This window comes from Lepeophtheirus salmonis, chromosome 2 (genome assembly GCF_016086655.4).
Source record: "Lepeophtheirus salmonis chromosome 2, UVic_Lsal_1.4, whole genome shotgun sequence".
Taxonomy (NCBI): domain Eukaryota; kingdom Metazoa; phylum Arthropoda; class Copepoda; order Siphonostomatoida; family Caligidae; genus Lepeophtheirus; species Lepeophtheirus salmonis.
The window spans coordinates 16,705,277-16,777,365 of record NC_052132.2 but is presented as its reverse complement, the minus strand read 5'-3'; the positions used below and the strand labels follow the sequence as shown (position 1 = coordinate 16,777,365).

At 30.7% G+C, this 72,089-nt stretch overlaps 1 protein-coding gene and 1 long non-coding RNA gene across 2 annotated transcripts; one reads left to right on the top strand and one right to left on the bottom strand.

The window, feature by feature from the left end:
• Positions 1-12,744: 12,744 nt before the first annotated feature.
• LOC121132332 (uncharacterized) lies at positions 12,745-47,009 on the top strand. Its single transcript, XM_040727719.2, has 2 exons — positions 12,745-13,077; positions 44,556-47,009. Exon 2 carries the CDS (start codon positions 44,692-44,694, stop codon positions 46,639-46,641), a length of 1,950 nt encoding a protein of 649 aa, XP_040583653.1. The 5' UTR covers positions 12,745-13,077; positions 44,556-44,691; the 3' UTR covers positions 46,642-47,009.
• A 7,176-nt stretch (positions 47,010-54,185) lies between these two features.
• On the bottom strand, positions 54,186-55,357 carry LOC139907656 (uncharacterized). Its single transcript, XR_011784381.1, has 2 exons — positions 54,448-55,357; positions 54,186-54,378 (listed from the first exon to the last, which is right to left on the bottom strand). It is a non-coding gene; the product is annotated as an uncharacterized lncRNA (long non-coding RNA).
• Between the last annotated feature and the right edge of the window lie 16,732 nt (positions 55,358-72,089).

Sequence of the window (72,089 nt, the reverse complement as noted above, 5' to 3'; positions counted from 1 at the left end):
GTGAGTTTTAAATTTGATTTGAACATATGTACATCATATTATTCAGCTACATATATTTATGAATGTAAAAGTTTTATTCATATATTTCGAATCATCTACTTACTTTATGTCAATAAACTTACCTTCCATTTCCTTTCTTATAGGTAGGTAGATCGTTATAACTTTTTATAAGAATATTTGATTTAATAGAAGGAAACGTCCTTCCTGCTTTAAATATTTACATTTATTTCATATCTTTCAAAAGGGAAAGGAGTTTAATAGTAGGTAAAATTGCCATGCAGGGATGAAGAAAATTGCATAAAAATATATTCTTAAATTAGTTTTTGAAAAGTTTTTATTTTTTTACAAAAAAATAAAACTTTATTTTCTCTTGGGCTAAAGATCCTTCTTTTTTTTTGCTTCTTTATCCTAAAAAGGACTTTTTATTAAGTGCCTCTATATAAACGACTGCCTCTTTGTAGAGTAATGATCTAAGGACTACTTAATTGTATTATATATATGTTGCCTATCAACACAAAAACAAGCAAAAATGATTTGTATCAAAATGGAGTGTGGATTACATTTGTATTCTACGGTGAATAAATGTCAATTTATATCAATAGATTATTATTATTAACCCTTTGGTTTTGTCGAAAATTACACTTTAAATAGCCTAAATAAACGAACTTGGAAGATTTTATTTGAAAGGTCATATCAAGTTCCGTAAAAGCGTCTTAAATTGAATTAAGGTTCTGAAATACAGTTAAAATTCTTAGTTATCTTAATTTATCCCAGAAATTTGAATACAAAGTCAATTAGTTACTCAAATACCCCATGCGCCTTATTTAAGTCTATATTTAAAGAAATGATCACAGGTCGGGTTTTGGTAGAATTTTTTAAAACAAAAGTGGTTGTATTATATTCTTATAATCCTATCCAATTGTTTTTATAAATATAGCCTCTATCTTCAAAGACAACAAATTGGAAGCCAAAACAATCCTTGTGCACGCCTGAAGACCCCAATTGAGATTTTCAATCATCTCAGAATTCGCCTAACGGAAGAGTATGGCATTAAAAACGATTTGAAGTTCTAAGAACAGTCTTCAGACTGTCTGGTCAAGTTTGGAAGAGCGAGAACAAAATCCATGATTATACGTGTCAAATACCACACAGCGAAAAATAAAGTGAGGAAGATTCTCAGTATGACCCAGGAGATGAATGTGAGGGATGTCAAGCTCCGAAGGATAATTAAACATGGCTTGGGAGTAAAGTTCAGACCAAGTAGGAAGATACATCTCATTAAGACGACCACAAAGGATAAGTTGTTGTCCATATTTAAGGTTATTTTGATTGTGTCCTAGAACATTTGGCTTCCATACTCCACCCCTCCCCTTATTTCGATTATTCAATCCAGGCAAATGTCAAGGGAATTGCCTGCAACAAGCTCTCACAGTTCTGTAAGATCTTCGGGAAATACCATATCAAGGCTGCATGGGCTTACTTTTGCAGTCTTCTGGTAGAGGGGGGAGACCATCATTCAGGTAGAGGGAGACCATAATGAATAAAGCATGTCAATTTCAGTTTCACTGGATATAAATTAAATATTGTTCTCATAGTCTTCAGAAACTAGTTTATCATACAGTTTGAAACAAATCATAAGTGTGTAAACTGAAATATGATGAAAATATTAGGATATACAGGGTGGTCCAGATAAGTAGAAATTTTTCTAAAAAGCCTAATAACAAACGAACTGGATAGAGTAAAACCATATTTTTTTATTATTTGCATACTTTATTACTACCATGCAATTATTATAATAAAATCCGCCTCTCTTGATAACCTGGACCACACAGGGTGGAAGCATTGCTAGGCCTGGGCTACCTTGTGGAGATCCCAATTACACCTACCAAATGTCAAAATTTGACCATCAAATAGGACGGTTTAAGCCTTACTATCCACAAACTTTTATCTCTTTACTCCCTATTTATATTATATAACTATATCTGACCCTAAAAAGATCTGTTGTGGGTCCAGCTTTGTAATTCTACAGGTTCTGGCTTTGTACATTTAATTTACATTCCTTGAATGGATGAAGGAGCCCAAGGAAGAAATTACACCTTCTAACAACCGACCCACAAGGTCAAAAAAGTGCAGGATATCTTGGCCACGAAATGTGTTCACTTTCGGAGCCTAGATTTTTGCCCTGAAAAGAGCCTGGACCTACCCCATGCTATTTTTATATCTGAGAGAGGGTCGAGCATGAGGCTGGGCTTAGTATCGTTCGTCTGTGGAGGCTATGGATAGGTCCATTATCCCTACGATGGCAAAGCTGGTTCTGTTCGAGGTCGCCTAGGCCTGCAAAAGCTTCCGACATCGAATGACCAAGGTTATCAAAAGAACAAATCTCATTATCAGCACACAAATTTAATTAAATGTTGCTTTCAAAAAAAAAATTATGGTTCTGCCGTATCTAGTTTGTTCGTTACAAGCCTTTAAAGATTTTCCCAATTTATCTACACCAGCCTGAATATTATATTACAAAATAATAAATTGAAATTTTCTCATTGACTTTATTTTTGGTTGAAGATTGTTTTAATGTTGATGCACAATATATTTACATTATGAAAAACGACTCATGTCCAGAGAAATATTCATTTACTCAACAAAGAATGATAGTGAATATATTTTTGCACACATAACATTGAATGCCAAAAACATGAGATGAAAAGTTTTACTTAAATTACTTTCATATATTTTTTTTCATTGTGAAGATATTGTTGCTACACTCATTACAAACTTTTCTGAAATGGATGCAAAAATGTTCATTATATGATTGTATATAGAGTAAATTTCGTAATTCTATTTACTTATTTAAAGACATGCCCTTTCATGACTCATGAAATGAGTATTAAAATGTCATAATGACTAAGAGTGTTATAAATGTTTTGACTATTAATTTGAAACTTCATAAAAGAAAGGAAAAAAAGGACTTAGTTTTCCTCAAATTCATAAATATGTTTATGTTTTCTCTTTCATAAATATTTTCAATAACAAAGTTCATTAAATATTTTTACTCTCTGTATTTGTTGAATTATTACAGAGAATATTTGCAGAAAACTTATAAATATTATAAGTAATGCATGCAACATTAGCAATTAAAATCTGTTCCATTTTGTAGCTCGACCGTTGTTTTTGGAATTGGTAATCTGAAGGTTTTTCTTTTCTTAGTGGTTGTGATTATGTTTTAATCCCTGAGTCTTGAAGATCTTTTTGTAAATAAATTAAATTATATTCAAAACCTTGTTGAGCAATCTTGTGAGCACATAAAAGACAAAACGTGACCTTGTGGATTTATTGCAGAATTATATTTGTGAGTCCTTGTTGGACTCTGAATAGAATTGGGAATCAATATCCAGTTCAAATTTTGGAAGGAGGCAAAAGTACTTTATTTCGTCAATAAAGATTAAAATATATCATTCATCGTTATTTTACTCAAACTAATGATCATAGACATTATTCTAACCTATAAAAAATATTAATAAAGTTTTTTTTTAAAGCTACCTTATGGAGCAAAAAGAGCAATCCCATCAGAAAAAAATTGATCTTTCCTTTCTGAATATGTAAAAAAAAAAAAAAAAAAAGAAAAAATGATGCACACTATACGCAGATCATTCTTTTTTGTATAAAAAAAAAAAATTAAAAATACTTTAAATAGGCTAGAAAAATGTCTATCAAAACTATTTTATGCAAAATGACTTAAACTATGTTCTTGGTATCTATATTTACTAAGTAAAGAGTTTTGTCTTTTTTCATAATTTGATCGAGATGTGCTACCAAAAAATTACCTCGTAGGACAATTCAATTTTATATAGGAAATTTCTATACCTTACGATAAATTTTCTTCATTAACTGTAAGTGAAATTCGAAAAAAGGTGAAATCCATACGGATAATAAGGTTCCTTTTTTTCAACATACCCGAAATACACACCATTTTTATCGCTATGCATCATATCACTAATTCCATTTATGTACTTATTTTTCGATAGGAAAATAAAGTCATGACTTTTTCAAATCTTACAGGATAAGTTGCTTGAATTAATTAATTATGGATATACATATTTATGAAGTGGGCTTAAATAGGGATACTTAAATAACAAGATAAAATTAATATGACGTAATTTAATTCAAAACAATCAAACATAGTTGTAAGATCAAAAAATATTATTTTATCTTTTTTTTAAACTACTTCCAGTATAGATTTGAGAAGTTGTGTATCAAATTACATTTTTTTTCCAATCAATCAATGGGAAATTGATTTTTACATTTGCATAGGATGTGCAAGCTATCTATGACGCCATTTTGGACAAATGCAGGCACTTAGGTATCTGATTATTAATATATTTTTTTGGTACATAGCTTATTCATAGCTGCACCAGTTGGGAAAAAAATGGAATCAATTGACGAATTTGTTATCCCAAAATTTGGAAAAAGTAGTGAATATGCAAAAAAGAGCTAGAACATAACCGTTAGTCGAACTCTGGGACGTACTGAAACGTTTTTTGGCAAGGTTAGGAGGGAATTTGAGGGCTGTAAAGGACTTGGCTCAATGCCACACATCGAAAAAAATATGAAATTGTTCCAAGACTTTTGACGACTTCATCTCACCTAACTTTGGGCCTCCAAATTCACTGTATCTGAATCCAATAATGTTCTCTTGTGTGTGGGACAAGATCGAACAACACACCAACCAAAGACCAACTCATCATTTGGATCAAGAAGGAATTCCCAAGGTTTTTTAGGTTTTTTGATAGGGTGAGGGGAGAAAACAAAAATCTTATTAATTGTATAATTATTCATTATTAAGGGATAGAGTACTTTAGTAAAGGAGTGAGAATTATATTTTACAAGCAATCGAAAATTGAAAAGTTGTTAAATACTTTTTTTTTCAACGATAACTTGTATGATGTAAAAATTAAAAATATAAATTTCAGTCTATCAGGGTCTATATAGTAAATAGTAATAATTATTACCTACTTTTGTACCAATTTGTGTGTTAAATAAAATAAAATTTAATTATTAAAATAAAATAACAATATAACAAAATAAAATAAAAGGCATTCCTTGGTTTTCCAAGGTACCAAGTGGTGAAGGGTTACTTGCGCCTTCGGTCTCGTATAAAGACTTAATTGAGTGTGGAGGTGATTTAATTACATTAAATAAATTAGAATCCATCAAAATTTCAAAATGTTTTTTTTTTTTTTAAATTTGATATCTGGTTAGAGAGAGAATTGCTATTGAAAAATAAAATCCTTTTAGTGGCACAGATACATTCTGCACTCTTTACATATATGTGGTCCATCAACATAAAAACAATATATGATGATTTTTATAAAAATTTATTTTTGTATGACATTTAAGAACAAAATTAAATTCATTTCCATTAAGTTATAACTATATTCAAAAAATTTTATCCTATATGACCTTCCTTAGTCTCAATGGCGACCTCATATCGTCTTAGTGCTTAGTGCAGACAGCTACTTCAACCTCTGACTAGGTGGAATAATCCAAAGAATTAAGATCGAGGGGAGCTGGGATGCCACATGTTCTTATACACATTCACAAGAAGCTGGGCACTAGACAGCCACTTCTCCTTTGTGGCCGCCATTATGAGATGTTTCTTCCTCCTTGGTTCTTGATTTTGCTCCTAAATTATCTTTAATAATCCTTCAGAGCATGAACTCACTCACATTCATCTTCTTGACCATTTGCGAATCGTTATCATTGAATTTCTAGCAAGGCGGTCCTTGACACACATAATGTTAGTGCTCTTTTTGCGACATTGCTCATACTTTCTGGCGACTATTCCTTGGATTTTAAATAACCCTTTTTAATGCCATACACAGCGGCCGGCTTATTCAATGGTCATTGGCAATCTGAGTAGGGGCTTTCTGGCGCATAGGCCGCATTGGATATGCATAGAGAAAAAAAAATCTTGATTATTCTTCAAAATTATTTTTATTATCTTTTCTATGTTCCTTTACTTTGTCAAATGGAGTCGTACTAATTAAACATAATAAAATTACAATTTGACCTACGAATCTTTTTAAGTCAATAACCATAAAGTCTATTTCTTTCTCTATAAATGACCAAGTTTTAAACTAATTGAGTTCAAGATAATCCTTTCTTTGGAGTGTTTTGTCCATTGAGCTACGTAGCTTCATAGATTATTTTTACGATGACGAACCATATATATTAATTGGCACTTCATTCATTCTACATCAAAATTAATTAATACCTACGTTCATACGTAGTCAATTCTTAAATTGCAGGAGACTTGGTTAACGAGTCTTTCTAATGTAATGTCTTTTCTATATGTAAAAACATGACCTTTTATTAATATTCTAGGATGAGGAAAAAAGAAGATAAAATTGTTTATAAAAATTAAATATAGCAGTTTGACATGCGTTCTCAATTCATAGAATACATAGAAACACCTAGAGATTTTTTAAGGTTCTATGAAAAAAGAGAAGAGAGATTGACATTTCACAAAGAAATTCAATTTTTTTTACGTTAAAGTAATTTAAAATAAAGAGTAAAAAAAGAAAATGTTTTGCTTCATAGAAAAAAGCTGAGAAAATAAAGCTTTTTACTTTGCCTTCATGAACATGTTACAATGTTCCTGAATTGAAGCATGAATATTTTATACCTAATTACATTCTATGCTTTCAAAGCTATTATTATAAGAATAAAAAAGTATGTTTAGAAAGCATGATTACAAAGTTATTGGTCTCTTTTGAATTCTAAATAAAAGGGTTTATTTTTAATCAAAGTAGAGAAAAAGATTTGTGCCTTGCTTGGGGTAATTATATATCTACATTAATGCACATTGCAAACAAATAGATTTGAATTTCGTGACAAAAAATAAGTTGAATCAAATGGTTGTATAAATATTAAAAATCCTAGTGGATTTATTCCATGTTTGTAGTTTTAGGGCTCAGTCAGAAAACCCTAAACCGGTTCAAGTTAGTTTTGACTTTATTTAATTTTTGTCACGAATATTTTGATTCTATACCGCCTTTTATGTCTTTATATTAAAGGCTCGAACTTTATATTCAGCCTTTACTGTTGAAAAATTACCTTCTTTCTATCAATTGAGTTTTTTTATATTTGTTCAAGCCTCAACTAAGATTATGACTATGAATAAGGTAGTTTTAGTTAATTTGTCCTTTCTAAATATACTCATTTTCACAGATCCGTTAATTTTTTGTTCTTATAATGACTCTTTTTGGTTATTTATAAATAAATAAGGAAAAAAATTCCAAAGAAAGTTACGAAATTAAATAAAAATAAGTAATCTTTTATAGATATTAATAAAATAAATTAAATTTGAATCATATTTAAATTTCAATTAATCTCCTTGCCCTTAAAATATTAATTACTGATTATAACTAGCATAAATACGCTATCTTAAAGATAGCCATTAAAAAATTGAAAAGATTTTATCTATATTTAGCTGGTTTATGTTCAAATTCTAAACTAAAACGATATACTATAATTATATAACAGGTAAATTTATAATGTAAAGTCTCCTTGTATACAATATTTTTTTTTCTGGTCATTTTGATTTAAATAGAATCAAATTTGCCAACCCTTTTGACAGTCTTGAAAATGCTACATATAATTGACAATGTGAAAATACTGATTTTGGTAAATATGAACCTACTTTTTCAAATTTTTGACCCTGTGCTTTATTTATTATCATTGATTACTTGTATCTTCTGCAAGCATAATTAAGATTGGAGATACATACTAAAATTAACTTGCTCAACCTTTTTATAATTATTTTTTTTAATTCGTAATTAATATACGTTCTCTCTTTTACTGATTGTATAATAATAATTCTTCTTTTTTTTTTTTTTTTTTGGTGCATTTTAGAATCGATAATCCATACCTAAATAAACTTAGAAATAAAAGGAATTGATTCTGTTATATGAAAAAAAAAATCAATTTATTAGCAAAAATCAAACTTGCTCTCTGAAGCCCAGGAATCTGGTCCGATAAGAATTAAAAGTTTAAAAGTTGCCTTTGCTACCTACCTAACTTAAAATTATGAAAAACTTTTATTTTTTTTTTTCTAAAGTCTGTTCTTATCTCTTTTTTTGAAATAATTGCATTTTTATCATTATTTGTCTAAGTGAGGCGTACATCATAAATGATTATAAAATTACATATATGATTAATCAAATAATTGACTTCATTCTATTTCATTTCAGGATTATTATTTCATACGGCCTTACATTGTTTATTTATTATAAATATAAGAAAAATAAAAGTTAAAACGAAAAAAACAATCGAAGTTGATTATTTTTTTTCGACAAACCTTTTGAAGTTGTACTTTAAGGTGTATACTTAAGTTTTTCTTAAGTATATAAAGCAATTACCAAAATTTTTGTAACTAAAATGAACAAATTGAATTGTTATGTATAATTTTGTTGATATTTAAAATCCAAAACAATTTCATTATAATAATTGATATCAATTAAATTAAGGAGAATTATTCTTGAATATGATGTTCGCGGGCAACAATAACTGCTACGAAGAAGCGTTGGAAGGTAGACCTCTGGCATGAAAGCCCACGGCTAATTGCGAGAATCCTTTCAGACCTCAACATTTGGGTGTTACCTCATCCAGGTAGTTCGCCAAAAAAGTAACCTATACCAAGTACTATCTTTCTCACAAGCACTACGAGACTATTTTTCTCATATTATTTCTTCACAATTTTTAAAATAAATTCAGAATTACACAAATATATATATACATAATATTAAAATCCCCCTACACCCTAGTCTCCCCTTACGGCCCCCTCTTTGTTTTTGGAGTCCTTGCTGAAACTTGGGGCACTATGCACTCGGTGTATAAGATAGCTGAGCCTGTTTAAAAAAGACTGATACAATTGAACCAAGCCCAAGAACGAACCCGTTGAAATGAAAGAATCGAGACAGGGATACATAGAACCTGAACTGGGTACAACATTAGTATTACTATTCATTTATATCTGACTTGTATATATATATATATATACTACACAATATTATAATGTATGTTGAAAATTTCTCTAATCCCCTTCATTCATCGTAAGGCATCTGTTTATTTCTATCTACACACTCTGTTTATTATTATTATTTTGAAATATAAGTCGAGGAGTTATTATTTATTTCCTTTATTCATTTTTGTTAAACATGTTCTTCTCATGTTTCATAATCCTTGGTATAAGTTATACATACAAGTACACTCAGTTGAGGGGTCAAACTTTTAATACAAAGAAACAGTTGGAGGTGATGATAGGATCAATCAGTGAGCCATAAATCTTTTGCCTACTATATCAATCCTGCCTATTGAAGTATATATAGTACAAATTGACCAAAATAGTTACCACATGATAGGCCCTTCTTAACTCCATTTAAATGCCAATGACTATTCGGGTATCTCGAAATAGGAAAGAAGGATCTCTACCATTAAAATACATGTGGTTTTGTTATGCCTCTTGTAAGTCACTTTTTGTAATGTGTTTTATCAAGACCAGTGGAGCCAAAACCATACAGACTATATGCCATTTATGATTTTTTGGGGGTTTTTTATCAAAATTATTATTGTTAAAAAAATTGTCAAGTTTTTTTGTTTTTTTTAGTAACGTAACTTGTATAATTTTGCAATTATAGAAAAACAAAAACATTACTCCTGTCAAAATTGGCAAAAAATCCCTCTAAGAAAAAAATTCCAAAATAATTATCGTTATTATTATTTATAAATATTGTTTTGTTGCAAAAAATTATAAATGTTTTTTCACCAAAAAATTTTTAAACAAGTTTTTTGTGTCTTTATGAAAAAAATTCGTGTCAAATTTGGCATTAATAAATAACTAAATATTCTCTCAAAATGGACAAAAAATCACGACCATTAAAAAAAATTACTGCTTTCAAAAAATACATTCATGTGTCACTTAACCAGGGCCGTCAATTTACCGTTGATTTACATTTTGTCGTTTGACATATTTGGAGAAATAGCAGGGGCTGTTGTAAATAAAAATATCTCATGATTATAAATTAATCTTGGTAGCCAAATATGTCAATCATACAAACTGCTATTTATCTCTTAACTATTTCGATACTTTCATTATCAAATTATTCCTCCGCAATTTGTGAAATAAATAATTTGCATATATATATTTCATGATATTTATACTCTACATAGTATTTTATCCAATACTGTACAACAGGTGTGCGCATCTAAAACTCTACACTCCTTTAAATTTTATTCCATGCACATATTTGTGATTTTATTGAGTTGAAACCGATTTATACTTCAAGGCAAGGGTCTTGACTACTTATAAACAAAACTCTAGTAAAATCTAAAAAGCAACAGTGAAACAACGGCCGATAATATGGAGAGACGTCGAGTCGCAATTTTGGAACTTTCCCCACGGGGAAAAACTCCCACTGAAATTGCCAAGGTTCTGAACTGCAGCCACACCACCGTTTACATCGTGGTAGCCAAAGGGACTCCTGAGGCGACCACAAGATCTAAGTCAAGGCCTCAAAGGTTGGACTAAATGGTTGCTGCCATGAAAAAGTATGTCAAGGACAATAGAGGCAAAGTCACCGTCAGCGGCCTCCCCAGGGAGTTCAACGTCAGCAGAAGAACCATGGACCGGCTAGTAAAGAAAGATCTTGGCCTTAAGGTTTACAAGAGACCCCCTCGTCAAGCCCTCAAGCCGTAAAATTTAAAGGAGTGTTCAGTTTTAGACGCGCACACCTGTATAATATTGATAAGTATTATTTTAGTGAAAAGCATAGCTATACATTGATATTTCTATCTGATATCCAAAATGTAATTCTGTCGTTTTTAAGACAGAACATGATATTGTATGACTAAATTTGAAAATCTTGTAAGGAAAGAAAGAGGGCGGGGGAGGGGGGGGGAGCAAGACATATTGTACAACGAAATTAAAATCCTTGTGAATGTTAGCTGTCTTTCATATGATTTTAAGGGGTGAAAAAAAATTATTGCTATAAAAAGTATAACATATATACAATTAAAATAGCTTTAGTTCTGGAAAAATATTATAACTACATTTAAATTCATATATATTTTGTTATTCCTTTTAAAACAATTTATACCAAAAATAGGGAAGATGTCTGCCTTTAGAGGGAGAAGGTTTTACATTATAAACTACTCGACTTTAAGTATAAATTTGTTTATTTATCTAAAATTATGAATTATGAACTAATCATGACGTATCAAGTGAGATTGACAGCTGACACTTAAATACATAAGTTATTTTAGAGTTGGTGACGTAATGGCATGTTAAGGGTCCTAATTTTTTTTTTGATTTTGTCATCGGCCTGCCATTTTTTATGGCGGACAAACAGAAAACACAATGTACGTACACATGTTATTTGATTTTATGTGCTACAGTTCTTTGATATATCTAATGTTCATATCAAAATCTCATTGATTAACATAAATATGTGGTAAGAGGTTGTGAACATTCAAAAAGTTGGAATTTTTATAAAAAAAAATATATATTTAATAATTTATAAAAAAATTATCTAGTACTTTTTTTTAGAAGAGACAAACATAATTTTTATAAATTTTAGGGTCAATTTATTTGTGTTTATAGTGTATGAAGGGTTTCGTGTTTTGTCAAAATCTGTCTTTTTTGACCAGCAGTCGGTACAATACATCAAATTCAAAATTATATCAATAGTGACGTTATAAATTAAGATTGGTATGTCAAAATATGTGTGTCTTGGCTAGGAGTTAGTACAATACATCCATTTAAATATTCTAGCAAGTGGGATTAAATTATGGTCTAATCATATATTAGAACATATAACATTTTTTTGTGTGTCAAAATATAGAGTCAGAAGAGAGCAAATTTGAAAGGATTCTCTTTCTTTAAAAATACAAAATTGTAAATTTAAAGATTTTTTTGTTTTTTCATAAATGATATATTTTATATTATGATAACTACAAACATTTGCATAAAAGTAGGGGGAAGACCCCTATGATGCTGTCGTCACTGCTCCTCAACGTTACTCTTGATCATTCATAAATACACACACACCTAGTTATACTTTATACTTTGATCTTCTGTTCTCAAAAATGACAAAATAATGATAAACGTTCTAGAAAATTTATAATAAACTCACTCACTACAAAAGATTTCGGATTTACAACTTGTCTTTCACTGTTTATCTTAATCTGACTCCAAGAAGTACTTTGACTTATATAACCAGGACTGCAAAGTCTGTAAATAAAATGCCGAATCCCATTTGATTATTTTTATCATTGTCACCGACTCCAACACCCAATTTTTTAATAATATATTTTATAGCCTATAGAAGTACTATTGGGTCATTTGAGTCAAGAGACTTGTTTCTTGTAATCCGAGGTATTACTCTGCTTTTCATGCATAGACTTCAGCTGTCAATCCCCCCCCGTTCCCACCTTCTCACTCTATGAACCGGGCCTTTTCTTCCCCCCTCCCCTTTGAGATACGTCAAAACACAAATAAACTTTTGAATGGAAATGTTTTGTTGTGTTTAATATGATTTGAACTTATATTGGTATCAAAATCTTCCCCTTTGGAGAAAAAAAAAAAGGAAGAAGAATTCCCCACGCCGCTTTTTGATTTCCCCCTCAGTTTATTTTCCCCTCTTCTTCACGCGTTTCTCCCCTTTGCATTCGCGGAAAAACTTTTTTGTTGTTGCGTGCGCTTCTCTTCAGTAAGAACACACAGTGTTCTTTTACTGTTTCATTAGAAACTTAGTAGTTGTGTGACAAGGCTCGAGCTACGTACAGTGTTGTACTTGCTCATTAACTGTCAGTTTCTTCCAATTATTATTATTATTGTTCAAACTTATTATCAGCTGCAGCACTGCCTTACCCCCAATCTTCTACTAAATTATTCATAAACATTTATAGATACATGAAATAGATACATACAATGTGTGGCGGTTTAAGAAGAGACCTACTAATTATACATACACGAACGTAATAACTTATGCCTCCTCTCTCAGCACCACGGATAAACATGTAAGTAGAGTTATAGTCAGTTTTTTGTGCTACAAAAATAACATTACGTACTGAGTATTATGTAAATATTATAATCACTCTCCATAATGAACAAATACAAGATACGTAATCAAAGGATGTAACTGTCAAAAAATAGAATACAAATTGCCAAACACAAATAATGAATCAGTTTTTTTATCCTTTTTAAACTCATAGATTTTCCACTCCTATTAAAAATATACCTTTTCGGATTGACCAGGTTTTTTTCCCCCTAATAAATCATCCAATTTATATATTTTATAACAGAGCTGATGATCATATATTAGTGATTGGATATCTGGTGCGTCAATATAAAAACAATCTGGAACAAGAACCATATAATCCCAATCTTTTTTTTCACATCATATATGGTGGACAATAATTTATAGACTTATTTGAGTCATTCATAGGCGTATTAGTCAAATTTATGGAATAAGTTAAGATACAGAAGTTATTCAGTCTCAATTTTGAAATAAATAGCTTTGGTCTTTTTTTTGTGTAGATAATCAATTTTGGCTACTTTAAGTGCAATTTGCTGTAAAACCAAATAGTTAATACGATTAATTTGTTGATAGAAATTGACAATAATTTGTATATGGAAAACAAATTTAATCCATATATCAATTTTGATAAAAATGTACCTTTTTATTTCTTTTACTTTGACAATCAATTTTGGCACCTGTAAGTGCAATTTGTGGCTTACTCAAAGGGTTAATAATAGAATCATTTGTTGATAGAAATTGACGATAATTTATCAAAAATACAAATTTTGGTTAAAGGCCAAATTTCGGTTAGAAAAAGTTACAAATATTAGTGTTGCCTCTAATTTGGCATCTTAGAAATTTAATATTTACAATTACAGAAATATTAAGATTTATAGGACAAAATTTTAGAAAAACCATAATTTACATTGGAATTTTCAAGCTTAATTTAGCTATTTGTCAATATTTGATTAACAAATATTTAGCCTTCATCCCACAAAATGTAATCCACACACAATTTTGACAAAAATCATTCTTGCTTGCTTTTGTGTTGATACTCAATTTTGCCAACTTTAAGTGCAAATATGTCAATTTCTCATTTTTGTATTGTAAGAATCAACTTTGTCTACTTTAAGCACACCCAAATTCTTAATGAAAATAATTTGTTGATATACCTTACATTGACGACAATTCTTATATTGAATTTGCTAAAAATCCTTCACGCTTGTTTTTCTGTTGACGGACTACATATATGTATATATTTGAAGAGGGCAATAAATCCATAAATCATTTTAATATTTTTTTCAATGAAATAACAACTGAGTAGTAAAAAAGAACTTGCTCTAGTCTAAAAAATAACTAATAACTAATAAAAATAAAATTCATGTGTCTGATTATCAGAAAAAAATATTTTATAAATACTTGTATTTTTTTTTTTTTTTTTGATATATAAATTTTCATAGAATTTATAAAAATTTGCAAGTTTTGTGTGCTCACATCCTTTTAGTACATACACGTGTCCATTTTAATCAACTCTATTTCAATAGGAACACCAGATATGTCAAAGAACTCACATTAAATCTAATAACATATGTTTTCTGTTCGAATAATTACTAATGAATATAATTTACTAAAAACTTTATAGTCCTTAAGAATATACTATTCAATATTAAGGCCTTAAATTTTTCTAAACACATTACAATTATATATAGTACCTCTTAATAAATATAATATCGATAGGACAAAAGAATTGTATTAAAAAAAAAAATTTATATTTATACATTTATTGATAAGGTTTGAGTCAAATGATGTTTGTTCTGACATATAATTTACAACACAAGTGTTTAACAAAATAGTTTTTTATGACTGCTTGTATTTTATTAAGTTTATAAAACAAATTAGGAGCTGACTTTTTTTTTGTTTTGTCATTTGTGATTTGCTTAGGTAATTTTGTAGACTAATTTTACTTCATGTTTATTTTTTATTTTTTGGATTCTTGATGTTTTTCACATCTGCATATCACATATTTTGATGATACTTATATATGTTGCACGTCAACAAAAAAAAAATTAATTTAGAATGATTATTTTAAAAATTGATTTGTATTCTTCCACAAATGATGATCAATTTATATCAATAAATTAGACATAACAAGACTGGTAGTGTTCTGGAAACGGCACTTAAATGAGCCCAAATTGGAATCAGAAAAATATAAGGTTTAAAAAAAAAAGAAAAAGATTTTAAGTTGTTATGTATATATTTACGTATCTTGACTAATACCAGAAATTTGACTACAAAGTTTATAATTGACACAAATATGTCAATGAATTATTGGGATACATATATATATGAATTCATAAAAGTAATTATTTTTTTCCTATTCTTGATTTTCGTTCAAGATTTTTTTATATTGACGCACCACATACGTACATACATACATTAAAAGTAAGTTTAGTTTTACAGGTTTGATGAGTATTTTTAGTAGTATTTGACGCTTCAATTACTAATCTACATACTTTTATGTTTTTTCTTTGTATCAGATCATGTTCTTGAGAGTTCAATTAGTGTGCGTTATTCGGTGTCTTTTTGTATTAACTTGACATATTTTTTAATTAAAGCAAATACTGAAATGTATACTTGAAAAAATATAAATTGGAGAGAAAACTTAATGTTGCTTATATATTTGAAATTAAGTATCATGGAAATAACCTTATTCTCAGGAAAGGCTTTGTGTGGATAAAAATATCATTTTATTTAAAGGGATTTTACAATCCCTGGGTTTTTAAACTAATGAAGAGTAACAAGAACTCATTTAAAACATGAATTATAATAAAATAATATTTTATTTACAAAAAGTCTTCATAAAAGTATATGGTGCATCAATATTAAAACAATTTTCAACAAGAGTAAAAAAAAAGTTGAAAATCCCAATATAATTTTTTACTACATGGCTGTTTTATAAGCATATTTCAGTCAATTATGGGTTTAATATTCTAATTTGTGGGAAGACTTAAGATTAAAATTTTAAAACCTTTATTTAAATTTAGAGACTGATATGATATTACGTTACAAGTAATTCTATCAATTTATTATACTTTAATTGCCTCCAAAAGATTTAGATGAATAAATTATTCACTCTCCGTTCGTGAACATCCTTTTTAAAATGCAGTTAGTGAACTGGATAAAAAAAATATATATTTAATTACTTGATAAACAGTTGAACGATTAGAATAATTAAGTATTTTAAATTTTAATTCATTTTTTTAACTATTCAATTCCTTTGCACCCTTAAATATCAAAGAAATTGTTAAAAATACTTGTAAGAATATAAAACATCGAGAAAAAATTAAATCCATATTAGATAAATAACCTTAAAAATGTAAGATTGGGGTTTCAACAAAATATAATTTGTTATTCTTACAGTAAAAACCTGAAATTATTATTTTAAAATAAATATCTATATGACTCTTTGTTAATGAACTGGGATTTGCTGCATCCCAATTTTCATGTTACAAAAATTTATTTTTTTCCAACTATTTTTAAATTTTGTAACTTTTAATTCTTAACATGTCGACGTAGTCGATAACGTTAACCCTGTACCCTATTTTGAACTATATGCGTGGCATCACCAGTTCATTGGATGCAACCAATCCTAAGCTCATCATTGATGTTGGGTGTTGGTTAGAAATCCGGGTGAGAGACTCCTCTTGATGCCAATACCGTAATTAATGGTCGCCTTGGCGTTGTAAATATCTCCGTTTCTTAATCAAGTTTTCAATCTCTGTAGATGGCATGTGTTTTCGATTCCTTTGTCTCATTGTGATGCCATTTTTTGATTGATTTTGTTTTTTATGTTATTGAGGGGGCGTCAGCTGATGAGAAGAATGATCTATTTCTCTGATGTGTAATTTTTTTTTTATCTCATTTATAACTGTGAAACTTTCAACTACACATTTTTCACGTGCATAGCTGGACCATATCTTAATGATCTCTCTTTACCTTTCGGTTAAATAATTTGCCACATTTTTTTTTTTTTGCACTATGTTACATGTTTTAACAATGTATTTCACACTAATGAAGAAAAATATTCTCAAAGAATTTAGTGAATGTGTTTTGAAATAAGTAGAATACATATGATTATTTTGGGTTTTGCTATTTCACACATTTCCAAATATTATTTTATTTTAATTTTGTGTTTCGTTGTTGTTTTTTTTTCACTTTTAATTGGATGATGTGTTTTAACTGACAAGTGTAGTGGGGCCGGGGGGAGGAGGTGAACAATATTATATATGAATATACATTTATACGTGACCTCGAACTGTCTATCTTTAATAGTATGTAATTTTACATTTATGTATGTGTAGTATATTGGTTACAGCATCGGGGGTTTTTGTATATTGTTTATCTAATAAACTTTAGATCTGATATAAGGACTTTTTTTTTTTAGTAGAGGGGGGAGATTTTCTTGTTACTCAATTGTCATATTGTATACATATAGGTACATATTGGCGTCTGGGGGGTAAGTAGTAAGCCTAGTATTGTATCAGTCCTTATTTAGTCCAGTTAATTCCAGTCCTTTCGGTCTTTGGGACGGTTCCTTAAAACTGTCGGTTAGGTCAGTGAGATTTCAACTTTTTTTTAATTACAATTACGTCTACGAAAAAGTTGGGATGTGGTATGAATATCACCTATGCAAAATTTCTTTATCGTATAATGTTTTCTTTAAGTAGCACATCTAGTTCCGAGTTTGAAAGGAAACAATAGCTCTTAACTTTGTCAAATAAGATTAAAATACAGCATAAATACTTATTTTACATCAACTAATGGTGATAGGTATTATTCTAATCTATATCAAATATTGATAGAGTTTTGTCTGAAGCTACCCGATGAAGAAAAAAGAGAAAAACATAAGAAAATGTCGATTTTCGTTTTCAGAAAATGATGCGCGCGGTACCTGGATCATTTTCCTACCTTTTTCCCCATTTTTTTACTCAATCAAACAATTTTAGCAAGAAAATTTAAAATACTATCAATAGGTCAGAAAAATGTGTATCAAAACTATTTTATGCAAAATAACTACGAATGTACTTTTAGTGTTTATATTTACTATGTAAAGAGTTTTGGATAATTTTATCGAGAAATGCGACCTAAAGAAGACCTCTTTGGAAAACGCAATTTCCCATAGGTAGTTTTTATACTATATTACAAATTTTCCCCTACATCGAAAATTCAAAAAAGTTTGAAAATCAAACCGCACTTCTGTCAGTCCTAAGGGATGTCTGTAGTAAAACTGATTAAACAAAGAAGAAATAAAGTAAAGTATCGTCATCAAGGATTTACTCTGACTCTTTTTAGGAATAATAAGCACGACGGAACTTGACTGGACTAAGACTGAACTGAAAGTCCTTAATAAGGAAGGACACAACATTAGAAAAACCCTTCAAGAAGGATCAGAGTTGTTAAAAATAGGATATCACTCGGAATTTTTGATTATTTAGGAAGTGTCCTTCAAAAATAGAAATGAAAGCCTAATGAAAAAGTGAATAAACGTCATTAAACATCATATCAACACATTCTTGGACCAGGAACCCAAAAAGGTCATTAAAACAAATATTACTGTCTTAAAAATTGTCATTTGATTCAAAATAAACAACATTATTTATCTAAGGGATTTGATTATTTTGAGGGAAAATATAAAAAGGACCAATCTTACTCTTAAGTAAAAGTCACAGAATACCAGAATCGGAGAGAATAGAACGTCTGATGAAAAATTTCAAAGAAGTATTAAAAAAAAATACTAACAAAAGCCCTGTAGATGGTCATAGATTTCATTTTTTGCTGCATATTATAGTACTCTAATTATGAAATAAAAATGAATTCAGCAATTGAATTGTGTAAAAATATACCCAATATATTTTCTTTTTATCATAATGATGCATTCGTAGCTTGCCCTCAAGTATACCTGTAAATCAATTTGGTCTTATTTATCCCATAAAATTGACCAATAGCAGTTATTGACTTACATATTGCTGCATAAGTATTAAAACGAGATAAAAGTCTAGATCCGTCCCAAAAAAAATGAGTTTCAGATATCAATAGATTTGAAAATGTACTTTTTTTGAATGGGTGATTTTTTATTTATTTTAATCCCATGATCCTTTGAAGTAAAAAAAAAAAAAAAAAAAACAGTTGGCAAAATGATATATTTGTGTTTAATCAGCAACTTCTATGGTTAGAATCAATCATTATTCAAATGATCAAAGTTATATTACCCATAAATCTGTTAATATGAGAAAGTATGTTTATCTTTATATTTGTGTTTCAGAAAAGAACAGATTTTTAACATCAGCTTATATGATAAAGAAAAGGAAGTACATTATAGAGACTAAAGTACTCTCTGGATGATCACTAAAGAAGGTTTATGTGTAAAGAAAAAACTAATTTTGGCAATAAGAAAAGGAGAAACAATTGTTGCGTGTGCTTTTTTTTTTTTTTGTTCTTTAATTAATAGGCAATCGTGTGTGAGTTTCTCCCCTTATGCTAGCATTATTTTTGGTGCAAATTGTTTTAAAAATGCATAATTATATTTATATAATTATCATATTATCCCTGCATGAATACTGTATGAAATGTGGAAGATTTGTCTCTGAATATGTGTAATTCATTTCTGCTCCAAAAATCTTAAAATTGGCAGATGATTTTAACATGAGTGTTAATTAAGTATTACTTTAGTATCGCTCATGCCATCTTCTTGCACACCTGCGGAAATCTAATCTCTTCTCATCGCATCATATCACAACAAAAATCTCCCAAAATGATTATTATTCTTTTCTTCTATATTATTGAAGAAAATAACGTCTATTAGTTGACGCATAATATATCTGGGCAATGCTGTGTATTACATAACAAAAGAGTAATTTTAATAGATCGAAAAAAATGAATGGTTTAGTTAATTATTAGTAATTCAGTTGGCTGGTAAAAACTATCAGAACTAGAAATAGTGACTCGTAACTTGATCACAACATATACATTATAGTGGTATCTTACTTTTTGGAAATTTGTTTTCACAAAATTTAACCTTTTGTGAATAGCTTTGGATCTAAAAAAAAGTTATAATCCTGCAGACGTCACTGACGTCAGCTCATGTTTTTGTTATTTTGCGTAATTATTTTTTTATGCTGAATATATCGAAATATGAATGAATTCCTATTTATATGGGTATGTAGATTTTATACGTCAAGATAAAGAAATGGTTTTTTAGAACATCAATAAGACATTATATATTTGAGACAATACGTTCTACCACTATTTTCAGTCAACAATAAAATTAGAAATATGCATCGATCGGTTATTCGCATACTTAGGCCTATATTTTATTTCTCATTGCAAAAAAAAAAAAGTTAAAAACAATAACCAAATTATCCATTAGGGGAAACTGAAACGAAGTAAACTAAGTGTTCTAAGGTTAAGTAATACTAAAGTGGTTAAGAGCATGAATGAGTTCTTTTCAACTTTTTCAATGAAGATAAAGCTCTTTCTTGCCATATTTTTTTCTCAGAAACTAAAGTTTGTTTTTTTGTTTATAAAGATAGATACATTTGTATACCTAAATGTATTATGTATACAATATATACATATAAGTATACCCACATAAGATTCTAAAAGGTCGAGGTTTGAATAAAAATATTTTATACAGGGGAAGGAGAGCCGAGTATACCGAGTGGTCCATTAAAATATGAGCACTTTGAATTTTAAACTTCAATAATATATAATTTAATTATAAACAATAGGCCAAAAGTGTCAATATAGAGTTTAAAAGATTCATTCACAAAGAGTCTTGCAAATAAATAGATTTATGGTCTCAAAAGTAGCCTCTCTACCCTCATAAAGGTATTTCCACTCACTTTTTGAGCAGTCTGGTGGGAAATTCCTATATCTATTGCTTGGGGATTAATGGACACCAGAAGATTAGATTGAGCTGTTTTCTTTAACTTTTCCGGGTCTAGTTTGTTCGTTTTGACTGAACCATTCTTCCTCTCCAACATTTTTGACTAACTGACAGAGGTTCTGTAGACGGCCAACTGTTCGGAGTGCCCGAATGGAAGTCCGTCAATCCCGTTCAAATGTCATTTTCTCGAATTTTATGTAAACTATAGTTTGTTTTGTAACTATTTTTTTATGTTGAATATATCGACATATGAATTAATTTCAATCACTCAACCTTCATTAATTATTGAATGAGTAAGTATTCAGATTTCAATGGAAACACCGGTAAGTTAGTTGCTATTCTTCCATTTCTAGCATGGTTCGCCTAATAGGGTTGTATTAGCTACGGCTCTGATAGGGTGAAGGATGAATAGGGTAGTAAATCCTAAGCTTTTTTTAGAGTATTATTTCCGTTTTCGGAGCAAAAAAAAAATAATAATAATTTTCGTTAAATAATAATTTGTGATATCACTTTAAGTTTGATAAATTTTATTTTCTATTACAGGTAATCCTTGCATAACACGGTTTCAAACAGAGCGTTATGTTCCCCTAATACCGTGTTTCTTTTTAATATTATGATAAAAAATTACAAAAAACTATATATTGAAGTAAGCAAAAACTTTTCTAGTTGTTGATGAGTTCGTTCATACTATGATAATATATTCATATAATACAAGAGACTAGTTTTGCATACAGAGGGGTGTATCATTTAAGTATTTGATTTAATACCTAGACTTAATACTTTTGGTTATTACTTATTATACAAATTTACAACTAAAAGGTTACTCCATAAATATTGGTGAAGTTCCAAATATTAAAATTTTACAGTATGGAAATGACCGGATCAAAAATGAAGTAACCACCCAATAAAGATTAAACTGTAGAAGTATTTCGTTTGGCTTACATTATTTTAATAAATTTATGGTCAATAAAATGTTTTTCTTGTCCTAACTTTATTAAAAATCAAAGAAAAAGTTGTAAAATTGAACTTTGAAAAATAATTTCTCAAATTTTAGGGAATTATTACTAAAAAAAGTCTCCAATTGAATATAATGCAGATTTTTCTTATTCCCAAAACTGTGATAAGTGTAGAACTTCTAAATAAATATATACATAGATCTATTATTAATTGTTGTTTTAGTCCTTAATTATTCGTTCTAGTCTAGTCTTAGGATCGGTCATATCAGTCCTTAGGACCGTCAGTTTTTAGGACTGTCAGTACCAGAATTTATTTAAGCAATTTGAATGACGTCATCTAAGGGTGAACTAGACGGGACCGAGGCTGAACATTTTTAAATAAACACCGACATACAACAAGTTTTAATTTTATTTCAACTATACCGATAAATACTATAATTTATTCATAATCACTACTATGACAGACTCAGTAATATTTTTTGAGCCGATTTGTTCCATGTTGCCTAAAAAAGGGAACCAACTCTGAAATTGATGTGATAACTATAATATCAATTGATTTCAAAAGTAGTTTTTTTTTTTTTGACTTTGCAAAAAAATCAAAAACAATTCAGTTCTCAGTACTGTTTTTACCAGCTGAATAATACGCCAAAAAGTGAAAAATATACCATCGACCCACGCTTTTTCTACATTTGTAATTAAATTTTTGAGTTTGTTTTTACCCTCTATGTGAATTATATGACTTAATTATGTAAGAACTTTATATAACACATTTTGACACAGTTCTAACACACAAAAATATCTGCAATTTGGAAAAATACATATGCAGAAAATAATTAATTCCTTTTCATATGAATGGTTCGAAAAAAAAAATATTTTCCTTTTATTTTGTCGTTATTTGAATACTACATACTATTTATCTCTCTTTACGATACTAAACAAGACTGTTTTATGAATCCCTCCCTCCAGATAAACTTCCTGATAAAGGGCTTTTAAAATGAGTTTTACTACTTATTATATAGATAATTGATTACTCATAAACAATAAACACAGTGTTGGGTTTCAGTCTGAAAATCCTAGACTGTTCGTAGATCGGTATGATTTTTATTAGGCCAAACTAATTAGTTCCTTTACAGAAGTACGGTCTAGACTTTTTTTTAAAATGGCTTACATGTGTTCCAAAGAAAAATCCGATCTAGATCGGTCTAGACCAATTCTATATATGAAATATTAATGACGATCGGTCTAGACCGATTTAGATCGGATTTTACAATCAGTGAATTTTCAAGTCAATGTGGTCTCAGTGACAATTTAAAGATTCTTGAAAAAGGGCCGATTTGATCTTGACACCCTGTATTTTATAAATATTTCATAAAATTTATCAGCTTTATAGGGGAGAGTTGTAATTCAAAAATTAACATTCAGAACATTTATTATGAGGAAAGAAGCAGAAACATCAAAAGGAAACACTGTATATTTATGAATTAGTCAAGTAACGTACGTTCATCAATAGCCCTAAGATGTTGTTAATATTACTTTAATACTTTAATTACATTAACAACAGAAACATGAGTGAATCTGTTTTTCTTCCTTATCCCTCCTACATACATATGTTCATAGTAGTCATCTTAATCAATCCCATCTTAATGTATTAATTTCTTCCCTTATATTAATATAAACACATTTGCAAAATCATCAATCTTCTGATTGATAATGAGTCTCTTTTATTTTAAGTTTACACATAGTGAGTGACCTCCTAGCTATGTTATATATACGAGTATCATATATGTTTGTATGTGTTGAAATAGATTGATGCTCGAAGTAATATAACTTCTTATGACCATCAATCTAATATGTACTTAGTCACAGATAGTTTTGGATTCGAATACTACTCGAACTCGAAATAGACTATTTCTGTAAATAAAAATTATGTTGGTTACTTAAACTATCCAGAAAACTATACTAAACACAAAATATTTGAGTATAGACAGCGGCACCAGAATGTGTTTGCAAGTGAGGAGAGGAAGAGGGGAAGAGGGGGCAAATTATATCATTGTGACGTCATCTGCAAGTTTTTTTTTATGGGGTGGGGGGTGAGGGATACTTTTTTGACCATTTTGACGGAATTTCTTTGTTCTTATTAAAGCCAATTAACGAATAACTGTTTGAAAAAAAAAAAAATTAGGAGACTAAATTTGACCGAACAACTTTGTTTTAGAAAAGGCTAATTGGATATTTTAAAACTTATACGTTTAAATTTGCACTTAGCCTAGTGTCCTTATTTAGGACCAATAACCACAGTCTAGTTAAGTCCCACCTGTCGGTCTTTAAAGAAGGTAAAATCTATTCCTCGTAACGTAATTGAGGTTTTTTTTATTTATTTTTAAAATATTTTGTTAAATAAATGAATAAATCATATTTCTAAGTACAAATATACATAATATGTTCTTATTATATCGTATTTGTATCTATAAAATAAATACAAATGTCTGTGTGTGTGTGTCGGCGAATCACGCCCCAACAAATGAACAAATTTTTATAAAAAATTTAATGTGGCATCTGAAGGCTCCAGGGATGGTTTTGATATAAAATTTTGACTTTAATCCAACCCTAGTTTATATAAATATGTAACAAATGATAAGAAGTTGTATTGCATTCAAATTATTAATGAATGAACTACTTCATTTAACAAAAAACATGAGTATTATTTAACTATATTAAACTGCATAAAGTTGTTTCTACATGAACAAGAAGCAGATAGTACGTCATCAATTGGGATGCGTCAACATAAGAATAATCTTGAAAAAAGATCAACAAAAGGAAAAAAGGTATTTTACTTCATTTATATGAAGGCTTTGTATTCAAATTTGGGGGATGATTTATTATGCCCAAGAATTACAACTATTGTATAGAACTTTTAATTGATTTATATTGCACCTGATATGGCATTTCAGATAAATAATTTATAAAGATCCATTTTAGCTAATTTATGTACAATTTACGACACACCCAAAGGGATAGTGAATAATTGACAATAATTCGAGAAAAATCATTCTAGCTTACTTTTGTGTTGACGCCACATAGATAATATGTATGTAAAACACAATTTCAATCACCTTTTGTCTTTCTTCATTAATAATTTTTCCTTAGTATATACTGGGTGGTCCATTGAAATCTGAACACTTACTAATTTAATAATTAATTAAAGTTGAGTGATTTCGATATGTTAAAGGATACAAAATTATTAACAAAAAAAAAATGAGCTCTCTATCCGAGACAAAAAACACTTAAACATGATCGACGAATTTCCACTTGAACACTCCAAGTAGTCAGGCGTCTCCAGGCATCAGCAAGTCCCAAACGTTCAAGAGTTCTTTTGAACTCTTTTTTGAGACTTTTGGCTCCCTATAGCCCTGATGTCCTCTCCCTTGACTACACCCAAAGGTGTAGTCAAGGGGAAGGCCTGCAGTGTCCATCATCCGAATGCAGAGGCCCTAAAAGCCATTATCAGCCAGCACTGGACGTACTGACAGAGTACTACATCTAGTTGGTTCCAGGTGTTCCACCCCAGCCTGGAAGTCATCATTGCCGTTAAGGCATCTACATTAATGATTAAGAAAACTCAGACACACATCTATGTATGGTGTTAATTTTGATGAAATTCTATTGTTAATTAATCAGTTATAGTTTGTTGTAGTTGCAAGTTCAAAGTATTCAGATTTTAATGAACCACTCGGTACATATATACAATCCAAAAAATTTAAATACATATTTGAGTCAATGCTATGCCTCGTATTCAAATTTCTGGCATGAATTTTTAGAATCTTTGTTTTATTTAAAAAAAATGTATATTGGCCCCAATATGGCCTTTCAAATAAAATATATTAATTTCTCATTTTTTATCATTTGGGGCACCCAAAGGATTCATAAGATTAATTTGTTAATATAAATATGCCATAACTTGTCAAAACTCTCAATTTTGAGAAAAATCATTTTAAATTGTTTTTGTGTTGACAAATATCCATTTTAATTGTTAAATTTTACTTCTGAAATCTATGAATTGCTTAATATAAATTTCAGTATACTACACAATTTATAAATAAATATTAAAACCGATTCAGAAAAGAAAAGAAACTATTTGCAAACATTTTTAAGATGTACTATTTTGTTTGTTTTTCACATCCATAATATTTTTCCAATTGACACATTCAAAAATACATTCTTCATGTATATATGTGTATATTTAGAACATTACGAGTCTTTCATTATAAAGGGCAAATATTATGTGTGTATTAATACCCTTGTTCCGACACTTCAAATAATATATAATATGTACATATATGATTGAGCTGAACAAATCAGACATCAAAATATTTATTTAATTCGTTGAAACAATTTGATATGAAGAAGAAAAAAAAAACAAATTTGCAAATTTGTAGATTCATTATTGACATTTTTTTTCAACGGGACAATATCGGGCCTAATATAAGTCTTTTAAGTCAAATAAAAAATCTAAACTATAGCTTCAATTCATGGATATCTCATCTTACCCCAGAAATTTGATTACAAAGTTTATAACTTTCTCAAATATGTCTATAAAATATTGGTGAATATGAATATTTAATTTACAAAAATATATTTCGATATTTCTTACTTTTATTAATTTTTGTTTATGACTGTTTTTATATTGACCCACCTCATATTTTGTAGTGTTATGTTTTAATCTGAAAAACTACACCAGTTTGAAACGGATATAGTTTTTGCTAGACTGAATCAATTCTGTCTTAAAAGAAGTTTGCCTAGATCGGGCACATATAAATAATCAGTACCGATCTGTCTTTTAAATTTGATCAAAGCTGATTTTGTAGATGCATTCTTGATAATATCATGTGTGTTTCGGAACTTTGAAACATTTGAGAAACACTTAAATTAATTTAAATTAATTATGTTTTATCTATTCGTTATTGTATCTTGCAACCTTTCCTTTAATAAGAAAAAGAAAAAAAGGACCAAAAATCTACTAGGTGTAGTTTCCCCATTCTTTTCAACAGATGAATAACTATTATTCAATAATTGTTCACAGTAGCTTAAGAAGAGCACGTTATAATTCAACAAATCAATATTCAAAACACTGATTGGAGGAACAGAAGAAAAAAAATCGGGAGCTAACAACAAAATACGCTGTATATTTTTAATGATGTATCGCTGTGTCCTATGTGTTTAATTCATTATTTAACTAGGGGAGAAAATCAGTCCATAAAGTGAGACCCGATAGACGTGCATGATTCGAAAAAGATCACATTTCGGTTCACATGTGTCAAAAAAAAAAAAATCAACTCAAACCGAACCGAAAAAAATCGATCAGCATCATGTCTCAGCACTAATATTTACATATGTATATTAAGAACTGAGTCATCATAATTTAATAAATAAGCCCTTCATCATTAAATCCAATTAGTAGCATAATTATACCAAGTCATTTTAATACTTTATAAGTTTAATCTAAATAGCTCTTTTGTTTGCAAATATTATAATAATTGGAATATTATTCAAAGGAGGATTAATTTATAAAATACACTTACTTTATGCAAGGCCAGTATTAAACAATATAGCGTTTTGACGTGAGGTCAGTATTGTTGATGTCGGTCATTTTGTGGACTTAACCAACCCAGTTTTGTAACAATCAAAACCCTTTTTCATTTATGCAGGGTGGTGAGATAAATTGGGACAATATTGAAATAATTATAACGAACGAACGTGAGGGGGTAGACTCATAATTTTATTATTATTTGAAAGCTATATTTAATGACATTCAGTTATGAATGATGAGCTTTCTTGATAACTTCGGCCACATGTCACTGGGAGCTTTGGCAGGGCCAGGTGATCTCCTGCGGATCCAGCTTTATCATTGTAAAGGGAATGGGCTTCTTCAAGGCCTCCACAGACGAACGATACTTGGCTCAGGCATAATTCTCGATCTTCCCCATGATATATAAATCGCATGGGGTCCAATCCAGGGTGTTTGCAGGCCAAAAATCTTGAGTCTAAAAGTGAGGACATTTTGTAGCTAAGATATACTACACTTTTTTGGCCTTTGGGCAAGAACACTGTCTTGTTGGAAGGTGTAATTTCTTCCATGGGCTACTCTATTCGCCCAGGGTATGAAAATTCAAAGTGCAAAACGAGAATCAGTACAATTGCAAAGATGGATCCGTGCGAAGTCTTTTTAGGGGGTCAGATATATAGTTTAACTAAGTATTTGAAATTGATAAGACAATTAGGCTAAAGTCATTTTATTTTTTGGTCCTATTTGGACATCTGTTAGCCAAATATTGTTGTTGAATCGCAATGAACAAATGATTTTTTTATATTTATAAAAAAGGCCCAAAAAAGGAAGAGATATCTTGTGACGTCACATAAAAACGCTCTATAGTTTGTATAACTGGTTTAAATGATTGTGTGCGTTGACTTATGGACAGTTGTGACGATAAAGTTACTAATGTAAATATATAAAATAGAATATTCCTTTTTTTTTAAGCTTCCATTTTATTATTTGTATGCATTTACATATTTTGAAATTCAAGATTCTTAAGAACACAAGTTTTAAGAAATACATATATTTGTATCCTCCATGAATATAATATCAATACACACACGAACAAAAAAAAACTCTATTTTTTTTTTTTCCTAGGTATTAAAAAGCTCTAAGTGAAATTTGATATTTTATAATGTAAATAAATATTGAATATCCAAAGTCGTTTCTTTTTCTCCTCAATATATTACATACCATAAATACATCTTCATCTTTTTTCGTTTTCAATTACATTTCTAGAGTCGTGTTTTTGAACGTACAAGTATATTTTGTTTATACTATGTTTTGATGTGGGCTTTATGTTAGAAAAAAAAAAGAAGAAATAAGGGTTGGGGGAATCAAAATTTAGTTATTTTTTTTAAAGCTACGTGGTTACAAAACATTGTTATACATACATATTTGTATGTTAATTTATTCAAGAAATATTCATACAGATTGTGATGAAAGCTTTGAAAAAAATCATAGGTAGAGCCATAAGATTTACATTCATGAAAATGTATCTCTTGTATCAAATAACAAATTCATATGATGTATACATACGTATATATTTGGTGTGTCAAGATAAAAACAATCTTGAACAAAAGTAAAAAGGATCAAATTTACTTCTTTTTTTTACATACAGCCCCAATAATGTATATACATATTAGAGTCAATTATAGGCTTGTTACTCAAATTTGTGGGCCGAGTTAAAATGCACAAGAGATTTAACTATAGTTGGGAACCTTTATTTGATTTAAGAATCCTATATTGGCCCCAATATGGTCTTTTCCAATTAAATCAATCACGTGAGTATTTCTTTATTTTGTCGATATATTTTGGCTAACTTAATTGCAATTAACTAAAAGGTTAATAATTATAATTTATAACATAAATAGATAATAACTTCTGGATAAATTCAAATGTAAAACACAATAAATTTTGAGAAAATTCATTTTAGCTACTATTATTTGCAATTTGCAACGTATCCAAAGGGTTATTAAGAATAACTTGTTGATATAAATTAGCAATAATTTTTTGAACGATTATAAATTTATTCCACACTCAATTTTGATAAGAAATGTTCTTGCATATATTTGTGTTGACAATCAATTTTGGCTACTTTATTTGAAATTTTTGGCACACCCAGTAAGTTAATAAGAAGATTTTGTTAAAATAAATCGGCGTTAATGTGTATAAGAATAGAAATGTAATCCACACTCGATTTTTGAAAAAAAATCATTCTAGATTGTTCTTGACTTGACAGCCACATATTTACTTCTGTATTTCTTTCAAAAAATGAATGAAAAAAATAAAGAATGCACGTAATCTATATTTGTAATTGTAAAAAAAATGAAGCTCCAAAACACCAGCAGCTATTCCTACGAGACCCCCTCCGAACACTGTACCTCTAAAAAGACAGATAAGTTTTCTTCCGAAATTCTTCAGTATCGCCTTCTACATGCAAATGTCCCACTCCCTAAGTTCGATGAGAGAAATATGGAAACGACCTGGTTCCTCGGAACAGATTTAACTATTGAGGGATACGGTGTTTGGTCCAGCCCTGAAAAACTCAACGTCTATGTAGCCAGACTTTTGACTCACATTATCAGAGGCATCCCTCAGTAGGGCTTCTCCCCTTCGTACAAAACGTTCCTTCATATACTCCTTAATCCCCAAACAGAAGAATAACAAGAAGTGATTCACATTTTACATTATCCTTACTAAAAAGTGGGCCATTGAATTTGAAATTAACAGTGGCTGTTTTTTAATCAGTACGAGGTCTCTGATTTTTTAGCGGCAAATCCATTTGCAAACTTTAATTTATTATAAAAATACCGTCTCATAGATAGTGAGGAGGGCTGGTCGTATAAATCCCTTGCATGACGTAATTTTTGAAAGAATGGAAATACTTTTCATATCTTTGATATTAATTTATATATTTACAGACCTCCTGTTCCTTTTTACTCAGAAAATTATAACTGAGTATAAATCAAATTAGGCCTCAAGAATTATTCCACAAAATTACAATGCGACACTTTAATTGGATATGAAGATTCATTTATAAAGTTAAATTTGATTTATGGTTACAAATAAGATCATAATTTATGTGTAAAGAGTTTTAAGAATACATTGTAATAGTTGGCTTATGTAATTCCACATTTGATAATGCATGTAGTATGTCAACATAAAGACAATTTTAAACAAAAATCAAGAAAATGCCAATATATATTTTACTTTATTTAGATTTACGTACAGATAAATATTATGTGCACATATTTGAGCACATTCAAATTTCTGGGATGACCTAAAAATACATGAATTTATGTATTATTTTGGAGCCTTTATTTGATGTGTTAGACTTATATTGCCCCCGATATGGTCTTTCAAAAAAAAAATCAATTTATATTTATTTTATTGTGAGAATCAATTTTGGCTACTTTAAGTACAATTTGCAGCCCACTTAAAGAATCAATAAGAATAATTTGCTCATATAAATTGACGATAATTAGAAATGTAATCCACATTTAATTTTGTGGCCAATCATTTTAGCTTGCTTTTGTATTGACGGTCTACAAAATTATATGTGTCTGAGAGAAAAATAAGTAAAATGTACGCTCAAACAAAGTGTGGCCATGGCTCTTATTACAAAGCTATCTTTATGGATTGTTAAAGTGGCTATATAATTATGATAATGTATTAAGTTTTTATGGTAATCATAATCATTGCTATAAAGTGTAATAGCCTTTTAAATGCCTTGTTAGAAGGGATGATGATGATTTTGCAAGTTGATCCTTTCAGGAATAGTTTTATCAATGTTTTGACATAAAAAAAACTTTTAGTAGAGCTTAAAGTTATTACAAATATACGAGTATGTTCATATGTGTACAATATACTTGAGTTAGGGGTGCGAACTACTATTTCGACTGGATTTTTATATCTCTTTGTATTCCTTTGAATATAAGCCTCTTATAATAAAAGCTTGTAATTTTGTAAAATGATGTTATATATGTGTATTACGGGGCAATGAATAAGACATGCACTACCTTGCATGATGTATTTCATGTTAATTTGAATAAAGTCAAATGAACTTGGACATGGTGGACATCAAAGGGAGATTTATTCAATACTAGCAATAGTACACGGCATGTTCAAATTTATTAGACGTCGACGAAGGGACAAACATTCCTTTAATAATATAGAAATTAATTCTCCCATAAATCATCAGCGTTACTTTTCGTAATTCATCAGCTCATTTACACGTATTTAATCAATAATTCTCTACATAAAATAAAAGAATTGTAATATCAACTTGAAATTTTTTTTTTAATGAGCCTTGCAGTATTTTTGTCTCTAGACTAAAACAGAAACCAGAAATGTCGATAAGGTCATTTGACTTATACACTTATAGAGGGGTCTATATATTAGCTCAGATTACATTTTTGATTAAATATTATTTTTTGTAACTTTAGAGGGAACAAATTTGTTTTGTGGGGGATAATTATAAGTATATTATCAACAATTAGGTTTTTTAAAATTAGCATTCGATTTGACACAAAATAAACCAATATATAAATAATATTTTCGTTTTTTTTAAACTTAAAAATTGATCCAAGCTTAGAAAAATTGTAGAAATATCCAAAAATTAAAATAAAAAATGGTGCAAGGCCTTGACCTAATAATAAAAACTTAATTGGTAACAAATGATCAGTACATCAATTACTATACGTATTATAATTGCTCGAAAACAGATTTGTAAAAATAAAAACAAATAGAGATTTTCCATCAGCTTATGAAGTTCATCTTTGTAATACACACATACGATTATGTACATATTACATATGTGATCCGTCAATACAAAACTATCTTTAGCCTAAATCAAGAGAAAGAGAAAATCCTCAAATTTATAGGTGGATATAATCAATTGACAATCAATTTTGCGACTGTAAGTTTAATTTTTTTAATTCATACATATATTGTATTAAAATATCTAAGAATTTTAGTTACAGTTTAGAACCATTATTATATTTGATCATTATGTTATTGTGATGATCAATATTTCATATTTAAGTAATTTATAAGATTCGTATTCAAATTTGTATGATAGGTTAAGATACCCAAGAATTTTAGGCAAAGTTGCACCGGCAGTAGAATGTATTTGCAAGTGGGGGTCTAATTATTTTATTTCGACATCATCAGGGAATCCTGAAAGATTTTTATATGATTTTTTGACCATTTTGAATGAAAAGTTGTTTATTGATGCCAAATTCGACAAATATTTTTTTTTAAATAGTGGAAAATGTTTATCTATTTTTAGGTTAAAATTTTCAGACGACTTTATGTAAATGAATCACCTTTAAAAATTACAAATTTAATTTAAACTCAATTTAGAGGAATCCCTTTCTAGATTTGATTTGATTTGAGAAACAATTTAAGCACAATTTGGGGTGCACTTTAAGGGCTTCTAAGAGTAAATGGTGATAGGAAATGTTTATAATTTGTGGAAAAATATAAATGTTGTCCTCATTTCGTTTTAAAAAAAAATCATTCTAACTTGCTTTTGTTTTGAAAATCAATTTTTGCTAACGTTACTGCAATTTTCGGCGTTCTTAAAATGTTAATCAGAATAATTTGATCATAAAAATGTAGGATAATTTGTGGAAGAGTACAAATGTAAGCCACAGTCAATTTCTAGCTTGTTGTTGTGTTGACGTGTCACATATATGAACAGAATATATGAATGCATAATTTGTAAAAAATCTTCATTTACAAAAAAGGGATGTCCTTGTCAAGTCTCAATCTTCATTAAATCCATAGATATAGTCCATTATACTTTACCCTGTTTTGAACATGTAACTCTTGCAAAGACAAGTCTATTTATATATATTGTATATACGTTTATAATGATTGACAGAGTTGCTCATACTAAAAGTCTATATTGTATATGTACACTGTTAATATATATAATCTAGGCTGGGTTGTACTTTTCATTTTTTCAAAAATCTAAAACCGGTAGTGTATTTTAAATGGGTTTTTTTCACGTAGATTTCAAAATGTAATTTTCAAAAAGATAGAATAAACTTAAGCTACATCAATTTCACTTTGAAAATTAGAAAAAATGCGGGGTTTTCTATATTTTCCAGTACTGGTTTTCTTTATGGTATATATACAAGTTCATACTAAGGGGACGGTTACATATTTATTGTCCTTTAAGCGAAGAGTATAAATATAAAGAAATATTAATGATAACTTAACGTTGAGTTAAATAAGTTTATGATTTGATTATATTTGGTGAACATATAAAAGTTATAATTACGCTCAATTGATAGTTTATGTTAACTTTTAAATATTTTATAAATCTGTAACCAAAACCTATTTCAACATAGACTTTATATTAGTTAAAACACATAATAATACAATCATGAATTAATTTATTAATACGTTAACGTATATCATTGGCAAAAATAGGAACGTAGGAGCAGTTGATAAAAAAGACGAGAGACAAGTTTGATGAGATGTGTAGAGAAAATGATCCAATTTCCTGCATCCTCTTTGATGGAATAATCGACTTGACTAATATTGTGATAGAAGCAATGTGCAGTGAACAGTCATGTATGGCTAGGATCGAGCAAGAACACAAGAGATATTAGAGAGCATCGGAGTTATTACATATTCCACTTTATAACAGAGAAAGCAAACAAGATAAAATCACACCCCACTAAAATTCCAATCTTTATATTTAAATGGTTAAAGGAAAAAGGTTTTGATAAAACAATCATGGCCATTGGAGGGTTTTTTCTGATGTCCAAAAGGAAAAAATCGTAGTAGTAAACACCTGCTGTAAACAATGGGGTTTCTTGCATGATTGGCCTGATTAACAGATAAGAAGAAGTGTCAGAGCCACATCTTACCTGCTCCTTAGGAATGCCTGAGTGGAAGAACTTCATCCAAACACCAATCAAAGTGTTGAAATGACCGTGACACACAAAAAAAATTGTGAAAGCATTGTTGTTAAAATGGTTGGAGCCGTTTCTTCGCAGTATTTTTCAAAAAAATAGAGATGGAATAAATAGGAATCAAGAAGCCAGCAGGAGACAGATGTCAAAGAATGACGTCAAACAAGACCTCTATAACCCTCAAAAATTAAATAGATAATAAAAAATTAACTGAAAGAAAAAGTTGAAACTCTTTAATTGATTCAAATGTAATTTAAATATTTTCATCACTTAATCAAATAAATTTTTTGTTAATAAATTATTCTGGACTGTGATATTTATTTTATCCTATTATATGTTTAGAAAAAAACAACAACGAACTGATGAAATATAACATCAACAGATATACATCATTAGATTAATAAATAAAAATATATGTTTTTAAGTATTTCCAAACAAAACAGTATTAAAATTACTGCTTATTTTTCCTTTTTAAAGTGTACAAATAATTAGCATAGAATCATCGAATTATTAAAATTTCTTCATATGTGAATTATTCGCATCAAGGACAACACATATGTATTCCCTTATTAGAAATATCTATAAATTATACATAGAAGGCCAGCACTGGAGAAATAGAGACAAAACGCATTGTATCTATATTTCCAAAGTGAAATTGATGAAGCTCCGAGTTATCTCATCTTTTTGAAAATTTCATTTTTGAAATCTACGTAAAAAAACACACAGTCAAACACTAACGGTTTTTGATTTTTGAAAAAATGAATTATACGATCAAGATTAATATACAATGTACACTTTGTTAATTGATAAAAGGGAGTGAAACGAGGAAAAGAGACACTAACCTATTTTACTCAATGATAATCATTACCAAACTATAATTAGAAACATTACTGACTCAACCTACAAAGTCATTTCGTATTGTTCAAGGCTGACTATAGATATTCAATGTAATAGTTGTATGTTTTTTTGCTATTCATGTTTTTGACACTTCCATGTAAATGAATCAGACTCAATTCTTCAAGGACACCATTTTTTATTATGAAATCATCATCTTAAATACAGTTGTCAATTATTATTATTATTATTTATTTGGAAAAAGTAGATAAAGTAATATATATTATTCAGATTATTTTGTTTTTGACACGTCACAATTGCAAAAAAAAAAGACAATTTTGTAGAAGGTTTTAGATATATTTAAAAATATTTTTCATACACTGTCAAATCCGGATAAAAGACTAATACGCTTATAGTCAAATTTACCTCAAGTATCTACTTTTTCGTACATGAAATACTTCGTAGAGAAGAAATATGAAGTAAAAAGTCTGAATAACTTAGCTGTAGATGATTTTTTTTATTATAGGTACAAATGGTAGGCTGACCCATACATATGTGGTTCTGTATGTTTATTTTTGAGATTCATGACCTTTGCCAACGAAATTGGACAGAGGTTATTTTTTTGTCTACATATATTTGTTTATTTATAAGTCACCAGGATTTTGCCTAAAGTTACAGATTGATTTTTATCAGTAAGAGACCATTAAGTTTTTGAGAGAAGAAGGTAACACAAAATGAGTAATGCATAATTGACCATAACTTTCGAAAAAATTGAAATATATAACTCAATTGATTCCAGGTCGGGGTTTTGCCCTCTACCGAGTGCCCATTCTATTTCTTTTATATTTTACTTGAAAAAGTATACAAAAGTACATAACTACCTATACCTATGTCATTAGTGGACCCGGTGCTAAAATATTTGGTTGGTAACAACGCTAGTTTTAGTTAGGGAGTGCCCATTCTAGTTTGTTTGTCTCTTGATCACCAGGATTAAGACAAAGGTTACAAATCTACTTTGATTTAATTTACAATAAAGATTATGACCTTATCTAGTGGTACACTTAATTTAAATTTGAAAGAAATAGGAAATTCATCCGTTGATTGCCTTCAAACTCGGTGAAAGATAGGTTTTGTGACTCAAGCTTCCTGATGGTAAGTTCCAACTCAGTTAAAAACAAAAAAAAAACGAGAACGAGTAAAATAGAGCAACACAGGATTGAAATTTTGACATTTCTCTTACGTGGCATATCCTCCATCTTCATATCCAAGGAGTTCTGATACAGCTGTAGTACTGTTGATTGTGTCAGGAACTTATTCACCACCACCATTGTCTTGGGCGTTGTGTCGAGCACAGGCAAAGTTTACTCTCCCATTTTTGTGGAGAGGAAGGTGTGGATCGATGCAGATGCTTACATCCCACTTCTGGATAAGAAAGTGCTACCTTGGGCAAGTGAAATGTTCGGGGAGCACTTTGTTTTCACTCAAACGGGGCTCCGTGTCATCGCACCGCTAAGACCCAGGCCTTTCTCCGATACAAGTTGCTGGAATTTTAGACCTAAACATATGGCAAATCTCTTCTCCAGATGCACACTCCCTTGGGCTACTCTATCTAAGTGCTTCTGGAGAAGAGGGTGCGTGCTACTTCTCCTGGGAGTGTACAGTTTCTCTAAGCTTCTATCAAGAAGGAGTTGACTTCAGAGTCAAGCCTTGCACAAGATTTAGGCATCGTATTCTGGCAACAATTAGAGCTGAGGACTCACGTATTGAATAAAATCTGTGTCCAGCGATAAAATAAAATAAATGTCTTCACAGAACATTTTGTTTAAATTTTATTCTTGAAAAAATGAAAATTATAAAATCTTTATCACTGATCAGATCCACACTGTAATTGGTCAGAGTAAAGGACCCTTTAATTTTGAGAAGTCAAGGAGACACAAAACGTTAAAAATACATAAATAATCGACCATGACTTTGGAACATAATGAGGTTCAGAGCTTAAATGTGTGTTCTCATGTATGTTTAACAATTATGCTTCTTATGTATATCAAAAAATCCAATTTCGGGAAAATGACCATAGGCAGAGATTTACAACTTTACCGAGGGCCCAATATATTTACATATCATGAAAAATATTTTCTCTGAAAGATCCTAATAATCCTGGTTAATCTGTCTAAACAGGCTCTAATCAAACACTAATTGCCTATAATTAGGGATTTTTAAAATTACTTATTTACATAAACATCCGAAAGATGTCGCTTTGTTATATACTGCAGATAAACGAAAATTTGGATATAGTACACATTTCATTTGAAAAATAGCAGTTTCATGTATCTGGGTATGACTGGGTTTCTTCCCCTAATAGTCTTCGTTATATTTTCAACTTTCTACCTAATTTGTAGAATAATTTATATGTAATAATTAATAGTTAATTTACATACATATTATGTTTATGAGGAAAATATATGGAAATAATTTTTGTATGTTTAATATGATTAATATCTAACTTTAATAAGTTTTCAGTGATTGATTAAGGAATTTCATAACTTTTTGTTTCTCCAATTGTTTACAAGAATAATCATTAATTTAACTATCAAAAGCATAATCCTTTTTCTTCTTTTGAGATACAAGAACTAATTTGTTGTTAAAACTTTATAATAATACATCATATAAATATATATACCTATATTCTTGGCTGGAGGGGGGGGTCGACATTCATTTCATTATTTTTTCCAACTCTGATATGTGTTGACTTAAAGAAAAAAATTGATGCCTTTTCAGCTTTTTTCGAAAATAATAAATGAAAAATTTGGCGGTTGTTTAATCATATAACGTTTTATGTATTTTTTAACCTTTTGTGTTCCTTTTTTTAGGCTAAAGTTTATTGACTTTTTATTGGAAAGTTTTTTTTTCTGAAGTGTTGGGAGCAATAAAAAGTAAACCTTTAGATAAGAATTCATTACGCCACCAAATGACAGCTACAATAAAAATAAACCAGTTTCCCCCCTTCATGTTTCTAATTGTAAAAAATGTCGAAATAAGAAAAAAAAATGCATGTACGATCTCCTCCCGCATCGGTGTCCATCCCGAGAAGGGTGCAGAGTCTGATGGGATCTCCATCCAGACTGATTACAATATCAAGAAGTTCGATAAAGTTGGGAATGCATCCAAGAACAACCAAAATTTAGGTAACAACAATATTACTTACTTTTGCCCTGCCTACATGTAACCCTACTCCAGCTCTAAGCTAAACCCCCTGGAATTAGCAGTTTGAGATGTCTTGGAGAATAATGTATGCCATACATATAATCCAAATTTGTATTTGCTCGGAGCTGCCGTCATGTCTGCGTGGTACACCATGGACCCGGTATTCATATTCAAAAATCGTCAATTGATCATTGTCCAATCTGTTCGCCAGGGTGTAGATAATGTTTTTTCTCATGAAAAATGCCTTTTGGAATACAAAATATAGCTACAATAACATTTTAAAAATATCCAAATTTTCTTTTCTTGATTTCATAAAAATAACGTTTTTCGTAATTTAATTCTTTTACTGAAAGTTTTGGGTTCCCACACTGTCAAAAGGGATACTTATTTTTTCAAAATGTCTTCATTCCTTTCGTATTTTAAAGTTACTATTTCAATCATTCAAAATTCCGTGTCACATCCTATTTTTCTCCACTCTAATACTCCATAGGGGGAAAGTTTCTCCCCCTCTAATAACATCCCTTTAAATTCAAGAGTAAACACAGTCAAACTAAGGCAAATAAATGTCCAATTTCTTATAAGATTAAATACAAAAAAATAACATTATCATGATACATTAATAGATAAATATTGTGTCAACATTTTATAAGAATTTAATTTCTATTTCCATGTTAAATGAAAAAGAATGTCCTAGGTAGAAAAAAGTTGAAGAAAGTCTTGAAAGAATGAAAAAATAAATAACTTTTTTTGTTGTTCGTAGATTTAAGATTACCATAGATTTTTTTAAAGCTTTCTAGACCATTTATTTGGAATTAGTGTGTAGAGAAATCTAATTATAAAACTTTCTTCAGGTATAAGAAACTAACAAAGGTCGGTGAGACATTCCAACTTTTAATAGGGTTGTGTAAAATTGTCTTATAAAATAATATGTCAGATTGTGATACATTTGGATAGCAAGTGGTATTTTGGAGTCTGTTTTCAATTCGATTAGCGAGACATGAATTGTACAGGGTACAACACGGAGATTTTCCGATTCATTCATTTTTTTTTTTTTTTTTTGGTTAATTATGGTTTCAGGTGAGATCTCAAGTAAAGTTCCATTGTTTTAATTTGATCACAATTGGACGAAAGGGAGTGAACAGGAATCAATTAAGCAAAGAGTTTCGGATCTTTTTGACCCGGATGTTGATCCAAAACGAATTTTAGATATTGCCAGATTTACCGTGAGGATAGTCTGGAACCTTATCCTGGTCAAGAAGAATGAAAAAGGAGTCAAAAGGAAAGCTGGAAGTGGAAAAAATATTTTTAGGCGAGATGAAACATTTCTCATGTTCCTGGAGGCGAAGATGAAGGAAGGTCCAACAACATCAACGCACCGCTGGGTTGAAGAGTTCAACAAGGACGAGATCTCCATTATGAGGGCAGTTCATGATGACTTTGATCTTAATAGCTTTTTCAGGACTCCAAGACATCTCCTACCCGACAGGATGAAGGCCTTAAGACTTGAGAGATGCAAAAAAAAATCCTTAATTACTTTAAGAGTCATCTGTCGACCAGGTTCTGAACGTAAAAACGAAACATTTATAGCAGCATCACCTGAAGTAGTCTATTACACTTTGGAGAAAACATCCGACCCAAACAATGTGCTTGGAAGTCGTGGCCTCTGATGAGAAGAAAATTGATCCATTCTTCATCAAGCCGAATGAGAAAATCGAGGCTGAGGCCTACTATCAGGTCCTTAGGAGGAAAATCTTACCCTGGCTAAAGGCTAAATGTCCTTAGAACAACTATATGCGGACTTATATATATGCCATACGCCCTTGCAGACACAGAACTTCTGTGAGGTGCACTTAACTTACTTCTGGGGCAATAACTGCCGGCCCTCTCTTCTAGTCCTGATCTCAATCCCTTCGACTTCGGGGTGTTGAGCGTCTTAAAAAGCAAGGTTGGGAAGATATCACTCAGAAATGTGCAGGAGCTCAAGGCCAGCATCAAGAAGCAATGGGCCAACATTTTTGCCAAGTTCGACCTCATATGGAGGCGGCCATATCGAATGATTCTTGCCAAGATTGATAGCTAAAAAAAATTTCAATAAAATTTTTCATTATACTTTTCTAATAAAATGTTACTAGGGTTTTGCTTCTTGATTGTAGAAAATGTTTCTGCTGCACTTTGTAAATTTTGGAAGATTATTATTATTTCAGTAATAATTTCATAAAGGACTAAAACCAATCGAAGCATTGACTAGAACATGGATTATCAGCGGTGATGTTAATTGGTAATATTTTGGGCATATTAAAATGATACTATCCATCATCGGTGTGTTAAAAAAAAGGAATTGAAACTAACGTAGTCACCCTGACAATTCGAAAAATTGTTTTGGAGGAGAGCTCAATTTAATTATTTGCAAACAGCTCTGAGATGAACAAAATGAATAACTAAAACCAATCCGTAACAAACAATGATATCAACGATGTCGATGCTCAATTCTACTCCGAGTCCAAAAAGGATTTACACATATAATTCCTTAACGGTACTCTCCGCATTTATACGGAAACACAGTCGTTGGTATACTGTATATTTTATACATGTGTCAATGTTTTCTTCTTGAGAATGAAAAAAACAATAAGAACAGCTTTTAGAAAATAAAAATAAAAATATATATTCAGGTAGCAACTTCAAAGGCTTTGACATTATGCAATAATGTAGATCGTGTGTATTTTGGGCATGGTAAAAAAAGAAACCTAAAGTCAAAAAAGTATCCCTAACAGAATGTTTGGAAGGAGAGTAGCTAAGCTGTCGTGACGTTTTCTTAGACAAGCTACAATCAGCTGTGACGAAGGAAATAGACAAGGACATTGGCTAGAATTACTCCTATCTAGATCCTGCATTCTACTGAGTCCATTTAGAACTTACAATTATATCTTTGCAATAAATCCTTCAAGTTATTCTCCGTCTTTTATGACCACACACAAATGTTCAATCTGCTTGAGTATACATCATTAATAGCTTGTATGTAGAAGAAAAGAATAGTTCCTCCTCTCTAACTAAATAATATTTACAACAGGTTAGGAATAGAAAATTAACATTTCAATTTAAAAAAAAAACTGGCAAGCTAAATAATGGTCTTGATTTTCATTACTAATTATCAGACTGTGGAGTATGCAATTCTAGAGAAAGGAGTTCAACAACTATTTTTATAACAAAATAGAAAATTCATTATTCAATTAACAGATTCCAGGCTATGATTTTTCTTTGTGAGCATTTAAATGCTTTTTGGATCCCTCTTGACTTTGTCGATATTTAATCGAATGACGGTTTTTTTTAGAAGAATCTATTACTAAAAAGTCCTTTGTCTAATGAAGGAGTATTTTCAAAAATTTCATTAAATAATTAGAAATTTCGACTGGCATCCTATTTTTTGACTACATTGGGGATATCTTCCATCACAACAGACCTAAAAATAGTGTTGTGTCGGTTGTAACTTATTTGGTTCAGTTCAGTCTTAGAATCGGTCATATTGTTCCGATTGGTATTTTTACTAAAAAATTGTCGATTTTTACTTGACCAAATAAGATATATGTATTAATATCTTACAAAAAAATAATCGTGCTTCACTATAATTTATTCTATTTTATAATGGAATAATTTAAAAAAAGGAAGACCACTATCAATGACGTCACAAGAGATCGATTTTAACTTTTTTAAGTCCGAAAAGTGCAACATTGCTGGACTGTAGTCCTTCGCTATGATTAAGGAATAGCACAGATATGCTTTGGAAAATCCAAGGGAATCAGTTTAATAAGTATTGAACAAGAAGATTCATGCAAAAACCATTCACACGTTAGACTAGTGTTGTGTCGGTCCTTATACCTAACTGATGACTACAGTCCCGTCTAGTTGAGTATTGATCTAGTCCAGTTTAGTCCTTCATATAAATCCTAAAACTGAGAAAGTTTTGTTCTTCATAGCGACACAAAACTTTATTTATTCAATTTAAAATCAATTCAAGTACTGACCGTCCGCAGGACCGTTGTCAATGACTGATAGGAACAGTCCTAAAACTGAACTGAACCGAACAAATATGGAAGACACAACAATATTTGTAATGAACTTATAATACAGAAACAAGGAAATATAAACTCTTCTCTGACACAGTACCGCATTTAAATACTGATTAAAAACAAAGATAATTAGCATAAGTACCTATGTAATAAAATACTTCAATATATATAAGTAAAAAAATACAATAAAAGTTACTAAAATGAACAATATCTTTTTGTAATTTTTACTCTTCCTTTCAAGGATTTGGATTTAAACTTTATTTTTTTGATAATAATATCATTTTACTCATTATAACAACCATCCATAAAAATGTACATGTAATAAATTAACTTTTTTTCTCTTTTCACTTCTCTTTTCGACATAAAAACTTTTTTTAACGCATGCAATTATTTCATTTTTCTTTTTCATATCAACGAATTAATTATCAAAGTTTAAAATCGTTAAAGTCATTATAGACAATAATTTAATCTTTTCATAGCTATTTTTAAAGAAAAAATATGCATTTTACATGACTTGTTTTTTTGGAAGGAGACTTTTTAGCAAAGTAATTTATATTAAGCAAGAAAGTAAATCTATATATGTATTTTAGTGGGAAATGGCTCCATATAGGAGCGTACTTTGTACTTATTGATCATACTGGAATCATGCTGATAATAGCTGTTCTCATTTAACAGGAAATGATTGTAACATTTCATAAGGTGTTAAATATTTCATGCATGTGCTAAAAAAATATCTATGTAAGCTTAAAATATGAGTTTTGTATCAAGTACAGCAGTTGCTTCTAATGATATTATTTTTAAATTATATGGAGGGTATATCAGCATAAAAACAATCTTTAACAAAACCAAAAATTAGAAAATCCAAATTTACTTTTTCATTTCATTTATACATACAGCCAATGGAATGTATTTTCAAGTTGGGGGAGAGGGGCAAATTGTATAATGCTGAGGTCGTCAGTTTTTTAGGGATGGGGATGGGGGGGGTTAGGGTGCGGCATTACTGTATGGGTTTTTTTACAGTTTTGATAGAATGCTTAAGAGGTTTTCTGTAAAAGAGACAAAAAACTTTTGTCGACATATGTAGAGTTACAATTTTTTGAAAGAAATAAAGAAAGTGATAAAAATGGTTATAACCTTTACTTATTTTTAGCTATTGCCTATAAAAATTGTTTATCAATGTTATTTGTTCGAAAAGAATATAAATTGGATGTTTGACTATAATTGAGGGGGATAATTTGAAAATAAAAGGTTTATTTATGGTATTTATTGTCGAATTTTTTTATATATTTAAAAAAAAATACATATGTTTTTTGTTAATGAGAAATTGAAAATAAAAAATCCTTACAACTGTGACATTTAAATTTTTTTACCCAATATTATAGTTTATTATTTTTTATCATTCATAGGCTTATTCATCAAATTTTGTGGGATGAGTTAAGAAACTCAAGACTTTTAACTGTAGTTTAGAACCTGTATTTGATATAAAATAAACTAATATTGACTTCGATATAGTCCCTTTTTTATAAAATCCGTCTATTTCTCATTATTTTATGGTGAGACTCCATTTGACCTATTTCAAGTTCAATTTTCCAAAAAGGATTAGAAAGAATAATTTGTTGATACAAATTGACACAAAAATTTGATGAAGAATACAAATGTGCTCTACACTTCATTTGAGAAAAATCCTTATTGCTTGCTTCTTGTTGAGGAGCTTTTGTTCCTTGTTATATGTGTCATTGTTGTGTTGTGAACAAAACTGCTTTAATATAGTGTTTATCTCTTTGCATTCATTTTTTGAATAAATTGCAAAAATGAGAGGCATCCGGAGTGAGAATGATATAATTGTATTTTATGTGTCCTCCATTTGACATTGTGTACATCGTACTTTAACAGTTGATCTATTTTGTGATAAATTGATTTAATTAAAGTTTTTTTCATTTTTATATTTCAGGTCACTATCCAAATAACAAGGATCGAAAAGATATACAATTCATAGAGAGAGAGAAAAAAAAAGAAGAAGGAAACCCCAAATCTTTTAGAAGCAAGAAAACCCCCTTTCTACTCAGGATGACGTAAAGATTTGAACAATGATATTGAAGGATATATTTTATCGTATAGAAAACATGGGCTCCAAACTTATTTTTCTACTTCTGCCTTTGTTAATGAAAGGAGTTTTAGCATATTGTCCTGAGTCTTGTATTTGTGATAATACTAATCTATTTGCCAATTGCTCCTTCTCAGAAGAGCATATGAATGATGTGCAGCCACTGGATGTGATTCCTATCATGTTGAATCCTTCCATCAAGCGATTAATAGCATCTAGGAATAGAGTCAGGAAGCTGGAAGGAGCTATAAGAGTCTATCGCTACTTGGAATCCCTGGATTTGAGTCAAAATGAGCTTAAAACCCTCGGAAGAGCTCAGTTTGTGGAGTCGTCAAGACTTCAGTTCCTAGATTTGAGCAATAACTTCCTTACTTCTCTTCATAAACAATCATTTGAGGGGCTGAGTGCTCTCATTACTCTGGATTTGAATGAAAACGCTATTTCATCCCTGGATGATAACTATTTTGAGCATACTTCATCTCTTGTGGAACTGAGACTTAAAGGAAATAAAATATCCAAATTTTATAAAGATGCTTTTGCGGGGTTGAGCAGACTAAGAGTACTTCACTTAGAAGAGAACCTTTTATCTGAGCTGAACCGAGAGTGGTTTCTTCCTCTTGAAAATTTAAGATTTTTGTATTTGGACAAGAATCAAATCCAGCAATTGCCCTCAGAGAGTCTCCCACTCTCTGCACTTAGAATGCTCTCATTAAAAGGAAATAAACTTTTAAACTTGTCAATAGGAAATCCATTCAAAGGACTTAAATCCATGGACACCCTGGATCTTAGTAATAATTTTTTAGAAATTGTACCAAATGAAGTTCTTCGTGAAGCCAACAAGCTCAGGCACTTGGATATATCAATCAATCCTATTCATCACTTTGATGTGGAGTCTTTTCGCTCCATGTTTGTTCTTGAGAGCCTTAAAGCAAACAACATGAATCGTCTAAAGTTAATTCAATCCCATACATTTATGGACAATATAAAATTACAAGAGCTTTACTTAAACTCTAACATGAAACTCTTACCCATTCCACTGGGCTTGCTCCAAACAAATACAAGAATGAAGGTACTCTCTCTCAGAAATGGAACATGGAGCACTCTTTCTCCTCAACAATTACCTCCGAGTCCCCTTGAAGCTCTCCTTCTTGGAGGTCTTCCACTTTACTGTAACTGCTCCTTGACTTGGCTTTGGGATCTGTACCACAGAAACAAAAACTCTTCCAATAAAATAGAGCTGGATAATATTTGGTGTGAGAATCTTAGTGGAAGCCCTCGTTTAGCTAACGTGTCCGTTGATTCTCTTGCATGCACGGATTTTACTCGTATACTTGTAGCAATCTCAGTGGCTATTATTGTCACTGTAAGCATTTTGCTACTAGTTGTCGGGATTGGCTGTGCATACCGAGTACGTACACGACGGAAAAATCCTCATCAATGTCTTTATATGAAGGATGAGACCATGATCTATAAGTTTTCTCATCCTCCTCAGTCTTCCTTGCAGAATCACCATGATTTAGAAGTCGAAGAAGAGGAAGAGCCCTACTATGAAGTGCCGAAATATGCAAATATTCAAGATGATGATCCCAAATCATCTGGTTCTAGCTCAAAGTATTCCTCCAGCGGATATGTGGGAAGTGAACTTTGGGAACCTGAGTATTATGCTACAGTCAAAAATGGACCCAAGACCTCAATAGGCTATGGTAGTCCGCATAATTCAGGGAGTTCGACTGGATCGAGCATGGGTGGTGCCAATCTTATCAATAATAATGCAAGAAACACGGGAAGTCTTTCATCTCCATTATATTTTTCTCCTAGTAGGGGACATTTAATTCATCATGCAAATCCTCATCCTGGAGCAACGGTGATTAGAAATGCAACTGGAAATTCGAGTCCGAGCAAGAACCCGAATAGAGTCAATTTATATGTTTAAAGAATTTATTTTAGAGAATTGTCATTGTTTTTATAAATCTTGAAGCAATAATAATATAAAATTATATTACATATTATTATTGACCATATTTTATCCTTATTCATAAAAGAAATAAAAAAATAAAAAATAAAGATACGTAACAATAAAAAAAATCAATTTCATGTCTGATTCCTGTAAAAGTTATTCACAGCTTATTTTTAACAATTAAAGATTAAAAAAAACTGTTAAGTTATTTTTTCGTTTTGTGTAACAATACATTTATCATTCTTTCAGATACAAATATTATATTACTTCTTTTTAAATGGTGAACCCAAGTATTGAAAGGAATATTTTATAATGCGACATAATATATGATTTTTTTATAAGAACAGTCCTTGTTTTTTTTATTTCACTCTGAAATTTATTATGAACTATGAGGAAAAATTAAGTTTTAGCCATATAGCCATTCTACGTCTATTTTCGTATGATTTTGAACGTGCCTGGAAAACTGCTTTGGGGAAAATTGTCCGTGTCTCGAGAAAATTACCATGGTGGGAAATTGCCCATATTTTGTTAAAACTTCAAGATGAATAATAACACATTATAAATTACAAATTTAAAAATAAAACAATTATTATTCTGACTATTGAAATACAAATAAGGTTATTTGCTTTTACCATAAGAAAAAAGAGTTAAATGGCGCAAAAACAAACAAAAAATGTGGTCTGTATTGGATCCAGGGGTATGTCCGAGTACCCTGCACAACTCGAAGACTCCAACCTATTATTTTGGCAATAATATTACTCACACTTGAAGGTACTCTCTTGGGGGATGGAACAAACAAATATCTTTAGATATTTGTCACTAATAATATTAAGACAATTTATAATGTGCTATCTGAAAGTTTGAACTTTAATACTACCAATTTTCTTCAGTGGAAATTTTCTCCACGGCAATCTTCCACTTGCAATTTTCTCCAAGGAAGTGTTCCTACTACTCATTTTCAATCCCCTTCTTTTGTGTTGAAACAAAATGTACATAACATATTAACTGGAAAAAAAATCAACAAAAAGATATATATTAATGCCAGTCAACACAGAAAAACAAAAATAACAAACAAGCCACTAAAATCACTATAATATCAATATGTAGTATTGAGAACAAAGTTGTACTTTAACAAATAACTATATTGTTTCTTCAAGCTTTTTATAAAAAGCTTAAGCATCCTCTCCCAATGTCAAAAAGTGTCTACCTGAGTTTGATAGATGATATCTAATAGTATCTGAGTCTCTATACCAATTTGATGGACGTTGGGTGTTCTTATCATTGGGGTGGGAGGAGTTAGCTCCAAAAATGATCAACACCGTATTACAACTACTTATAAAAGCCGGATTATATGTTTTTGAGGACCTTGGTTTTGGAATTGTTTTAGAAAAAAAATTTTCAAAATTCATAGCTATTCACAAAATATTTCAAAAAATAAATACATATTCTTTATTTTTTTGGATTTTTGTTAGAAAATCCATAGCTTTTCACAAAAGAAAAAATGAAAAATCCACTGTTGTCTACAAAAAATTAAATTTTATGGAAAATTAAGAGGAACAGAAGTGTCTGAAATGTTCTCGTAAACCAAAATTAATTGAGAATTTATTTCTTTGAAATATATTCCTTATGATATCATAAAAATTATGAACATACCTGGTCGCAAGAGACTGATTGGTTCTAGTGTTTGTGGGCTAGTTAAGATAATGGCATTTGTTATTGGCAAGGCAACACACCTTCTATCAATCTGAGACATTACTCAAAATTCAAAAAAGCTATTTGTTTACAATACACCCGTGAACCAAGTGTTTTGGAGTGTGAAGTATTACTTAATTCAAAAGTAAAAACTATTATGCATAGGTACACGTGTTGGGGTTGAGCAAGGGTTCTTAACATTTTCTCCTCAAATTCTCAACTTTTTAGTAGAACAATTTAACATTTCCCTCTACAGCATCAGTCTTTGACTAATGTGATTTTAACCCAGGAAATGTTCAGAATGTAAATATACACTTTGCTTTTTGTGTGTGTCATTTTACGCCCCTTAATTTTTGTTTGCAAATGCTATATTTTTATTAAAACTTATACTATGGAAATGAAAGACAAATGAAAAAAAATTGTTATTTAAAAAAATAAAATATTTGGCCATTAAAAAAGTTTAACACTAGACACATACAAGTTAATGAGACTTTTATATTTGATTTACCTTGCCGAAGGCCTCAATGTTCGGTTCCACTTATGAATTGGAGCAGTGCATATCAGACTCAAGGTCAATCAGGCGGTTTTATGATTTGGTTTTGATCTTTAACATGCCCCATATGACTCGCACAGGGTAGTGGAGGGAAATAAAACAAGTAGTGCAACAACGCGAGGATACAAACCATGCATGGTGGCCCTATATGCATTCATTCGTATCTCCGCAAAAACAGCCTCTACTGTGGAGTCATTCATCAGCTCCAGAAACTGATTTTCGATGATCTCTGCTTCCTTCGGGAAGTTGTCAACTTGAAAGCTGAAGGGATCCCTCGTGAGCTCCATCATTGGGTTGTCACTTTTGAAGTCTGAAAAATAGTTATAGAAGTCAACCAACAGTCTGTTGAGGTTGATGATGGCTTTGTTCTTGAACACGTGGCTGATGTTTAAGTAATTACATAATAATGGAAACTCTATTACCAACCAGTTACAAAAAAGTAGAGACGCAATAGAAATGAGTTTGTGGGGTGTCGCTGTAGACAACTATAACCGAACAGTTTTGTCACTTTTACCCAAACATGACTTACAGTCAGAAAATGGTTGTGATTTAAAATTAGGTTGAAATTAAAATTGGTGGAATTTTAAAGCAGTTGTTCGTCTTTCTGACAAGTCATTTCCCACTTGGCAATCCGCTATTCCCAAAAAGTGGGGTTTTTTTCATAGGTTAAGAGCCACGTCAGCCTGTAGGGCAGGGATCCTAAACCTTCTGGGGAGTAGGGACCAAACCTACTATCGCTACAGAGTCATATTATGCACGACTAACAATTAATTATTAACAATTTGATTCAATGTAAAATTGAATTTTTGAGTGCTTAGAGAAAACAAGGATTCAATATTATTTTATTTGAAAAATCCGCTAATTTTTTACAACAGGAGTTATATTTAAGAAATGAAATATATACGCAATTTAGAAGAAAAATCTATATTTCACTTTAAAAAAAGCATAGTAGAACATGCACTTGTTATTTTATAATACACTTGTTTCTGCTTATTTTGTGATACTTTTCCTGTATCAGGGGAAAGGTTTCTCGATGACAGGAGCAAAACATCATCCAGGTGGCACATAATTAACTAACGGGCCGATATGACCCGCAGGCTGGGGGTTGCGTTAGTTAGGGGATCCACATTCACAGGGGGGTGACACACGCCTTCCTCTCTACAGTGTCCTAAATTTCATAGCCACAGTAATTGTAGTCTGGTGAGAACGGAGGTCTATTAAGTAGGACCAACTCTAAAATATTTTGTTGACCTTGTGGCTATCAGGCTTCCTCTCAAGGCTCTTTTTACCGTCCTTCAGCTTTTAAAGCTTGTTAATGAGACCCGCAGAAGGAAGAGCTGAACCCCAATGTATTTTGGTCTCATTCTCAGTTAACCCTGGTTTGATGAATAAATCTGTATTACAAAAATGGTTTGTTTGTATTGCTCGACCTGTTGTTGTGACATAAAAGTCGGTGAATTATTTAGTAAGTGAATGATATCCTACCAAATTTTCAATCACAAATTCGCTTGGACAAGCTGTATATTTGTTGTGTGTTCAATGGAACTATGCATTTGTTAATTCTTTAATCATTATGAAAATTACGTATTACACAATATCACAATATGTAACAGTATATTGAGAAGAGTAGGAGTTAATTTATCCTATTAAAAATAAGTTGATTAATTATAACACAGGGATTAAGTTTCAATATCTCAACTCCCCCGTCTCCTCTCACATGTTATTTATGCGTGCCTATCCGTAATTATATAAAAAGTCTACAAATAATAATACGTATATAATCGAAATATGAGACCCTGAACTCCTTCTTTTTAACGACAAAATCGTATTAAAAATCAAGCTATAATTATAATGGATTTCTACCTCTAATTATTGATTGAAGTTCTAAAAGAAAACAACAGGGATACCTTGAATTAAAAGATTAATTCGTGGGGCAAAAAAAAGCCTGACTACAGACTAAAAGTTACTTTTATATAAATAAATACAATACAATGGTTTATCTTTATTAATACAGCAAAGTTGATCTAAATGAATACCTCGTTACATGAAAAGTAGACACAATATGGATTGCATATCATATACCAAAGCAGTATCAAGAAGGGATCACTGTATAAAATAAATGAAATATCGCATGTTTTTAGTTCAACACATATTAAAAAAGAAAAAGAGCGAAGTACTTTCTATAACATTAAAAAGGAATGTGATTTTAGATGAGGCGTGGCAACGAGCTAAAGTATTCCCTGGCTCATTAAATCATTTTTTCAAAGGATTTATTTTCAATTTTTGAGAGAATCTCTAAGAATTTAGTGAGTTGCTGCGTGTTAGTGATAAGTAAAAGGGAAATAAACACCAAGAACTTGTTGGGAAGTTATCTTCTATATAATTAAAGGAAAATTTGTATGTTCGTCGAACCCTAATAACTCCAGGCAATGTCGGGTACTACAGCTATGAATACAGAAATTATCAACATACCATTCCACAAGAGACTTAAAGTATCAATGAGATAGGCATAAGAAAATGTTCACACATTTTGCGTTCATTTCTGAAAAATAGCATTCAAGTATTTTATTTGTTAGTTACCTTCTGTTCATTTTTTTCATTTTCCTTTTAACGAAAAGTTACCACTTGATCAATTTTTATCTAAATTTAGTTGCCCATAAGAAAATCTTCTCCATTAGATGTTTATTTTGAGATAACCAAAAATGATGTCACTTAACTATTTGATGATTCTAATTTTTTTCCTCTCCTTGCAAAATTCACCTTTTGATTTCACTTGTATGAATGCATTTTTCGGCTATCTTATAGAAATAAAATTGTGTACCTACGCTTGTTATCAAATACTACTAAGCCGTAAACAATATTACTATACAGTATTCAATAAAATACTATGTAGGATACTAATTTTATAATATAAATATATAGGATAATTCATTTAAAAAATTATTGAGAAAAATATGATGGTCTTCCCTAAAGTAATTAAAAGATTAACTTATATGGCTAATTACCAACTGATATTGGACCACTTTCATGTTTTTCGTTGCAAGAAAGGTTGTATGATATAATTAAGTTAACAACTTTTGGGACAAAATTAGGTCATTAGCCATTAATTTTAGCTTTCACGACTAGCATTTCTATCCACTTACTGCCTTGACTGTCATAAGGGATTATCTCATTAATGATTGAGTACGAAAAGACAATAAGTTTAAACGAAAGTTCTTGAATTACAGACTAGGCACCCAAAACTTGTAGTAGCATGACTTAGTTACGAGAAACGTGGGTCTTATAGAATTAAGAAAATACAACTCCAAACCAATTTATAATTTGTTTAAATAATAAATTGAACAATATTTTTTATTCGATATGTCTTCATTCACTTGAAATAACAGCCTCGACACGCCCACCAACAATTTGTCAGTTTTTGACGATGAAGGCTGTGTCCATTCCGTATCACACTGGTCGTGATGGGAGCTCAGAGCAAAACCTAATCTGGATGGGGAAGGGGATCTCCTTAATGGGCTTTTTGATGTTGTTGGCAGTCCAAATGTAGATGCTAAGGGGTTCACACGCACTCACATTGTATTTTTGTTGTTCCTCCAACATTTTTACATTAAGAATCATATGATAAAAACAAAACTGTTCAATTTTTTATACAGCTGTCGTTGGGTTGCCACATGAAACCTCGTAATTAAATATATCTTGGATAAAATTGTAATTAAAAACCATTGTTGAGGAATCTGAAGATAAAATTTCCAAAAGTGCAGTATTATTTGAGATTGATAAGTACATAAGGAACATTTGGAAACAGCTATAAACACAAGACACAGCCTGTTGACCAGAAAAATTCTTTTTGGGAGGGGATTAGTTCGGAGTGGATACTTTAAAAAACAGATGAACAAATCTGTAAGAATTGTCATTGTCTTCATTTTATCCCATATTGCCTTTAGGAAGCATCGAAAGAACCTGGGAATAGTGGAAGATGCATCATGCAGACAAGGTGGAGATACAACATAGACTGTAATTCATATATGGGCAGAGGGTAATAGCCTTAAGAGTTTAAAGAAGGAGATATGGAAAACTTGGCCTAATAAAAAAAAATCTTACTCTACATGGAAGTCGTTAAGATGACAAACTATTTTAATAACTTTTTTTAAAATCTATGATAATATTTTAATAGATTATTCTAGAGTTTTGTTCGGTTTTATAAATTCTTGTTATGATATATGTGATTTTAATAGATGAAAACATATCCCAGTCTTGGTGGAATACAGAGGGCAACTTCTCCTTAACAACCAATACGATTTTATATACGGACTTTCTCCAAAACTAATCATCCAGTTTTAATAAAACTAATGCCAATGAAAGCTGAACAATACAAAAAAAAAATATTATTTAATGTAACAGTATTTTGTCGTCAATAACAGCCTCAACTCGACCTCAGAAACGTAAGCAGGTCTTGTTGCCAGTCTCCATGGGTAATATCTCGGAATTCCTTCGGGACCCTGGAAATCAGCCCGGATTTTGTGTGGCAAGATGATCTGTTGGTATTTTGCACAACTGTGCCCCCCACAAAGATGCCCATGGCTTGAGGTTCAGTGAGCTTGGAGCCAAACACCGGGACCAACAAAGTTTTAAAAAAGTAGATCTGACAACCAGGTCAACGTTTTGTTTGCAATGTAGTAGAGAGTAGAGTCCTGAATCTTCTAGTTCCTTCCCAACTCTCTAGACAGATGACTTGTACAGGTTTAAGAAGTGGGAAGTCTCAACATTGTCTCGGTTGACGTATATTGCAACAAAGACAGTCTATCTTTTCCAAGATTTTCGAATAAATGATCGATAAAAAAGGATTAACTGACTGCGTAAACTTCTGAATAGACAACAAAACAACAAATAACGTCCTACCGGTGCAAATGGAACTGTTACAGGTGGTTCATTAATTTTTTTACTCAACGACCGCACGCTGTATGTTTCATGGGTTGCCACATTTAATTGGGGGTTCCGCTCCTTTAAGGCAATCCTGTAGTCATAACCTTAATGCGAGTAGTATCACAATAATTTCCCTTTAAATAAATACAATACATGACTTGATAATATAGTTAATAGTTACTTTCCTAGAAACAAAAGTTCACATTAACTTGCAACAAAAACTTCAATGAAGCATTTCCAAATACCATATGTGTTATTTCTTAATGTTAATTTAGACTTTAAAAAAATCATATGCAATATTTTTATTGAAGCTATAGGCTGTATTCTCAAATGCAATTCAAAACAACGTATGTTTATATCGATATATATTTACTTAAGTACACAACTACGATTCCAATATAAACTATTAAAATAATTTGGCAAAGTACAAATGCATTACTTTTTAATTTAATATATTTTTTTTTAATTAATACCCCTTTTTGAATTATGGCTTTGTTTTTAACATTTGATGTTATTTTTAACCTGAACGAGCACAATTTATCATACTGAAAATAAAGAAAAATATAAATTATATAATTCACAAACAAAATTAATATTAAAATGGAAATACGTACAATAAATCTCTAAAGAATTAAAAATAAACGATTCAACGTGCTGGAATCTGAAAGAAATTGTTCAAGGAGGACTTAAAAGTAAGATTCATATATTGAAATTAGATCATGGCTTCATAATTTTAAAAATTGAATGTGTCTCAAGCCTTCTATGTTTATTTACACCTCTACCAAAAATTTATCTACAACAAGTAACTTTTTGGTAGAGTGTAAATCTTAAATTTTGTATCCGATGTGAAATTTTTAGTGGTTGGCAAAATGGCTCATCATAACATGAAAGGAGACTATCCACTGATTCCAAATATGGCCTTAAATTTTGTTCTCTTAGCCTTGTTACTTTTAAGGCTATACATTTTTTATTATTATGGCACTTTAAATTTTTTTTATTTCGTGTTACCAAACTGTATCTGAGATATCCTTGTCTTCATGTTACAGATTTTTCTAACGTATTAACTAAGAAAATAGTTTTCTAAAGATAATTTACAGAGTGATAAATGTTATATATATTAATAAGTGATACAATAGATATGTTGAATTAGTCATTGTCAAGTCATATACTACAATTCTAATTGTATAAAATAAGAGACTGGATGTGGCATATGTTAATAAAAAAAAGTAAAATATCAAGTACTAACAGAACGTTGGAGTAATTCCTCTCTATGTCCTTACATTTGTTTATTTCCTTCATCTGGCAGTTAAACGTCATGACAACTAGGTTGTTACTCTCCCATTTTCTAAGTGTCCACGTTAACTACCAGTTATATATATATTATTATTTTTTTGAATTGCCAGGAGATTCCGTTATTGGAATTTTTGGGCATTTTCCTTCTTCTAATACAACTTCTACTTTATTTTCCCTTCTCAAAATGTACAATTATATTTAAAATATATTTTTTTAAAACATAAAAACACAAAGTACAATTTACATTATTTTGTTTGCAAATAATTGTGGATGCCTCAATTAACAATTTATTTTTTCATATATTATTTCCAACAAATAACTAGTCACTAAATCGAAAATGAACATCCTTTACTACAGTCCTAAGGCATTTAAAAAATCAATAAATAAGTTTTTGCATTCATCTCGTATCTCTTCTTATCATTCTTTCTAAATTGATGCAACATAAATAAAAAGCTTACAATTAGGCGAGTCAACATTTTTCATTACTTTTTGCATTTCTGTACGTTTACCTATGTGGAATTAAAATATTTTAAACAGTACAATTGGGGGATTGTGAGAGGTTCTCAGAGATTACTTAAGTATCTGTAGTACACGAAAACACCTTCAATATTCGGGCTACAAAATAACAATTAATAAAGTCGTTCCCAGGTTTCCTCATAAATTTATACAAAATGGTTTTATACGAACAAAAAATTATACGAAGTTACCTATTACCGACTATATTGTTATTCCTTAGATCAAAATATGTCTATGAATATAATATATACCAGGAGCACTATATACAGTGCACCCTGTATACATACTCGATACTACATGAAAAATGCCTGTGAGACTTCATTAATATGACTTCATAATTTTTTTATTAAATCAAAAGTGCTTTTATTTTTCAAAAACTCAAACATACTGATAAACTATCCTATACTAATAAAAATATATTTACACTTCATTAGAATATAGAAAGTCTTGAAGAGGGATATTTGAGAGTGAAATTGTTTGCACACTTTATATCTCCGTTCTTTTATGCTGATAAATAATCTCTAATTTATATGAATCTTTTTTATATTTGAATAAGTGATAAAACAATTACCGGGAGATGATTTTAAATCCGGAACAAGCTTAAGACGGAATATCTTAGTAACCCCGAGGTGTATGTTTATGAATGTGTGAATAAGAAAAAATAATTAATCTATGAGATGTCCTCGCATTACGAACTCCCTATGGCCATTATTGTATGCCTCTGTGCTGGGTCTTTTGCCTACGGAGATCATTGAGTTTACAAAGTTACAAAAATCAACTGTTTAAATTGTTGCCAAGACTTGCAAGGACTTTGATAGGTCAAAAACAATTACAAAGAGGAGGAATATGATAACAAAAACGCACTCCATACTTCCTGAAGAAAATGATCACAGGAAATATTGTCTCTTACTTGGATCTGAGACCCGCATCCTACACTGTAAGGGGATTCTTGAAGAGTGAATCCACTAAACGGATAAATAGTATTGTAGATATCATACAGATTACTATCTCATCAGTTGTAAGACTCTATTGACACCTATACAGCCCTGATGCCCACCCCTTCGATATCCAACCAAAAGTTGTATGTAGAGGGGAAGGTCTGCAGTGCCATTTATCGAAAAAAAGATTCCCTCGAAGCCACTGTCGGCTAGCATTGGGAGCCTTCAACTGCCGCCTGGAATCCAACATTGCTGCTAAGGGCGGCTACATTAAGGATTAAGAATGCTCGGATATACATCTTTTAATAGAATAACATCTTGCAAATGTTTAAAATTTAAAGGGTTGAGATTTTAATGGACCACTTGGTATGAGGGCAAATCTTTGGGTTACTGTTTGTAGTGTAGCTTGCAACTATCCCTGTCTCCCCTATATTCATTTACAGAAGCCCTGCATGTCCAACGATATACCTACGTACCTTTTTTGACTCCATTCTCATATGAACACAAATGAAAGGATTGTAAATAATGAGTAAGGCTATAATATATCTACTATTGAAAGAACACAAAGAAAATAACTAATTTCTCCTTTTTGTTTCCATTTCCGTTTAAGCCAAGTGTTTAATTAAAGTGGTGGAAAAGAGTCTGTATGCCTAATACCCATTCACAAAGTATGTTTGATGTTCTTGTTTTTTCATCCTTTTTTTGGCTTGTTACTTATCAACATATATACAATATACATACATATAAATTAAAGGCTTTTTTTTTGTTCATTAATCCAGGAAATTATCTTTAATTGAATGCTTTGATGAAGGAAAAAAAGGAGAAAACAAAACGAGGCATCAAGAAAATCCAAAAAGCAATTTCTTTTTATTCAAAAAGAAATTGTTATTTATATATTTTTTTCTCTACTTTTTTATAAGATTTTTTTTTGTACTTTACTTTGGAAATAAGTTTTCCCATTTATTTGCAATTATTTATTCTCTGTAATTGGGCCATAGTAGCATTTTTCAAATATTTGGTTGGCTCAAAGAAATATATTGCAGTGGTAATTTTCCTCAGATAAGCCGTTGTAAATTAACACTGCCAAATTAATATAAATTGCATACTAAATACTTTTAGGTAGTACGTGAACATAAAGAAACTTGAATAAACATTCAGAAAGAAGAATGCACAGTTATTAATTTACTATACATGGTTGTTGAGGTATATCCAGACCACCTTAACTGAAACGTTATCAAAAAGGTCAGCAAGAAGAGGTTTTAAATATCATTTACCTATTCTAACACACAAAAAAAAAAATATATATATACGATGTTTCCGTCATTTTCGCCAATCATTCGCTCGATACGAGGCATAAAGGATTTACAGCCCTAGGTAACGTCTGCTGCTGTGATACGTTCCAAATACCTCACTATCTAAATCCCCCTGAAAGTGAGAGAGAACTAAGTCTTGTTAAAACAAGAAATATACACAATTGGCCCTAGTTTTCATAGAAGGTATCAATTGGTCAGACAAGAGTTGACTACTCGTCGGTACCCAGCCTCTCTTTTGGCTCAAATAAGATGGGGGCATGACGCCACACTTGCCCCCAAAGACCCTAAGGGCAATGCTCCTGGCCAAAAACTTGGTTTTAAAGACGTGGGGGACATTAGCTACCTTTGTGACCAACTATCTGTCTTCCTGGACGGTGAGGTCTCACAACAGTCTACTGTTTCTCATCCGAATGAACTCTAATTTCGTTACCATGGGACTTCAAATTGTAATACAATTTTCTTCCATGAGCAGCCTGGGTGGCCTTCATTTTAGCCCAGTTAATCACAAACTTAGTAATAAATTTTCCCAGATGTCTTTTGAAAGTTGGTAAAAACTGAAAATGAAGTGAATTAAAAAATAAATAGCGCCATCTTTGTATAAAACCCTGTACTTTTCTGCCGGTATGTTACTTATAGCAAAGTATTTTTATAGATATTTGATTCTATAAAAGACCTTTTATACAACTCGGTGGACTCACTAAAGATACTTAAGAATTTTAGCTATAATTTAAAGAAATTATTTGGTCTAATTAACTTATATTGGCTCCGATATGTCCTCTTCCAAATAAAACATGCTTTTATTGTGATAACAAGCTTCGGCTACTATAAGTGCAATTTGCAGCACACCGAAAGCATTAACTAAATAATTTGTTGATAGAAATTGACGATAATTCGTAGAATAATGGAAATGTTATTCATACCTTATTTTGGGAAAAATCTTGCTTTTGTTCCTAAAATGTAAAAAGTTATGAATAAATTTGGTTTTAATGCATTTTCCAACTTAGTTAATGGGATGTCTGATGTTATATTGTAATTATAAGTTTTGAAATTCGATGCTGAGGGTTCGTCAGGGCCAAATTACCTTGTTCAACATGAAATCCATTTTTATATTTTGTCTGTAAAAATAGATAGAATATTAAAAAATGGAAGTAGTCATCATACTGACTCTCAAGTAGGACAGATACATATTACACTAGAAATGAGTAACAAATGTCACGATGAAGAGATTATGAGGGCAAGAATATTAATTCAACCTGAACATCATTTAGGATATTAGATATGCTAATTTTTCCCTAAAATAGGTTCTTAACTATGGCATTCTCTTTCTGAAATGGTACAGGGGAGTAACCTTCAGTTTACTCTTTCAGAGACTGAAGACACTAGATAGTTGCATACATGAGAAACGGATCTAAATAGTTGACTGTTACATAAATAAAAAAAAATAAAAAATAATCCTACAGCTGCACCGATCTTCTCTACTGTTAAACCTCCAAAGGAGTTGTGAGCTATCGGCTAAAACGTTTATAATAGAAAAATGCATTCAAATTACTGAAATATATGTCTTTAAAATTATAAACAATTTATTGTTTAAATAGTATTCAATGGAATGACGTAGCTCAATGGACAACGCGCTCAGAAGAAGCTATTATCTTGAACTCAATGTGCGTAGTTTCACGCCCTGTCATTCCTAGAGAAGGAAATGTATTTAATATATATTGACTTCATTTACTTCATAGTATAATTTTGATTTATTTAAAAAACATTTAAAAAAATTCTTCATAATTGCTGAAAGATAGAAAGATCCAATTATTACGAGAAAGTGTTATTAATTTTTTTAAATACCTTTAATACTATTATAATGGGAGCACTTTAAATTGATGCCGGTAAAAAGGTTGGAAACATGTAAAATTTATCCAACGCCATTTCCGTGAGCATCAAAGAACCCTTCTAATATCCAAAAATACGCTTCAGGGCCCATTATTTTACCTACAAAACCTGTGGGCTTAGGTGTACTTTAGAATATTAGTACACGGGTCATTGATGCTTAAAAAACAGCGCGGTGATGGAGTTAAAACTGCCTCGGGTTCTGTCACTTTACCTGTACAACCTGAGGGACTGAATTTTTTTTTGTATATCAGAAGGGTTCTTTGATGCTCAGGGAAGAGATAGCGGTAGAACTTTTATTTATTCAATAGTTTGATGGCCCGAATATAAAATGATTGCTACGGAATTACTATGGAAAATGAAATTACTGTAAATCATATTACTTACAATAGTTTTATAGAAAGAAGGAATTATAAATCATCATACAAATTTGATGGTTCAAATATGTAGTAAATCCCGCATAATTGCACTGTGGACTAATAGGTTCAGAACTGGAGTCTGCAACACAAAACATAAATCCATCATTTTTCGTCAAATCAGCGAATCCTTGATTATATCTTCATTTCTTTCTTAATAAAAAAAAAAGAATAAAATATTTGATCTTATGTATGTCTTATAAAATATTTTTTCAAGGAGCTACTAGAAAAATCATAAAGTTGACTCACATGAAGTTTCTTCCTTCAAATAAATATAAAATGGTAAAAATTAATGGTTTTTCTCTAAAAATATTATATTTTTACTCCTTTACATGTTAAAAGGTCGAAAGAAAGGTTCAAAAAGAAAAACATATTCCATCTATTATTTCAGTATTTTATGACGTCACTTACAATTTATAAAAATACATAAGGAAGGCAGATTATTCTGAAAATCCGTTTATTCTGGATTATTTAAAGACCATTACTTAATTATTACATAGGAGGAGTAGTACAGGCCATTGCCAAAGGTATGAGACGCGTAGAATAGACAAAGTTTGCTTTAATAAAACATAAGATAACTCCTTAACAAATCCTTGGTCTTAATTTTGGTTTTCTATGAGCACACTCACACGTAGTTACTCAAAACTTAGAAATTCTCTCCTAAATAATAATAACATTTTCTTTTTTTTTCTCTATTGTGATTTGATCAGCCAGGGAGTACTTTACCTTGTTGCTAAGCCTCAACTAAATTCACTTTCATTTTTTAGTGTTTTATATCAAGTACTTCCTTTTTTATTTTTTAAATGTGAGTTGAATTGAACGCCTGCAAGACTGCATGTATTTTTACATACTAGCAATCATATGTTTTACAACTCATAATATATATTACAAAGGAAAATGGATTAAGATATTTTAGAGTGCTATATTTTACAGTGCTCCTTGTATTTTAAAACCTCTTTTTTATTGATAAAACTCCTGCTTCATTAATATAACTAAGTTGTTCTTTCTTAGATCAAATGTATATAAATGATATACATCAAGGAGCACTATATATAATGTACCCTGTATACATGCTTAATGCTACATGCAAACTCGCCAACAGGATTTCGTTAATAGCACTACATTGTTATTTCTTCGATAATTTTTTTTTTTTTTTCAACGTCCAATAAATATTTTCCTACGTTTATAGATACAGATAAATTTTGCTTTATTCAGATAGCTTTTATAGTTTATCTTTTCATCATAATGTGCCTGATAAGTGATCAGGGAACGAGTTGTAAAAATTTAATTAATAATTTTCGCTGTTAGAGTCGAATAATTTCGGGAAGTCGGAAAGTTGGAATTGGACTCAAATAATTCAAATAAGACGAGTTGGAGTAAGAATTACAAAAAAAAAATCATTTGACTCCACAGTCCTGGAATTTAGACAAACTGAATGGTTGGTTCTCAAATCTATGAGCATGTAAGGAATTCCATTTAATGTGGGTTTTTTTTTTTTATAAAACAAAATTTTAAATAAGGTGTTCAATAAAAAGAAAATGGAAGATTTTATTAGAGATATCCCAAGACTTATGATATACTCTGTACGTAAGCAAATTGTACCGCGCCAATTAGAGCTCCATAAAGCCATTATTTCTCCCAATGTTTTAAAAAAATTGTTTTGAAATTTATCAGCTTTTATATGCCGTATTATTGGTTACAGTACAGCATAAAACAACATCAGAAGAAGCAAAAATACAACTGTTCGCAGAACTTCTCAGCACCTACCACCTTATAAAGTAGGTCGTGGACATTTTGAATTCACCTGTTGAGCATGTCTGTAACATCAGGAGGGCCATTAGTAGTAATGAAAGCCTTTCCAGGAAGACAGGAAGTGTATGCCACAATAAGATTTCCATGAAATACTTTTTGACCAATGTGGTCTTTCAGAGGCGTCCCGCAGGACTATGATTTTTAGGGGTCGCAAGTTTTGATTTTAGATTTTTTTTTGACAAAAATGCAAAAATTAAGATTTTTTGGAAAACAATATGAAAAACTAAATTTGTTTGAAAATAAATTTCAAAATTAAATTTTTTTTTTAAATTTCAAAAATCCATAGCTATTTACAGAAAATAAATAATTTTTGGGGGAAAAAAAATTAAAAATCAACAGTTGCTCAAAAAAACAAAATGGAAAAAATTCAAAATCACCAACAGATCAAAAAAAAAACAAATTGGAAAAAAATTTAAAAGTTTTAATTTTAAACATAAATTTTTGTGGTGAAAAATTTGAAATTGAAGTACAAAGCTTACTAGGAGATGAAAAAAAGGCTGTAAATCCCTGGTTGGATGTCAACTACACCCATGGGTTTACCGTCAGCAGCAAAACTCAGCATCTGGCCATATCTAGCCTAGTGAAAGAAAAACTTCACCGATTTTTGGCCCAAAGCTTGTGACAACCAACCACATCAAAGGGGTGGTCGCCACTAGATTATGGCTTTCATGGAGAGTAAGATCTTCAAAGTATCCTACCGCAATGGAGATTCCCTGAAGGTTTCAATTGAGAAGGAGTGGGTTGATACGTCATCAAGGTGTGCAAGGCCTTCATGCCCAGACTGGACAAACACTGTATATAAGGATATCTTTTTAAAATGTTGAAATTAAATTGAAATTTATAGCCCATTGGAATAAAGGCTGTATGAAAATGAACAGCACTATTATAAAAAGATTTTGAAACATGAGCCACAAATATTGATGTTTTGAGATAGATATGGTATTTCATATATGGACTTCATGTATATATAAAAACAAAACAAAAAAATAAACTCTTCAAATTTATCAAGAATGGTATCAACTCTTAGTTTAGATTTCAATATTTTATAAATTCTTTTCTTTCAAGAGCAACAATAGTACTTCACACGGAAGTTTCAAATATTTTGTTGGTAATTTGATAGGTTTATTTTTTATGATACAGGAAAACAACTACATATGTATATGTGTTGTATCAACATAAAAACAATCATAATTAAAATCAAGATAAGTACTCAATATATATTTATTTATTACTTCCTATATACACTCAACTAATTAATTCATATGTATATTTTAGTGATTTATAGGCTTTGAATTCAAATTTGTGGGATGAGTTAAGATATTCAAGAGTTTTTGCTATAATTTTGAACCTTTGTTTGATTTCAGAGACTTATATTGGCCGCGATATGGCCTTTTTTAAACATAAAATCAATCAATTTCTCTTTCTTTTCACTTGACAATCAATTTATGCTAATTTAAATTTGGTTTAGGGTGCACCCAAAAGTTTAATGAGGATAATGTGTTCATAAAAATGGACGATAATTCGAGTACAAATTAAGTTCCCACTCAATTTTGAGGAAATTAGTTTGGCTTGCTTTTGTTTTGTGGGCCACAAATTTTATATTTTGTCTTTAAGTAATCGATTTACATGGCGAATAAATTCCTTTATTCATCTAATAAAAAATACTGCTGCAAATTGATAACAGTGCTTTCTTTCAAGTGGATTAATCTATATAGTGTTTTCATTAACGTAGCAGATTGCATCATAGACTTATTTTGACGCCCTATTGAAGGCACAGTTTATTTAATTAATAGATTGTAGTCATTTGTACATGAAATGTATTCTTTCTTTTTTAATTGTAAAGGCAGCTTCATTGAATGGCATTAAAATAGTAAGAAAAATAACTATTTTTTATAGAGGGGCCACAAAATGTGAAGTTTGAACCTGGTGTCGAACAGAAGTGGCGAGTAATGGTGAATAGGAGAGGAATAATGTTTTATCAAGACATCTCCATGCTTTACATATCTTTGATGACACGCCAGAAGCAACAGGAGCTCGGATGGGAAGTTCTTATGGATCCCCCCTACAGTCTGGACATGGCACCAAATGACTACCACCTGTTCTTGTCTATGGATTGGTATGCCCTTTTCAAATAAAGTAATGTAGCTATGATTTAGGTTCTACTAAAATTAACATTTTTGTACCTGAAAAATCAATGACTAGAAAAAAAGTAGAAATTTGAGTTAGTAAAAACCTTCATAATGTTGAGAAATGGAATTATTAGATTATAATCCTGGTTTCCAATTTATCTCAGTGTTGGCGCTTTCAGCCCCAAAAAATCTCCAGCACAAATCAAGAAAACAGAAAATCCAAATGTATTTTTTTACTTCATGAATACATACCTTTAATATTTCATTGATATATTTGAATCAATTAAAGACCTTTTTCTTAAATATGTGGGATAAGTTAAGATATACCAGAGTTCTAAAAATAGTTTCAAACCTATTTTAGATTTAAGAGACTCATATTGGCCGTTATAGAATATTTTCAAATAAAATCGATCAGTTTCTTATTCTTTGGATACTTTAATTGGAATTTGCAGCAAATCCGAAGAATTTATAAGAATAATTTTTTCTTAGAAAGTGACGATAATATGTGGAAGAATACAGATGTAATCAATGCTTAATTGTGAGAAAAATCTTTCTTTCTTGCTTTAGTCTTAACGGACCACGTGTACATATAAAAAAGTGATTTAAACTTTTGTGTGTAAAAAGTCCCTTAAAGATGAAATCTTTCAAGATTTATGTATAAAGAATGTATGGGCCTGTTACTACTAAATTCAATTTATCAGTAGTTATTCAAAATTTATTTTAACATAGATTTTAATGTATTTCCTGATTATTATTATAAGGCTGGTACGTAAAAAATGAATAAACTCTCGCAGGCGTTTTGTATTTATAGAGTCGTTCAGGTAAATCTGGAATATCTTGAAATGCATTCTCATCAATTAGGGAATCAAGTAAAGATTTGAAATTTTAGTTACAAGTTCTAATGATACAAAATAATAAAAATCAATGAATCTGTTTGCCATTTGTCGCCAATCATTCGCTCAATACAGGTCTTCACCATGTCCATGGGAAAGACTTTGTTCCAGTAATTGATAATGGAGGCCTTCAAGTAGTCAATGCTGTTGCATTAATCGGCAATAACCTTCTTATCTAACTCCTTGTAAAAGAAGTAACCTATTGGAGTCTTATAGGGGGAGTTAGAAGACCAGGTGTGAGTGTGACAAAATGCCAATTTCTCCTCTTTAAACAATTTTTGGGCCTTGTAGGTCATGTGAGACGGGGCCAAGTCTTGTTGAAACAGGAGTAAACAGTAACTTTCGGTATCCAACCTCTTCCTTGACTCAAAGAAGATAGGGGCATGATATTGCAGTTGGTCCTAATGACACCATGGGTCATGGATCTGGCCGGAAACTTTGTTTGAAAGACATTAGCTTTCTCTAATATTGTGGGACCTGTCAACAGTTCATTGTTTTTCTCATCCGAATAAATGATGATTCAGTTACCATGGGACTTCCAATCGTTCAGCAATTTCCTCCGCGGACAGCCTGAGTGGCCTTTATTTTGTCATTAAGTATATGTCTTTTGTAGACACAGTATGACTTAGGTCAGTGTTTATGCCCCTGGGCACTGTTGCACATCCTACTTGGCGTTTTTTGGCAAGAGTTTTGATCGGAGTCCCAGCAGATTACTTCAATGAAAGAGTGCGTATTTTATCACTCGACACTTTCACTTTCTTCTTTTTTTCCAGTGGTTGTAGATGTCGTAGACTGTTTTCTTTAGATATCAGAGCATCATCTTGATGTACGCTGGGCTGTGTTGCGTGCAACTAAATTCAATAATGGTGTTTCTCCGGGTGTCTTACATCATAAATAATTATTTTGAATTATAAGTTGTGCAACTAACTTAAAGCCACCAGGGCTCAACTTCTCACTTTAAAATTAAAATAACCAAATTAAATGCTCTCCTTATTGTTCAAGATGTAGTTAAAGATGGTGGGAGTTACATTAATGACCCTGAAGTATCGTGATTTTGTTAGTAAGATTAAAAGTACTCATTACTCATTCCACATATTATATATTTCTTCAAACGCTAATTACTCTTATTTCATTCTAAGGACAGAACATTGAATAGTAACGCAAAATATTTCTTGTGGAGTTTTCCTTTTAAACATATGTATATCAGAGCAAAATGGGTCTTTTGCCGACTCTTGATTACTCTGGACAATGCCGGATAATCCCGTTAGTATTTTATTAATCTTTTTTTTTTCAAATTTGTCTCGATACTTTTTTCTAAATGGCAAGGCTTCAAGTGAGGGAGATAACTCCCCTATACCTCATATCTCTTACACGACTATCTCTTAGACAATATGGAAATAATGTATAGAAAAACTCGATAGTAAATATTCGTAGGGGTAGATACCAACCATATCCTTAAATTCTTTATTTAAGGGAAATAAGAATCTATACCTCTGTCATTGTTTTCCCCTCTCTTAAGTAATACTTTATTAAAATCCATTCCAATACTTGAATATTTTACATATCGAATAAATTATTATTATTTTTTGAATTTTTGAAGAATGAATCTATTCACATACAATCATGTGTACATATACCGTACTCTAGGGTGAGACTAGTTCCTAAAATATGGTTGAATTTGCACATTTTTTTTGGGGTACTGAATATGAATGTTTTGAACATATATGTGCAATTTATTTGATATAGGCATGACCTTGAAGGCAAAACTATTATTGGAAAAGTGACAAAAACTATAAGAATGTAATTTTTAATTAATTGAACATTTTTATTTTATATAATATATTTTTTACCAAAAATGGATGAAGGTTTGAAAAAAGGTCGATATTTCTTTACTTAATTGGCTAAGTGCAATCTTTACATAATAATATGTCTTTTTTATTTCATAAATGTACTATATTTTTGTAAAAGATTTTCAATAATTATCTTTAATAGAAATTTATATTATAAATCATTATCCTACACATTCAAAAACACAATAATGTAATTTGAATAGATTTTGTTCTTTTTCTTTCAAATATTCCCATGTCATTGTGCTCAAGGTAAATATTAATATACTAGTCAGAGTACCCGAGATTGTCTTACTTTGTAAGCGTTGACAAAGGATAAACTTTGTATAAAATTAAATTTAGATTTGCTTTATTAATATACAAGATAACTCATCAAGAAATCATCAGAGGTAATCTGCATTTTTAATGACAATGTTAAAAAAGTAAAATAAATAACCTCACAGTAAAAATGCTTGGATATACAAATCCAGATTGTACCCTTCTCTTTTTATATGGCGCGCTGAGCTTTAGCTACACATGCTCGTTGCTACATTTTTATTTCTTCAATAAAGTAACACTCAAAAATGATGGACGGGCCAAATTTGTAGACAAACTTTGCTTTATCAATATGCTAGTGGTAGTACTTGGAATTGCCCGAGTAATTAGGCGTCGACAAACATACAAATGTTGCTTTAATAATATAGAAGATGACTATCCAATAAATCCTACGTTTTCACGAACACACTTACACGTAGTTCCTCAATACTTACACAATTTCTCCTCAAGAAGAAAAAAAAATTAATAGCTTGTTAAATTTTTTTAAATATTATTTGATGAGCCAAGGATTACTCTAGCTTGTAACTAACCCTCATTTTAAGTCAAGTTCATTTTTATAAATATTGTATAAAGTGCTTTTCAGGAACTAAGTGCCTGCAAGATTTCACCTATGACTTCTGTCACCGCCCGGAAGCCATCACTGTTACTAACATAAATGTATTCATTTTTATATTTTCAAATTAATGTGTTTTTACAATCAATATTGTATCAGAAAGTAAAATAAGAATAGAGTATATTTAAATATTTATATACACTTAAAATTCATTGAAGCAACCTATGAGTCACTTGTAATGGTTCCCATAAAATGGTTTGAGATCCATTGGAGGTATAAATTCCCATTCTTATATATAAAACTTCGAGGTATTATAGTCCAGTAAGTGACTACGAAATGCTAAATATTTTGTACTCTTTGGATGTGTAAAAAAGTTCATAAAGAGATGAAAACCATCGTTCTCATGTTTCTATTTCGATTCTAAATTGTTCCAACTGTACTGAGCTTTAGAGTTTTCTTCACTTAGGTTTCTCATTTCCTCATCCTCTCCTATGATTCAACCTTTGAGTGCTTCTCCTAATCCTTTCATTGGTTTGTCTCACCACAGCCAACCGCTTCTCCTTCTGACACATCCTGGATCATAACCAAGTGAAAATCCCTGATCTTGCCTTATATCATACATGAACGTCTATCAACGAATCCTTCTTTCCCATTATACATAATCCATAATGTCAAAATGATAATTAATAAGTTAATAACGTATATGAGACTAACACTTCTTCCATTCAAAAAGTTGTCGTCAGCTTCGTTTATTTTTCTTATTATTTTAATAATATTGCATGTTTTGTTTCTGGTTCATTAGATAGTGAGATTTTGATTATTATTCCAAAATAAAACAACCATTTAATGTTTTTTATAGTTATAAACATTACATCTTTTGATTTATAAGTTCAAAGGAAACATCAATTTAAACTAAAAATAAATAATAACGACTTATATTAGTCATTTAGTTATATATCAAGGGCAAATATCCTTAAGGCAAAATGGATTTAAGGCGAATTGTCCCAAGGCTAAGTGGGCTAAGGCAAAATGTCCTGAGGCTAAATCGTTTAAGGCAAAAGTACCTAGCGCCGTTCAGATTGGACCACTCGATATACATTAAATATATATTTCCTTCTCTAGGGACAACTGAGTATGGAACCTACACACATTGAGTACGAGAGAATAAATTCTCCAGCTCACGTTGTTCATTGAGCTACGTCGTTCCGTTTGTAGATTACCGCTATGTTTTATTCTTACCTAGCCAAAATAAGACTTACCCTAATATATACATAAGCCTATGTATGAATACGAGTATTTATAAATATGTATATGTAGATATTCATAAATAATAATGCCCCCTTTTCCATGTTCATAAAAATAAGAAATGTTCTCAATTGTATAAATAATACAAATTACAATTTTCCATCTTTGTTCATTTCATGGAAGAAGAAAAAAAATGAAGAAAAACATACTTTATAATGGGTAAAATCTACATACTTTGGTACATTCAATTTCCTTTCACTCCTTTTTAAGTATATGGCCATTTCATCCGTTATAATTGACTAGATCCATGTAAGTAATACATTTATGGTAAATGAATCATAATTAGGGACGGACAATATTTTCTTTAGAATCATCAAAAAAGTTATTTTAATTTTTTCTTAATTAAACTGTAAAATTAGCTTAAAAATTTGTTAAAAAATAAGTGTCTTATATAGAAGGCCTTTGCCTACTTTTTATACTTCCATTTTTAACCCTGTAATTGTAAGCAATTGTTCAAAAGAAAGACAAGTTAACTGATAAATAAGAGCATCATCACAAAAAAAAACATGAAGCAACCCAGAGCTGCAATTTCGGAGCTATTCCTCCGTTGAAAATCAACATCAGAGATTTCTAAAGTGCTGAGCTATAAACCCTCCATTGTTTACTGAGTGAGAGGCACACCTAAAGCAAGGTTAAAATCAAGGCAAAAAGATTTGTTGCAGGCAGACAAAAAATCTAAAGTGACCGTAATGACATGGCTCGTAAATTTGACAGCAGCCACACCACCATGCGCCGTTTGGGGCAACAAGACTTAAATCTTCATGCCTACTTAGAACTCCTTTTCGGTGTTAAAAGCAAGGATAAGGAGTCAGTTCATAAAATGCCCGACCCGAATTCGAGTATTTTGAAAGCCACCGACTCTGACTCCAACACTAATTATTATTTTTTGTAGCCAATATAAGAACAATTGAGTCATTTGAGTATATAGACTTTAAATAAATTTTAAATTTATAGCTATAGGTAATTATTCCTTACGTGGAGTAAATAAGCGTGTTATGTAGCAAGAAAATATTTAGAATATAAGATATTGAACAAGATGAACAAGAAATGAAATGGATCGAAATTTATCTATTTTTAATAACACTTAATATAAGACTTGGAGTATAACTAAGCTTTGTGTACATAAATTATAATAATTTTTGTAGCTGGAGTTGAACTCGGTACAAATTTTCCGGCTTCTGCCTTAAAGTCTTGGTTTAACGTCTTTGGATCCAGTAAAACGTGTGACCCTGCACAAAATCCTTCTCAAAGTGCTGAAAAGCACGCCTCTTGGACTCTTAGTAAGCCCCACTTTTCCTTCTGGACTTTGGTATTTGGGGCACCTCAAGAAAATGTTTGGGAGTCCGATATACAACAAAGGACCAACTGAAGGTCGCAAGTCGAGCCTTGTATAGAACTGCTATTATTTTATCCCCCTTTTTGAAAATTTACTTTCCAGAGCGTCGTACATTGTAAATACCCTTAATTTCTGCAGAACCACCATCTGGAGGGTCAAGGTTAAGGTCAACAATGGGGAAGACATCAATGATCGTCATAGAAGCGGAAGAACATTCAAATTAAAGCCTGAAACGACAAAAAAAAGCTTTTTTTTTTGTAAAATCCGTGGATGATTATGACGGACTTGGCGAAGAAAAGGTAGGTGAGGCGTTCCATGGTGTCCAAGGCTATAAAAGAAATTGGTAATACGTCTTTGAGTTATATTGAACGGCCCTTGCTCACTCAACTTCAAGGGCAATTACGATTTGATCGGTGAAAAAAGCTTTACAATGACTGAGGGATCACTGAAAAACCAAATTTTGTTTTTCTCGGACGAGAAGATATTTACATTGGATCAAATATAGATATTCTGATAGTTACACTAATCTGCATATGCTTAATTAATTAATATTTTTAGTTCATGTAAATATGTATTAAAATTTTTGGTTTCAGTCATGACAAATTTTATATTTTTGTCTAACATACGTTTTATGATTATTAAAAAAAAGTAAAGAAACAAAAATCCAACTAGGCCCATAACAAAGATAGTGAGACAAATTGAAAAAGGAAAATATCAATAATTGACTGAATTAGCTGATTGCATATTCAAATGGTAGTCCAAGTAAGTTGGAAATTTTTTTAAAGGCTTATAACTAACAAACTAGATGAGTTAGAACAAGATTTTTCTCATCATTTGAAAGCTAAATTTAACAACTTTCAATAATTTATCATGAGATGTGCCTTTTTTGATAACCTCAGGCATATGGCGGCAGAAGTTATGGTAGGCTCAGGCAACCTTTTTCTGATCCAGCTTTCCCATTATACTCGTTCTATTTTTACACTAATTTACATTCCCTGGGTGGATGGTGTAGCCCTCGAAACAGGACAGTGCACCGGCTCACAAGGCAAAAAAAGTACAGGATTTTTGACCTGCCACCAAACCGAACCTAACCCCATGTAATTTCTATTCCTGTACACCTACAAAGAAAACAAAGAAACTGTATTTTGAATTTTGCTACACTTTTAAAGAACTTCAAGAATAAAGGTAAATGGCTCTTGCAGCAGGCATTTTCAATGTCCAAAGTCAAAGATATTTTATAGTAAGTGAGTTTGTGTGAATATAATCAGTTTAAATATGCTTGATAAAAAAGTCAAATTTGAAGAAGTATAACTCACTTTCATGTGAACAAAAAAAGTTACTTATATGAAAGAGGGTGTTTATACAATTAAGTTCGCACTTATTATAGACCTCAAATTAAAAAGGGTATCATATAACATTCATGTGTATACCAATAAATCTTATTGGAGATTTCTCATATTACTTGCGCTCATTAATAATTTTTTTATCTTAAAATAGCTAAATGGAATTGCATCATTTGTGTAAAAGCTGACATTTTAATACTATAGTTTGTTAATTTCTACTACAGCTTATTGATTCATTTCTTAATCTTAAATCAAAACAAACTATAAGCAACATAGATTTTTGCTATTGTTAGAAAATAATGAAGTTTCCCTTGAAATGGCTATAAAAAGTCGTTAGATTTAAAATTAAAATATCGGAAAAGT

What these genes read in the sequence shown, in the direction of transcription:
- LOC121132332 (XM_040727719.2), top strand. Translation starts at nt 44,692, where the DNA reads ATGATATTGAAGGATATATTTTATCGTATAGAAAACATGGGCTCCAAA.